The 66198-nt window shown below is 33.7% G+C and overlaps 3 protein-coding genes across 3 annotated transcripts; 1 reads left to right on the top strand and 2 right to left on the bottom strand.

Annotated features, from left to right (window-relative positions):
• The first annotated feature begins 3147 nt into the window (after positions 1-3147).
• LOC110644116 (SH3 domain-containing protein 2) lies at positions 3148-8787 on the top strand. Its single transcript, XM_021796741.2, has 10 exons — positions 3148-3354; positions 4188-4310; positions 4388-4457; positions 4551-4702; positions 7014-7115; positions 7431-7631; positions 7746-7808; positions 7939-8091; positions 8204-8278; positions 8436-8787. The coding sequence occupies exons 1-10, from the start codon at positions 3295-3297 to the stop codon at positions 8550-8552; spliced, it is 1116 nt and encodes a 371-aa protein (XP_021652433.2). The 5' UTR covers positions 3148-3294; the 3' UTR covers positions 8553-8787.
• A 1322-nt stretch (positions 8788-10109) lies between these two features.
• Positions 10110-20101, bottom strand: LOC110644111 (squalene synthase 1). The gene is made up of 14 exons (XM_021796734.2): positions 19659-20101; positions 17923-17965; positions 16363-16452; positions 15751-15826; positions 15090-15159; positions 14587-14730; positions 14379-14483; positions 14089-14235; positions 12675-12750; positions 12097-12185; positions 10961-11052; positions 10834-10879; positions 10561-10630; positions 10110-10493 (listed from the first exon to the last, which is right to left on the bottom strand). The coding sequence occupies exons 1-13, from the start codon at positions 19851-19853 to the stop codon at positions 10562-10564; spliced, it is 1242 nt and encodes a 413-aa protein (XP_021652426.2). The 5' UTR covers positions 19854-20101; the 3' UTR covers positions 10110-10493; position 10561.
• A 7662-nt stretch (positions 20102-27763) lies between these two features.
• On the bottom strand, positions 27764-28853 carry LOC110644107 (uncharacterized). Its single transcript, XM_058141299.1, has 2 exons — positions 28422-28853; positions 27764-28273 (listed from the first exon to the last, which is right to left on the bottom strand). Exons 1-2 carry the CDS (start codon positions 28851-28853, stop codon positions 27764-27766), a joined length of 942 nt encoding a protein of 313 aa, XP_057997282.1.
• Between the last annotated feature and the right edge of the window lie 37345 nt (positions 28854-66198).

A 66198-nucleotide genomic window follows, 5' to 3' on the forward strand; every position in this document is an offset into this window, starting at 1 on the left:
AAACACAAGTTTATACCATTGAATTCAAAAATTTTCACTTAGGGCCACATGCATCATGCAAGATTTATTTTTATCTAATTGATTTCAATGATAAACAACATATTAAAACTCTTTTAATATGTTTTTGGATCTTTATTTGCCATTTAAGATTTTAGAATTAATCAGATTAATTTTAGAACCCTAGATTAAATCAAGAACAAATACACTAACCTCTTTATGCACTGCAGCGTATTTGTACCTTTGGGATGTGTCTTTAGGACACCAGATGTTGTCCCTCTAGCTTGTCCACACCAAGTTTACCTATGGCAGCCCTTGAACAGCTTCTAAAGCTTTTTCTATTAATTAGAAAATCAAGTTTTGCCTTTTAAGAGATTAAAGATGTAAGCAGGACACTAGAAACAATTTCTAGTATTTTTAATTCAAGAGATTATTTGCTAATATCTTGAAATAGATGAGAGATGAAGAAGAAGTAAAGGGAGAGGAGACTTTGGGTGGCGGCACAAAGAGGAGCAGCAGCTTATGTTATTTTTTTTTTCAAAATAATACTTAAATAGCTAGGTCACCACTTAAAACTCTTGCCACATGTCATATTCTGATTGGCTCTAGATTTAATTAACCCAATCACATTGTGCCAAGTGTCAAACCTATATTTAATCTTAATTTTAATTATCTTATATGATTAAAAGACATTTGGCAAGCTTATGTATAGTGCCATGTGTCACCATCTCATGGTGCCACATGTCACCCTGTGAAATGATCAAAATACCCCTGTGTCTTAATTTTGAGTTCTCAATCCAAAATAATTATTTCTCTTCTTCTAATCATTTTATATCAAATATAAATCAATTAATTAATCTTTATTAATTAATTTCTTATTAATTAAATTCATATTTAAACACTTTAAATATAAATTTAACTTATACTATACATCCAATAATCTAGATTTGGTTTCAAGTCATGCTAGGGACTTTGCAATCTAATTGCAAACCAAACCTATTTAATTAATCAATTAAACTCTTTAATTAATTAATTAATTAATTCATATTTAATTTGGTGATTACTTGTGTATGTGTATGACTTACTAGGCTCATCACTAATTGGTAATGAGACATGATATCAACTCTTAATATCATCAGAACTTTTCCTTGCCATAAATGATTTCTCTAAATCATTTTATGCATCTCATAGACCATGGTTAACACCTAGCATAGCATGCCATGGCCACCCAATTAATAATAAGGTTTACCTTAAATGAACCTATAATCATATGTTACCATGCACTAGAATCTCTCTGTTACAAAATCCCAACTCAAGCTAGAGTCATGGTTTATGTCAAACCCCATTTGTTATGAATATTATATTTTCTTTTAATTCCAGTTCTTGATTAAAAAGATTTTCTCATCAGAAGCTATTTTCTAATTAAATCTATCTGTCCTGGCCAGGAACTTGAAACATCTAGAACAATTAAATGAACATAGGATTTTATCTCTATTTACTTAGAGGAACAGATTTCATCTTGATCAACACCTACCTCCATATATAACTAGTAGGAGCCAACACATGCCCATATACCCATACACAATACAAGTGTGAAAGCAGTATCAAACTCAAACCACTTATATACAAGATAACTGTGCTATCTCAGGTCTAAAGATTATATGCACTGATATGATTTATGACAATGCATTGACAACAGTAAACTCTATATGCTTGTCATAAGTGTCACTGGTTCAGCCTACTTATTATGTATAAGTGTCTATCATGTTTGTCATATGGCATGAGACTCACCATTCTATCTTATTTATATCTCATATAAATAACTTTGGGAACAAACATGAATACAATCTTTCTAGATAAGTCATATCTTTATTATGAAGTATCCTCGATTGTGAACCTATTTATGATACTTTGTGCTATAAATACTGTCACTTATATTCTTAACAACTTAAGAATAGAATTTCAAACAAAATATCAATGGACCTTTTCTATTACACATAAATATATTATGTAAACGGAAAAGTAAAAATGTCTTTTATTAATAAAAAAATATATAAAATACATACTAAATGATATGCTCTATGACATACTACTAACACAAAATACACAGAGAGTGAGAGAGTAATAGAAAGTTTAACTGTTGGATCATATAATAGAAATGGACATCAATTAAATATTTGTCTATCACGTCACGTGATAGAGATTAAGCCTTTTTTTACTCAAATTTTTAATATTTTGATTTTAAGAGTATTGTTAAGGGTTTAAATAGATCAACTAAATTGATAAGTGCTTATTTGACTTTAAGAATAATTATCAAAAACTTAAATGAATCAATTAAATTAATAATAATGTATTTAACTCTATAAATAATTGTCATAAGCTTATTATTTTAAATATTATAATATAAAAATAATATGCTTAAATTATATAAAAAATTTAAATATTTAAATAAATTTATAAAAAAATATAATATATTATTGGAGTGCATGTTAGGTTGGGTAGATAAGCAAGAAAGGACATTTGGGTCATCCAAAGAAATTATATGAGAATAGAATTATGTGGTAAACGCACATAATTCAACCTCATTGATGAACAATTAGACTTTATATTTTTTTTTAATTAATGGAAAACGACCCAAAAAAATTCTGAAGATCAAATTCCCACTGCAACTCTCTCTATTCTCCATGACATGTCACTTATATTTTTTAAATTAATTAAAACTTTGATTAATCTACTAATCTATTAATTAAACACATATTTCACACCACAAGACACTTTTATTCAAATTTTAACGTGGACTTTTCATAAGAAAAATTATGCGTGCACATCTAAACATTTCTCGTATCGGGAAATTATATATATATTTACATGAATAAATTTTATTATTAAAATAATAAATTTTTAATAATAAATTATTTTATAAAAATAATTTATTAATTTATAAAAATTTTACAAAATAAATAATAAAATTAAATTATTTTATTTTTGTAACAAAATAATTTTAATTTATAATAAAATTCAGTAACAATGGAATCTCCGAAGAGTTAAAATTCTGTTTTTTTTTTTTCAAATAAAGTGTAGAGATGGAAAAATGAGAACGGCCACAGGATAACACATGTGGCTTTCTGTAATTTGAAAAAGGCATAGGCATGGATGTCTCCCGTACAAGGATACACAAAAGACTGAGAGATTTCCCTGTGTGCGTAACAGCACATTTCTTCCTCTCTCCCTCTCTCTCGTTGACAGCACCAAGCACAAAAACATCTAATCAAAACCACGCTAAATCATCCCCTGTGAATGGAAGCAATTCGAAAACAAGCCACAAAGCTTCGAGAGCAGGTTGCTAAGCAGCAACAGGTACCTCTAAATCTTACCCTAATATCAGATCCAAGTTTGTCCTTCTTCTGTTTATCAGCTCCATTTCTTTGATGGGTTCTAATTTTTTTCCTCTGATTTCTGGTTGTTTATGCCATATCTGTGTAGTTCTGTAGGCTTAGAGAGCCCCTACACTCCTAAAACATAAATAATTCTAATAAAAAAGAAAAGTTTGATTGGTTTTTTTCAAATTTGCAGAGTAAGCGCAAGGCATTGGGTTGATTTACGAAATTTGAAGTTATTTTTACAATGTTTGACGGGTTCAGTTTCGGACTTGATTAGTTACCCAGTTTTTCAGTTGCTAGTAATGTCTTATCTGCTGTGTATGGTCCTTTACATAGATCTTACAGAAACATGATTATCTGATTCAATTAACTTTACCCTTGAAAAATGAATTAGGTTTGGTTTTAATTTTTCAAAATAGGCAATCTGTGTTATCTGTGGGCAGTTTTGTGATATGAATCTGATTACTATGCTCATGACTAATGCACAAGTTCTTGTTAAATATGAATTTTCTTTTCCGTGTAGTTTCAATTTGACTAACGAATCTAAAGCTGCATGTCATTTATCTTTTCAAGTTCTTGTAAAATATGGAATTTTTTTTCCATGTAGTTTCAATTTGACCCATGAATCTGAAGCTTCATGTCATTTATCTATTCATTCATGATTTCCCATTATGGGGAGTCCCATATGTCTTTTATTTTTATGCACGAGCACAACTTGTATTCTTGGCTTCATGAATGCCTTTTATTATTTAGTTCAGACCTTTCTGCTTGAATTGAGAGGCATTTTAATTACCTTGGGTGTTACTTCAGGCTGTTCTCAAACAGTTTGGGGCTGGTGGATATGGAAGTTCAGACAGTGTTATTACTGATGAGGCAGAACTCCACCAACATCAGAAACTTGAGAAGCTTTACATATCAACGCGTGCTGGAAAGGTTGCCTATTAACCGTACTCAATTATCCTTCATTTGTTCTATTTGTGAACTTAAGAGTGATAAATGTTGTAATTCAGCATTTCCAACGGGATATTGTTCGTGGTGTAGAAGGATATATTGTCACCGGATCCAAACAAGTTGAGATAGGTGAGTTGGTGAAACTTTGATGTCATTATATAGTGTTCTACTAAGAATTTAAAGGATGGAATTTTCTTATTTTCATTTATTTTTTTTCAACAGGAACAAAGTTGTCAGAGGATAGCAGGAAATATGGTGCTGAAAATACATGTACTAGTGGGAATACATTATCAAAGGCTGCATTAAATTATGGACGTGCTCGTGCTCAGATGGAGAAGGAACGTGGTAATCTACTGAAAGCTTTTGGTACACAGGTTTGACCAAAATTTTGTTTTCTTTGTAGTTTATAAATTTCTATGGATTAGGTTCCATATGGACTGCTATTCTGTAGCAAAGCACTTGCTCATATTTTAAATGTCATTTTATACAAGTTTGTTTTCTGAATCTACCCGCACTATGTTGGGAATGTATATTCCACATTGGAAATGAATACAAATGAATGGGTGTATATAGTGATTATGTTACAATATTGACTTGACTAGTTATTTTGATTTGTAAAATAACTCATTTACTTATATAAGTCCTCATTTGACACTGTGTGTGCTCTATTAAACGTGAATTTAGTATGTTCAGTGTCACTGGGTCGTTTAGTGCCTGAAGCTCCTCTTCTGCATCGAGCATGAGATATGCCTAAGAGCACTAAATTCGTAATGAGTATGCTGAATGGAACTAACAATGCACAATACCTATATTTTCAATAATTTGTCTTTTATTGATAGAATTAAATTGCACTGCTCCAATTGATCGTGTACATGTACTAGTGCTATCCCATATCAGAAGTGAATACAACTGAATGGGTGGATATAGTGATTGGGTTACGACATTGACTTTGCTAGTTATTTTGATGTGTAAAGTAACTCATTCACTTATATAAGCCTAGATTAAAATGAATTAATACGTAATTTGTCTAACACTCTCTTTTAAATAAACATGGTATAGGAGCTTTGGGTTGTAGGTTTCAGCCGCCCTTAAGGCTTTATAATTGGGCCTATATTGGCTTAATACTTACTAACTAATGGTAAAGTGACAACCATATGGTTGCACTTTAGGGGGCGTGTGGGGAATATATATCCCACATCGGAAATGAATACAAACGAAAGGATGGATATAAGTGATTGGGTTGCAATGTTGACTTAGTTATTTTGACGTTTAAAATAACTCAATTACTTATATAAGCCCAGATTAAAATGAATTAATGCATAATTTGTCCAACACTCTTTCTGAATTTAACACACTATATTATATAAGCGACATTTCCTGTCTGAATCATGTTCTGCAAGCTGAAACTCACCATGCTTGCAAAGATTGTTATACTGGAATTTTAACTGCACCTATGGGAGGGTTTGATATAAAATTACTGGGATTGTCTCCTTCCTTAGGAAATTTCCTTTTAGGGGGAAAACTTCAAAGCTGCTGGATCTTTCTTAGACAATGTAGCTGACTTATATTAATCGTTTGTACCAGCGAATTTTAGGCACTCAGTAACGATGGCTTTCCTCTTGAGTTCTTCCACTGGAGAAAAAAATAATTATTTGAGTTGTTACTATGCGGATTAATAGAGTTAGATACTAAAGGATCCAGACAGATATATGAATTATGACTTCTATACCATATCTGACTAAATGCATGGAAGCAGATTGGATTTGGACTATAATATCTATTCTACTGAAAGCCTTATCTTCAGCTACTAATGCAAAATTTTGTGGATGAACTGCATTAAAATATTTTCATTTCCATGTATAAAAATAAGTATTAACTTGTAACCAAATTGCCAGAAAATTTACTGAGATAATGATACACAAGTGATGCAGACCCCTTTGGTAACTTTCGTGGCATGCTACTGCACATGAACATCTAAAAAGCTTGAAAATGGGGGCTTACTAGTGTAAGAACTTTGTGTTAGTTGATCTGACCTAGAAGGGAACATAGGCTATTATGAAAGAAGGTAACCTCTGCTACTTGACAAAATAGAGCATTAATTGATAACTAATTCTAATTCTATTAAACGAATAGAACAAAAAACTTGTTCTCTCTCTCAGCCATTGCTGTGGCCCAATATGTAAGTTAGTTCTAATCAATTCTCTCTCTCATTTTCTTAATGTAAAGGTAGAAAAAGCACCTAAGAAAAGGAGGTGCAAGCATGGTATATGGAAAATAGTGCCTAAGATCGAAGACAACCAACAATTAAAAATCATAAAAAAAGTCCAAAGGATTGAGCCTTTGGTGGAAGAGCAAGGTTTTCTCATGTTTTGAGTCTTAGCTAAACATATTGCCGGTTTTGCTTATTGAGTCGACAACAAATCAAATTAAATAGAATAACTTGTTTGATCTATTGTTCTTTGATAATTAATTTAGCATTTTCCTTGCATAGAATTTAATCACTCTTTGTATTTTATTTCAAATTATTTTACGAAAAGGTCCTATCCTTTTATGTTAAGCTCTGATTATTTTGCTTGCAATAACATTAATTTGATTTGGTTGTTAATGTTTACTCACTATCTTTGTTATTTTAATGGGCCTTTCAATCAGATGCATGATAGAGTGTTGAAATGTTTTGATTTTTAGGTCGCAGAGCCATTAAGAGCAATGGTAATGGGAGCTCCATTGGAGGATGCTCGGCATCTTGCACAACGTTATGAAAGAATGCGGCAAGAAGCAGAAGCTCAGGTATTTGAAAATATGGCCTCTTATTGGATTATTGAAGGGTAAAATTTTGAGCATCTTGTATAAATAGGAACCATAGATTGCTCCTGAGATTGTATATTAAGTTCAATGTTCCTTTAAATTGTGTAAGTTTTTACCTAAAAAAACTGTGTTCAACTTCGATTTTTGTGTCTCCTGGAGAACTCGGTTACTCTTTTTTGTGATCTAAAACATATTGGAGTGCATCATCGATCAATGTATATGCTGTTGCAACATTACAATTGTGTTCAAGTTGATTTTCTCCTAAAATTTAGTTCCACTTCTGTTGAACCTAAACAGGCTATTGAAGTTTCCAAACGACAGGCAAAAGTGAGAGAAATGCCAGGAAGTCCTGAGCTTGCTATGAAATTAGAAGCTGCAGAATCAAAGCTGCAAGACCTGAAGTCAAACATGGCAGTATTGGGGAAGGAAGCAGCTGCAGCAATGGCTGCTGTTGAAGCTCAACAACAGAGGTTGACTCTCCAGCGACTTATTGCAATGGTAATGCAATTTATACCCTGTTTTTATCATGGTTCAAATTAGTTATTAATATTGTGTTAGATGGGGGTCAGATATGGAGCCTTGTCCTTGTCTCATTTATGATCTAATATGAAGGTTGAAGCAGAACGTACTTATCACCAGAGAGTTATTCAGATACTTGATCAGCTTGAAAATGAGGTTTGCAGTCATGATATATGTCCTTTTCACCTAGCTTTCTCTATAATTTGGAGCTGAATTACAATGCAATGTTCCCTATTGTTTTTTGCCCTGATTTATGTTTGTGATCTACAATTATTTCCATAATTAGATGGTATCTGAACGACAACGAATTGAAGCACCTCCTGCTCCAAGTACTGAGAACAACATGCCACCACCACCTTCATATGAAGAAGTAAATGGTGTATATGCTTCTCAATCACATAATGGCTCAACAGACAGCATGGGTTACTTTTTGGGAGAGGTTAGTAACCATGTTCCTTCTGTCATTACCTTTAACTTAGCTTATATAAAAATGGCATGGCTTTTGTAGCAGCTTTTGATTTTTTGAATGTTAATATGCTGTTCTACTATAGGTTATGCATTCTTATCAAGCTGAATCTGACGTGGAGCTGACTTTATCAGTTGGTGATTATGTTGTTGTTCGAAAGGTTTGAAGTTCTCTAAATTAACACATTCTTTATATATGTGTGTTTGTGTGTGTGTTTGTGTGTGTGTTTGTCTGTGGTGTCCAAGCATGTTATCCTATTCCCATATCTATAGAATTCAGTGCAAGAATGGTTGAATTCTACTGTGCATTTTTAACAGCTTACAAATAATGGCTGGGCCGAAGGAGAATGCAAAGGGAAAGCAGGTTGGTTCCCATTTGGATACATTGAAAGAAGGGAACGTGTTTTAGCAAGCAAAATAGCCGAAGTGTTTTAGAGCTTTCAGCTGGATTTGACTTGTGAGATGAGGATTTTGTTTGCTTGATTTGCTCCGCATATATATTCATATGGAGGATGTATGTTCACAAATAGAACGCCATGTTGTGGTGTTACTAATATGAGAAATGTATTATTTGTTGATTTTTTTTTTTTTCGGGGGTGAAAGAATGTGATCCAGATTTTGACCTAAGTTGTTGATATTGTGAATGATGCTTGAAGAAACCCTTTACTCACTGCTTTCGTCCCTTCTTCTCATGCATATAGCTATCCTTGTTTAGTTGTGAGATCTAGCATATGGCAGAGTTACCCTTTTTGGTTCAAACTCTCTACTTCCTGAGAAATTCAGTAACATATCCGACAAGGGTAAGTAAGTTACTTGTATGTGGAGTAAAAATGGTATACATGCACGTTGAATTTGTCAACTTCCTGTGAAGTTTTCTAAGTAAATTTACCCCCAAGTAACCACTTAGGCTCAAACCAATATTCTACAAAATCCTTCATTGTTGGTTTCGAGATTATTGTTTTTAGCTGCTTTTTGTACATCCTTTTTGGTGCAATCTGGTTAAGGGGATTGGAAATTCCTGGATTTATTTGAATTGGTTTTTAAAACTGTTTAATTTAAAATTTAAGCCTATAAAGAAGAAAGAAGTTAAATGTAATCTTAGATAACAAATTAAATTACTTTTTATTGCTGTTGTTGTAAACATTTTACGACTGCCCTCCAAAAGATGAATACTAAGAATTTCAGTGGCGTGTAAAAGGATTTAAATGAATTAGGGAATTTTGGACATTCATTGAAATGTTTAAACGAGTCATCTGCGCCCACATTTCTTGTGCCGACTTATTGACTGCATGATCTGGCTCTACGTATTTTTGAGTTTTTTTTTCTTTCTTTTCTTTTCCCTTTTCTACTACGTTTTTATTTTTGTTTGGTTTATTTCTAAATCACCTGCTAGATAATTTTGCTCGTATTAAAAAAAAAAAAAAGCCTAAATTATGACTAAATAGTCATAAAAATCCTTAAAAGTGTTTCAAAGGTCTAATCAAATCCTTCAATTTTTTTTAAAAAATTAAACAAGGCTTTTAAATTTTTAAAAAAATTAAAAATAAACATTTTAGAATAAGTAAGACTTTTTAGCTTTTAAAAATAGATAAAAAAAAATAACTTAACTATAATTTATCTTTAATATAAATTCAGATTATGCTAAAACATCTTCTAATGTACAGAGTTTTTATCAACAATTTTACATATTTGATTTACAATATTTCAATGAATATTTGCTGTATCTTAAAATAGATTGATAAATTTTTATTTACTGAATGATTCAAAAAACTTAAAAATAATAAATTCATAAAGAAATTTGAATTAGCAAAGAAAAATTTATTAATATATTTCATAATGCAACATATACGAACGAAATATTACAAATCAATTATATAAGATTTAAATTTATATTAATTAGATTTATATTAGAGATAAATTATTATTTTATTTTCTTTATCTATTTTTAAAAAATTAAAGAGTTTGTTTACCCTCAAAATAATAAAAAAAATATTATTTAATTTATTTTTAAAATTTAAATAACTTAATTAATCTTTTTAAAAACTTTTATACAGCGACACATACTTTAAAAAGGCAAAAATAGACATTTTGCCCAAAAAAAAAAAATTAAGGAAGGAAACATCTTCCTACCCGAGCACCAGCAACATTTCTATTTTCCAGGATAACCGAAATGCTCATGAAATCTTTGTTTTCTAGCCTTTGATTTCTGCATCTGCAGTGATTACACCTTACAAGTTTTAACTTCATAGAGTGGGTACCAACCAAACAAGAGAGAATTGACATGTTAATTTGTCATCATAACAGCAAGTTCCATGGAACAAATCACACACTCTGGTAGCTAGCCACCCATGTACACATTTCATGAAAGTGAGCATCCTGCACAAACAACACAAGGTTTCCAGTAAAAACATTAATGATAAACTAATTTCTCAATAAAATTTACCTCAGTTACTTGGTCGGTTCCCACAGAGAGAAGCGAAAACGATGGCCAATATAATAAAAAGTAGGACAATCTGCATTGAGTTTACAAAAGAGAAATCAGTTGATATATTAAAACAAGTCATAAACCACACAACGCATTTGCACATCCAGCTGTAAATGGATGGATAAGGTTGAATGAAGGAAGAATGAGGAGCAATTCCATTCAATTCAAAATAAAACAAAGTTGAAATGAGCAGAGACTCGAGATGAAATTGATAATTTAGCAGGTACTCACCAGAGCAGAATTATATCTTGGCTCACTCCTAATTATGTAAGATTTCCTAGTAGAACCAAGAAAGGAAAAATGTCAGCAAAACGAAAGAAAAAAACCAGATCCAATGTTCGTACGCAGCTTAACAAACCTTTTGTTTAGAAGTCCAGACTCCCTGCAAGATTTTTGTATAGCTTCCACCCTGCTCAATGTCTTTTCTGCATTAGGATCACTCCTGTCAATCTGTAGACACAAAACGTACATTTTCAATACGCACAACTATCCTCTAGAAAACATTGCGAAGAAAAATGTTTCCTGGAAACTTAGTGCGACGAAAAACACTTGTACCAAAGATCATGATTTGACCACACAGAAATTTAAAATGAAAGTCAACAACCACTGACTTGTCTTAACTGCATAGACCATTCTTAAAATCCTTTTCTTTTTTTTTTTTCTCATTCTCACTTCTCATCATGGAAGATTCTAATTGTTCAAAAATGAATTGACCTGATAATGTTCATGAACTGGAAATACTGACAACCTGCTCCCCTCTACAAAATTATTGTTTAAAATCTTCGTCATATATTATGCAGAAACAATCTTAAAGTTCAAATAAATGAAACCAAGAAAATTGAAGTGCTATTGGATAGAGTACTAGATAAGCTGAATACATAAATTAGCCCTTGAACTACTTGGAAAAGTACAATGCACCCCCAAATTTTTATTTTGATTCATTACACCCCTAACTTTTATCTTTGACCTATTGCACTCTTTAATTTTCAAACTCCTTGATCAACAACAATTTAATCCCCATTTGACATTGAGCTCGTGGGGCTAAAAGAGCACTTTTTAGAAAAAGTTTTGTTATTTTGGAGTTCTACTTCTGCTTCAAATCAAATTTTAATACCGTCCAATTAATATAGTTAAGAATGTGCTTTTCTCAACAGTAGCTTCAACAGTAATGCTAAACAGACTCTTAAATATATTACTTGATATAATTTTTCATTTTATAATGAATTAAACTTGATGATTTATTCAATTATTTATTGTTGAGATGAGTAAATTGAGCTTATTTATTATAAAAATCAAAAATTGAAGGTTGCAATATGTAGAAAAAAAAAAATCAAGGGTTTGATAGGTCAACATAAAATATTGGAGGTGCACTAGACTTTTCCCAAACAGGTCAGAGGCTAATTTACGTATTACGCCGCATTAGATAAAAATAACTCTTCCATACTAACTTGCTAAGTAGATAAATCTTGTTAAGAACTAATAGAAGCATCATACCTTGGACTTGAGCATACAAGAGAAGTCAAAGAAAGCACCATAGACATCAGCCATAGTTTTTGTTCGGTCAATGACCTTAGCGGTAAGACCTAGAAAGAAACAAACATGATTAAGGAATTTGAAATTCAAGTCTTTTCTACTCTTTTTTCTTGTCTTGTAAGTTGGAAAATAATTCTTTTATACTCTTTATCAACTTATGGAGAATAGTTCAAAATCCTTCAAACATGAGAGAGATATCAAAATGGCCTGAGATATGCAAGTTGAGGTATGTTTGTTACTTGTTCAACAGAATTATCATATTCATAGACAAAGCACAGATGGTACATTAGGTATGGAAGTATGGTTATAATATCGGGTTAGGAGATGACACCATTTCATGAAATGATAAGGAAAAAATAGCAAGGCAAAAGAATTGTTCTCACCTTAATGGGATATTAAAATCCACATTTTTAGTTCTTTTACTATGGCTAAAACCCCTAAAAATAGGTTTTACTAATTTTAATAGTTTTATCCATGTCTAAAACATAACTCAGTTTCAGCAGCCAAAAACAGAAAAGTAGTTCATAGATTGAACGTACCACGCCTCATTTTCACTACGCCTCTGAATACTTCAATGTTGTTGTAGCACATTGCTAGGGTTCCAATAGCCATGATCTAGCAATAGACACGTCAAATGAGAGGCAAACTTCAACAGAAACATATATCATAATTATTTGAGGACAACTATAATAAATCTGTGACAGATTAAAACTAGGCAAATATCAAGATTTTATTATGTAATCACACATTCACAAGAAAATGGAAGTGGCATCCATAAAAGAAAATTTCAGAGAAGGAAGATTCAGAAAAGGTAACAAGGGGCAGACCTAGGATGTCATAGGGTGAAGTGGCGAAAGAGGATTTAATGACTGTAAATCTTTCTAAAGATATATATAGCCTTGACTAGGGAGAAAGGAGGAAAAATATACATATTGCCAATCTCAATTAGTTCAGGATTAAAGCCTACTTGAGCTAAGTTGAGTATGTAATAAAATTAGATGCATTTATTTATATGGATCACATGAAAAAAGCAACATAAGAAAACTAGAAGATACAGATACAACTACAGAGAAGTACTACTGAAACAAGAATATCAAAATAAAAGAACAGAAATAATAAGGATGGAAACGTTATTTTGTTTCATAAATCATAATTATGGAAAGCATGTTCATTTGCTAATGATAGAAAACAATTTGCTAATTCAAATAAATAAAAAAATTATTCATATCTTTCATAATTAAAAAAATAAATCATTATAAAATATATTTAAAAAGTTATTTTGTTTTTAAAATTTTTTTAATATGTGTTATTCATTTATTCATAATAATATGATTTTTTCTTATCATTGTAAATAATTATATTTTAAACAATTATCCAATTTTGGTTATAAAAAATTCTAATATAATTTTAATTATAAAAATTTCATTGTTTTCCATTTGGAAAACAGAACTTTTGTTATGAAAGGAAAACAATAAAAAAACAACTTAAAACTGTTTTTCAAATCTTAGTTAAATTTTGGAAGACTGGAAAACTGGTTTTCCAATTCTCTATTTAGAAAATTGGCACAAAACTTTGTTTCCAATTTTCTTAGAAAACTTTTCCAGAAAACTAGCCTAGTTTTCTACAAGTGAACAGACCCATAAATTGTGACTAAATATTCCCCAGAATAACAGAGCAAATATAATCTATGCAAAAGAGCATTTTGAATCAATGCATCTCTTATTTTTCAAGTCACCATAATAGAATAAACAAGAAGCAAAGGGCACAAAAAAAAAATGCACATTTTTGCAAAAATCTATATTCATCTGAGAATTCAACAGGAACTTAAAGTGTCAAGTTCAAAATTTTTCTTTTTAGTCACATTAAACAAGTTAATAATATAAAAGGATATACAAGTTGATAACAGGACAAGAGACCAACATTTTTCAAAGAGCAGTAGAATATATTTCACACCTGAGGAATGGCACAAAATCGAAATATAGCAAGATCTCGCAACGCAGACATGTATTTCAAGCAATCATCCACATGAATCAAAGCATTAGTAACCATATCATTCAAGCACTGCACTGCCTTGACTGAGTTCTCTTCACGTTTGAAGTCCTGAGAAGCAAAGCAAGAAATGGACGGGAAAAGGCCCATCAGATTAGTTAAGTTAACAAATAAGGTGCAAGACAGTACCATTCAATGAAAAAATGGCAATCAAAGTGGTAGAATTGAGACAAGACATGAGTAAAAAAAATCACCTCAAGTTTGTTAACATATTTACTCCAGATCTGGTGAGGCCAAAACATGCGTGACTTAGGGATCTCATTTATATCCTCCAGATAATCCCGAATGATGTTTGTTTTCTGTGTTTTATCAAATACAGAACTTATGGTATTAGAATTAGATAGAATACAAAGTTAAGAGACTGCATGTGAAGCACGAGTTACTTCAACATTATAGCAATACCTGAAGAAATAAACCCATTGAGTTGGAGAGAACATCTGGTGCCAGATCCTCTGATCCAGAGGCATGGAAGAGCCTGGACAGGCCTAGTCCAACAAGCCCAGCTACATAATGGCAATATTCATCATAGTCATCAACTGTTTCCACCTGCAAGATAAGAAGTTTAATGGCATCACATAAAAATAAATTTGACCTATCTGCACCATGAAGAAATGATGACAAGATTAATGTTCTGAAACTTATCCAATTTGGATAAGGCATAACTAGACTCGACTACTACAAAACCATATATCTGATTACTACGAAGCCCATTCTTGAGTTCACTATGGTCCAGGACCATATGGCTGAATAATCATGTTATGGTATCACAGTAGATTCAAAGGTTTCCATCTGTTTGCTTGCACATATATATGTTTTATATATTATGAAAATTAATAGCAATCCCCAGAGAGCATTAGACAGTATTTTTTAAGTTATCTAACATGATGACATCTCATAACACTAACCTCCTTGCATATGAATTTAGCCATTCCTGCACCCATTCTTTTTGTAATATTCTCGATTGCCTCCTGATAACTGGAGAATAAATTGAACTCCGAAGTCATTTACAGAGGAAAAGAATATAAAGAATATTCACATAAGTTATTAGATGCAATGAGTTGTTAAACCATAAAGTACAGCAAAAACAGTCCAAATAAATAGTACAAGGCATGAGCTTGTGCAAATTAATCCTCCTATTAGTCTTAAATAAGATCTAGTCTTCTTTTTCTTTAAAAGAAAAAATCTCTTGCTAAAATCTTCAAACTGAAGATATTTATCCACGTTAAGAGATCCATAAACTTGGTAAATGGCTTGGCAGATTCTCATCATGAAATTGGTTGTAGGATATTTTCTAACAGTTTCCATAAAGTGATATATCATCAGAGTACCTGAGAAGTTCTTAGAAGTTAACTCGTTCAAACAATAACCACAAAGCTTAGGATAAGTCTGACAACAAAAACTAATAATAATACGTGGAAAGTTGAGGAAAATGGTAAAGATCCAGCTAACTATCATATCATGGTTAGAAATCATAAAAGAATTATCAATAACATAGACATATCCTCAAATCTATAGAAGGTCCCTTCAATAAGTTACACCAGGAGAGATACAGGAAATAGAAGGAACCTTTTCCCAAGCTCTAGAAAGGCATTTGAAACATGATGAAACTGGTCCATGAGCACTTTATAGTCCTTACTACCACCTTACACAAAAGAAATAATCAAATTAAAGTGTGTAAATATTTCTATTAACATGTGAAACATTAAACACAAATGCTATATAACCATGGTCTGTTAGGCATAAACTTCTGAAGCTTTCTTCAGGAGATAAAGGAACTCAGAGATCTTCTAAGACTAAAGTTTCATAAAAGGAACAAGAAGTAAAACAGTTTTATGGAGAGTGCTCAAACTCTTGCTAATGTGACATGAAACATCATTTCATATGGTAATTCTAGAAAGAACATATGATTTTAAAGGAACACAAACATAAACTTGCGCAAAAATGAATAAATATATACACAGAAAAATGATTGAACAGAAGATTTAGAATTAATCATGAATTAAATTGGCATACACATCCCACAATATATGCCAGGAAAATGTCACTTGCAAAAGTATGTGCTATAAGTGCAATGAAACGAAATTGTCAAAAACCAATTTTGGCAACTTAATGTGTCCGATCTAGTGCTCTCCAGTTTGAAAAATCTAGGAAAATTATAAGTACAATTTTAACACTCACAAGAAAAATGCCACTCGCAATTATATATGTGCTGGTGAAAAGCTATCAGAATAGGCACTTTGACATCAGTAGGTATGCTTGTATCATCCTCTGCAAGAAATCATAAGAACAATTAAAGAAGAAAGCATCAACTCGGACAACCGTATCAAGAATAAGAGACGCAATGTACTTCACATAATGCTTGAGTTTTTCCTCCATTACCATAGGATCCAACAGTCTCTACCAGTCAAATTTCCTCCCTTTTTTTCCAAATTTTTTGTGACCTGCAATTCAAACCCACTGACTCATCCATCCCCCAGCCCCCCTTCCCCCAAAATAAAATAAAAGTAAAGGAAAAATTACTATTTAGTCCATCTATTTTAACAAAAATAACTACTTAGTCCTCTTATTTTGAAAAATACATTATTATTCTTTAGGCATTAGTTTGAATTTCATTCAATCCTTGTAATTTGAAAAACAAAACTATATAATCTCTCTATTTTCTAAGTCTAGAATTATTTAGTCTTCGTAACAGTAATTTCTCTCTCCTTTGAATACATTGTGATGCGGAGCATTTTTTTAATAGAATTTATTTTATTTTGGAATAGTTATTACTAATCCAATTTCAATTAGAGTTAGTTATTTTCCTATTTTATCTATATTTCCTATTGTATTTATGTTTATCTAAAACTCCTAGATAATAGTAGTTTATCTAAAAACTCCTAGGTAATAATTATTTATTCTAATTAGTTTAGGACTATCAAAACCTATAAATACCCTCTATTATATTTAAATTTTGTAACTTTATTTATTTCTTCAATTTTCTATAAAGTTTCTTTACTTTATTTTTATCTCTTTCTTCTTGAAGTTTTGGATTAAACCTTTGCTGTTCTTTGAAGATTTGTTCGTGTAATTATCTCTACACACTACACGCTGCATCACATTGACTAATAGAAAACTTAATTTAAATTGGATAGACGGACTAAAGAATAAACAAAACAAAAATATAGAGACTAACTAATATATTTTTTAAAGTAGGAGGACCAACTAGTTAACTCCGTTAAAATAGAAAGACTAAATAACAATTTTTCCTAAAATAAAACCTATATTTCTCTTCTCTATCTTCTCAAACCCTGCACAACATGGTGGCCTGAGAGTTTCTGGTTCTACCATGCAACATGGGGCCGCTTGGCATGATGTAGTAGTCCATTTTCACAATGACAAGATCCATCTTCTTAAATGTAAAACTAAAATATTATCTCAGATCCAACAAGTGGCATTCATTGCAAGCAGAAGATTATTAAAGGCATTTGAAATGTAATCAAGCCTCCTGTTTGCTTATACAACCATGAATGACACAAATTCTCATGCTGAAAAATGCAAAGAGAAAAAGGGACCTCACTCAGTTTCAACCCAACCTAAGCTGATATATACTTGCCTTCACCTTAAAATTCTCTCGAGTATTTAATAAAATAGATCTATTGCTAAAGATAGCAACTTCAAATCCAATTTGACACCTGATGATGTAAGAAAAATCACACCAAATTGGTAAGGTTAAAGATAATAGAGATAGAGACAAACCAACAGTATCAAGGGCTCGAAGAACCAAATAGAATATACATACCTATAAAAAAAAAAAAAAAAAACAACACGAAATTAGAAATCATTTATGAAATTAGATAGATTAAACATATTATTTTGTAACAATATCTCACAACAGACAATAATTTAAAATATCAACAATGAGAGAGGTAGATCTATTATAGTGTATGCTTACTAGAAATCCAAGCTGAATAGCAGAACTTATAGAAAAAGCAAGGAGCATGCTGCTTGGACAACAACAACTTATAAGTTCCAGAGGCCACATGAAAAGCAATTTAAGTTAAAGAATTAGAGGAAGTACTATTCTGTTATTCTACATGTCAACTGATTATCCTCGATTCATATGGTTAAAAAACTTTCCAAATATCAACTCACAGTTCACAGAAACTTAGCAGTAAGCAACCAATCAGTTACATAAACCTATTGCTAAAATGAAATATCAAACTCTGACTTCAAAACAATGATCATTTAAATGACATATGTTCGCAATTCTTTCCCTAAAAGTTAATCCAAAGTAGAAGCTCTTAATTTATATCCTCCAATCTAGTTCATAAAACAGGATGCAGATAAACAAGGAACCATTCAACTAGATAGTCAATCACCAAAAAAAAAATGAAAAAAAAAAAAGAGCACTGCCTCAATCTCATTCTAGTTGGGGTCAGATTTATGGATAATGTTTCTCCATTTTGATTAGTTTACAGCCTCAATAACAATGCCATATTCAGATTAAATATACAGTACAGAACACATCATCCAAATTCCAAAAGAATCATCAATTGTACAGCACCCAACATGTAAAACGCAAACTATCATTCTCAATGTCTACAAAACATCACTCACAATACTTCAAACTGTCAAGCATATTTTGCTCATATTTTAAAAGCCATTAAATATTTTTAAAAACAGAAAATCATACTAATCAAGGTTGCTCGATACACTGTACACAATGAGTTCAGGTCATGGGTTGAAATCCAAGCCCGTTTTCTAAGAACAAAGAAGGAGGCGGCAGAAAAAAAAAAATCTGGCTCAGAAAAATATTTTCTATAGTATCTGGAAACATTTTGTTATTTTGTTATTTTGTGACTTGAATTTTGGATATATTTTTTCATGAAAAAAAATTGTGACCGACCAAAAAATTTTCAGACTGCGACCTGACCCGATTGAGATAAAAAGTAAGATATAGGACACTGATGGACCAGTATAAATATTATGCAGTAGAGTTGTGAGATATTCGAAAGGAATTAAGATTTGAGAATTCTGATTAATTGTATCTTACTCTTTTCTTTTCATCTTCGTTCTTTTTCTTACAGTGAATTTTTTTTTTCTCTGTCTTGCCCGCATATAAACCTTACGGTTGAACATTTATAATTTAAAAACTGTATTCTTGTTATAACAAGCTTTTTTTTTAATTAGTATTGAAGTCCTTCCTGTTTCGAACTTTTGATAACATGAAGAAGTTGTTTTCCGGTTACAAGTGATTTCAAGACGTGCGTAATAACTCTAATAAGCCAAGAAAATGAATATTCCACAAGTAATTCAACAATCCCGGCACCCAAAAAAAAAAAAACAAAAATGGGCCGCAAATCCCATCAATCCATAACAATCAGAAAAGAAAATAATAACCCACCAGTCAAATCCTCAATAACAATCAAAACAGAGACAGTTACACAAAAGAAATAGATTGGCAGACATTTAAAAAAAATGTCAAAACTCACAGCATCACGAAGCTGAGGGCCAAGCTGTTGAATGACGAGAGCAAAACTACGAGAGACCTTGTGAAGCATGGAGTAACAGAAACGCCAGTGAGGCTCTGGTGGAATCTGCTTCTCTGCATTCCTGGAGGCCATTTTCAACTTCAAAAGCGGGTAAAAATCATCTGGGTGTTTCAAAATCGCTCCCAAACTCCCCATTATGACCAGATCCCTTGCGAAACCAAATGGGAAGCAGAGAGAATTTTGAAACCAAAATCGAGTTTCACCAAGCAATTAAGTTAATGTGTTTTTGCAGGAGAAGAAGTTGGAAAACGTACAATGCGTGGTTCTCGAATTAAATAAACGATTCAATTATTAATTTTGCTATCCCTCACAAAAAAAAAAAAAAATGGTTGGCAATCAAATTGATGATTCAAGAAGATATTAGTGCATATTTTGTACGTTAGAGTCCAAAAGGAAAGATTTTTAGCCCGACCCCATAGCTTTAAAGTCGTGGAACAATGTCTTCTCAAAACAAAACGACAAGAGCCACGCCAGAGATGAGCTGGGAGGCGAGGAACATGTGGTGCTGCTTTGTGGATTTATTTTAAGTTTTTCTAAAAAATTTGAGAGACTATTTTAAGTTTGAATTTATATAAAAATTAATGTAAAAATTATTAGATAAATATTTGTTTTTAAATTTATATATTTTTAAAATATTATATTTAAATTTATATAGTTATTTTTTATTTTTATTTATTCTATAAAAATTTTAAATATTTAATTCCATGTTGAATGCAGTGATCATGGTGGAACTACATGTATTTGTGACTCAAAAGTTTAAAAAATTATAATTTTATATATAAAATTTAATATATTTTTTAAAAAAATATAATTACTTGCCCTCAAAATTTTTAAAATTAAAATTTTATCTATAAATTTTAGTATATCTTAAAATTATTATTTATCTCTTCAATATTAATATTTTTATTTTTATTTTTATTTTTATTTTTATTTTAGTTTTTATATTTTTATTCATATTTTTGTATATTATCTTATTTTGATGTCTTATAATTTTATATTTTTATTTTAATTCTTATATTTTATCAATATTTCACTTAATTTCTTTTTAATATTAATTTTGGCCACCTAATCTTGAAATCCTATTTCTGCCCTTAACAATGACAAGACTTATCGCGCTCATTATATATTTTAATCAAACCTTAATTCTCCATTTTTTAAAAAAATTATTAGAATTAGTAGTCAGAATCTCAAAAGGATTAGATTTATATAGATCGTAAAATTTAAAATATATATTTTATATTTAAAATATAATGAGTTAAAAAAATGACTATTTTTTCACTAAAAAATATTTTTTAAAAAATATAATATATAAAATTAAATTTTTGTCTTACAAAAAAAATTAGTTTTATAAAATAAAAAAATATTTTAATTGAATTTTTAAAAATAAAAATTTAATAATTAATTTTGACAAATTTCATGTTAATTTTGTAACACCCCAAAATTTTTAATTTTTTGAGCATTTTTAGTATTTTAATTTTATTAAATTTTTGGAATTTTTTGAGATTTTTCGGATTTTAAAAATCGGGTTCGATTTTCCGAAAATATAAACTTTGATGATTTTTAAAAATTAATTTAAAGACCACGTGGCAAAACTAAAAATATATTTGGAGTCTACGTATTTTTCTGAGTTTTCTGAAATTTTTTTCGAAATTTTTGGACCTCATTTTCGGTCCCGAGGCAGAGTAAAAATTTAAAATTTTGTATTCTGAATCGAACAGGCCGAATCGAACCGGACTGGATCGGACCGGCCTTTTTCCTTCTTCCCTTTTTCTTCCCCGCGCGCGTCGTCCCTCTCCCTTTTCTCTCTCTTTTCTCTCTCCTCCCCACCCCGGTAGCCGCCGACCACACCTTGACCCCGGTAGGCGCGCCTTGACCCTCCCAATGGCCGCCGCCTAAACGGCTGGAAACGCGCAACGCTCCTGCTGCGCCGCTTCGACTTCCCCGGCCAAATCCGGCCGATCCGGCCACCAATTGGACCGGGTCTTGTGTCCAAAATCATCTACTCGGCGAGAGCTTTCCATAGACACCAAGAACGCCGAAATCCATCAAGCGGATTGTCCAATTTTTGCTCGGGAAGATTTTAGCCCATTTCAACTTTTGGCCTAGATTTCTCGAAAATCGTGAATCCCACGAGAAAACCGAGGCTACCAGCACGCTCCATTCGTCGAGAGCTTCGCAACGACATAAATTTTGAATTTTTCCGACACCGTTTTTCGGTGGGTCCCACGGAACTTCGCAGTGTTTTTCCGAGCATTTAATGAGCTTAGAAAATTCTGAAAAATTTATGTACTAACGCCCGTGTTATGGGCTTCGTGTAGGTATCCTCGATTCGCGGAAATTCGACAGTTGACCGGGTCTGCAAATTTCGGGCCAGACAGACCCGTTACCGGAAAAGTCTCCGAATTGGACCAAGGTTTTGGCTAGCCCCCCATTGTCAGACGTCCTGAGCGCGTTCCCAAAGTCGGAATCGGCAAAGGTAAACCCGAACCTTGCTTTTTCGTAATTTTCTAGTGCTTAAATAGGATTAAAAATTCATAAAATATTCGTGGTAGCTTGAAAAATTACGATTCTTTTTGCAATAGCTTAGTAATATTGCTAAGGACCGCGGGGCAAAGTTTTATAATTTTTAGAGCTTGTTTGGGCAGTTTTTGCGAAAATGATCAATAATAAGGACTAAATTGAAATTTTGCGTATTGTGATGGATGACTGATTTGATGGGCCCAGGAGGGGCTGTGTGATATGATTGAACTGTGGATATATGGATTGTGAGTATAGAAGTGTGTTTTGAACCCTTTTGCAGATTGGGTAGGACCTAGGTATAGGGGAGACTCTGCCGGATTTTCGACACGACTTAGGACGTAATTGGTCTTTTTCTTTGTTTGTATTGAGTCAGATTGTATTAAATAATTGTAATATAATTGTCAGGTGAGCCAGGACAGCCTTCTTCCTCCGCCCAGCCGCCTCAGTGACCACCGTCAAGTCTGTGAGTAAAATATTAATTTTAATTGTAATTTCGATATTATTATATGTTCAGCATGCCCATGCATCACTTATATGCATATATTTATGTAGTTAAACTCTAGGCACGATTTATGATGCATTGATAAATGTTAAAGTGCCATATATGTTGTTGTGGTAATTTGGAGCAGCGTGCGTGCGTTGGCGTGCTTGTGATGTGGTGTGGACTATGGATAGGACGGGTAGACACGGCTTGAGTTCTTCGCTGGGACCCAGTCCTTCGGGGTAGACACGGCTTGAGTTCTTCGCTGGGACCCCGATTTGGTATTTAAGTGGAAGTCCGAGCTGAGTTCTTCGCTGGCACCAGGTTGGATTTAAGAGAGCTGTATAGGGGATCAGCTCCCATATATTATGATTGATGTTACAGGGTGCGTGAGTGCTCCAAATTACCTTTTTGATGTTATGATGTGAAAATGATGTGGATGTTGCATTTCACTATACAGGGTGCATTAGATTTAGATAGTTATAGAGATTATAGTTAAAATTGATATTTTACTCTTTGAGTCGAACGCTCACTCCTGTTCAATATTTTTCCAGGCCACAGGAGGATATTTTTGAGGTTAACCTGCTCCCTTTCCTCGCAGGTTGTTTATCAATGTTTGTGTAATTTTATTAACTCCTAGAATTTCCGCATGTGTTAGAAGTATTTATTTGATTATGGTCTGTAATATTATTAACATGTTGAACCTGTAAACGTATATTGATATGCATGTTGATGAGTATGTGGAGGGTAAGCTGAGCTCCCTAATTGACTATATATTGTGTTTACAGGTCGGGTGAGTCGAAAACTCCCCGTTGGTAAGTCCATTTTATGGCCGGACTCTGTCCGTTTGTTTTCTTGAAATTGGGCCCAAATGGGCCTTAGAGTTGGGTAAATGAATAGTTAAGGCTTACTACGGGCCTCGGGGCCTTTAGGCTGGCCCAGGCCCTAGTGCCGGTCCGGCCCATAGGTTGGGTCGTGACAAATTTACCCTTTAAACAAGGGATCTTATTTTCAAAACAGGGTTGAGTATTTTTTTTAGCCATAAAGAAAGGATAAGGTCAATAATATACCTCTTGTGGCTTTCTTTTTAGAAAACAACCTCAAAATTAAATATTAAATTTTAGGGAAAAAAAGATTTTTCTAAATCATATTTTAATGAAGTTTCACTGTCATTATCAAAATAATGGAAGTTAAAATTATTTAACTTTTTAATAAAAATTATTTACTAAAATAATATGACGTGTTAAAATTCATTATTTTTATTAATATTTTTATAAATAAATTACTACATTACTACAATTCAAGTTAATTCAGCTAAATTTTTATTCTAAAAATTTAATGGGTCGATTATATAATTTTTTTTTCTCTATTCTAAATGATTTTGAATTAAAATTTATTACATCACAACAGATAAAACAATATTAAAAAAATATCAATTAATGTTTTATAAGAGAGAAAATACTTAAAAACAATTAAAGTGATAATTTCTTGTGTTGTCAAGTAAATTAATATTTGAAATTAATATTATATGTAAAGAGATTTAATATAAATATTTGTTATGATATAAATCTTAAAAAGAAAAATAAAATGTAAAAATAATATTTTTGATAATTTTAATAATATAAATTGTAAATAATTTTTATTGTAATTATTGAAAAGTTAAAAATCAATGTATAAAAATTAAGTTGTGTTAAAAAAAAAAAAGGTAACACTAAAAATTATTTGATTTTAAAAATTAAAGGAAGATTCTAGATGTGCCTACTTATTATATTTGTTTTTCATGCCTTGAAATCATGTTTCTTAATGATGTTGTTTTTGTCCTATAATCCATGGAAGCATCATCAAAACATGCTAAGTCTAAAAGTTGATTAAGAAAACACTACTTTAATATGTTTTTTCTTGTGCCACAAAAATTTCCTTTTATGCATCATTTAAGTCCAAAATATACTCAACAAAAATATTACTTTAATTAGCATTTTGAATAAGTTTGTTTTGTTACTATATAGAGAGAGAAAATGTATTATTTTTTTTTAAGCATTTTCTTTCTCTACAGTGACAAAACAACTTGCTTATGAAAACAACAATTGAAATGGTATTCTCTTTTCTTAAGCATTTTCTCTATTTGTAATGATGGGATAACTTGTGAAAATGTTAATGGAAGTGGCCTTTTGTTAATACACCACATAATTTTGATAAATAGTTTTAATTTTACATTATTTTAATAAATACTTTTTATTTTAACTTTTAATTTTAGTTTTGACATCCTAATTAGGGCCGAGCAGGATTCGGTTCAAAGTGAAAAATTAAATCGAATCGAGTCAATTCAGTTTAATTGGTTCGATTTTAAAATTCAATCGGTTCGTTTTTAAAATTCAATCGGTTTGGTTTGATTTTACATTATAAAAATTTTAGTTATTTCGGTTCGGTTCGATTTTTAAGAGAAAAAAATTGGTTAAACCGAATCGAACTGAATAGTAATTTATATATTCAAATCGAACCAAATCAATTTTTGAATTGATTTATTTTTATGGAAAATTTATAAATTATATTTAATTTTATATATATTAATTGTTTAATTTCATTTATTAATGGTTATTAGGTTCAAACCAAAGTCAAAATTAGACCAAATAACTTAAAATTCATGTCTAAATTAAAAAATTAATCAAAAATAAAAAACGATCAATTTAAAACAAAACCGAACCGAAATAGAGCGATTCGGCTCGATTCGATTTTTCATCCATTTCGGTTCAGTTCGGTTTCTAAAATTTAAAATTTGATTTTTATAATTTAATTTAGTTCGATTCGAACCGAATGCTCACCCCTAATCCTAACGTTTAACATGGATGCAATTGTATCAAATTTTTTAAATCAAATTTGCAATTAGATATAAAAGCCAAATATTTGTAATAATTTAAAATTATATCCAAATATTTCCATTTTGAGCATAAATCTAAATTTTTGAAAATGATAGCTAAAACCAAAAATTAATTTAGAGAAATCTAAAATTTGTTCACTAAACTTACAGTTATGGCAAGCAAATACTCTAAACTTTAAATTTTATTTCCTAAATTCATGAAAATTCATGTATATATATTTTAAATAAGCTAATTTTATTTTTTTAATTGATATTGACATAATTTTTAAAATAATCAATCTATTTAATTACCAAAGTATAAAAAGAAATCTATAAAAATCCATCTATATTTGTTTTAAATAAGTTGCTTTTATTCTTTTTTTATTAATATGATCATAATTTTTAAAGCAATTAATCAACTTAATTACCAAAATATAAAAAAATTTTAAAGCTTTTAATGTATAAAATTTAAATTTTTCCAAATTAATTTTAAGTTTTGATTATAATTACACCCAATCTTAAAGGTTGGGATTAAATTTATCCAAAATTAAAATATTTTATAATAATTATAAATTACAACAAATATTTGACTTTTATATTCAAATATAAGGTTGATTTTAGAAATTCGATACAATTATGTCTAATGTCAAATATTAAGGTACGATAATCAAAATTAAAATGTAAAAATAAAATTATAAATTCACGAAAAAGTCAATTAGTCATTATTATTAATTAAAATTCAAATTTAAATCTAAACGATTCTAATATCATTCAAATAAAACTTATTATTATTATTATTATTATTATTATTATAAACGCATAAAACGTAGCATTGTATTATTTAGATATTGTTATTAAAAATATTTTTAAATATATTAATTAAAAAAATTAAATTTAATATGTTTTAATAATAAAAATTTTTAAGTTATTTTTTAAATAATATTAATTAAAAAAAGAAAAGCGTTTATCTGCAACATCAACCTCAAATAAGCTTAAAATTACAAAGTATGATACACAAGTAGCTTGGTGGGGGTGTATGTTAACCAACACACATAACGACAAAGATTTGGAAGCCAAACTTGGCCATTTTCTATTAAATGTCATGATTAATGGCTTGTAGTTGTATATCACTGTCACGTTGATGATCATTTAAGATTGAAATTACCCATTTGCTGTCATCCAATATATATATATATATATATATATATATATATATATATATATATATATATAAGAGAATATTACATGACGTTTTTTTTTAAGTTTATCACATTTTAACTTTGATGAATAACTATCTTTCATATTAATTATTATTTAATTTTTTTTTATTTTTCTTTTAATCATTATTATTTACCATACTCTTTTAACATTTATAATTTAAATTATTTTATTTTAAAATTTAATTTTTAAAAATTAAGACATCTTGTGATAAAATGTAATATTTAAGAATTATTTATATTATTTTTTTATAAAATTTATTTATATAAAAATATTATTTACTATATATTACCATCTATAATAATAATAATAATAATAATAATAATAACAATTATTAATTGTCATTAATTTAAAGAAAATTTACTATTAATTTGTGATTTCATAATTAACTATTATATAATTTAATTAATATTAAATTATTTTATATTTTTAATAAATATTTTATATTATATTATTATATTTTTTATTATTTTTATTATGAATTATTTGTTAAAAATTGTGGAGAGACAAAAAATATAATATGTAAAAAAGTTATAAAAATATAGAGATTTGACTTGTTTATAAATAATATATATTATTTTTTTATTTAATTTAATATTTTTTAATTTTACTTTTCTAAAATTAATTAATACTTATTATTATCATCACGGCCGATGTAACAATTGAATTTTTTTTAATAAATTTTTTTTATTAAGTTAATAATTTATTGATATTTTATTCATCATTTTAAATTAATATTTTCACAATGGTATTTTTTTTTCAAAATGAATATTATTTTTACATATATTATTATTATTATTATTTGTTATTTGTATTATTATTATTTTTGAAAATATATTTTCTTGGTAAATTTAACTGAGGGGGTCCAATTAAAATATATAATTTGTAAAAATAATATACATAAACAAATATAAATTGACAAGAAGATTGTTTAGAAAATATTAATAAACTGTTACAATTAAATTACAATAATCATCGTCTATTTTTCATTGACTGAAATCTATCCATAATAACTTCATTGTCAATACTTGCAAATACATCCCTTTCAATGTAAGTCACCAAACAATTATTTAGTAGCTCATCTCCCATTCTATTACGAAGTGAACTTTTAATGATATTCATTGCAGAAAAAGCTCTTTCCATTGTGGCTGTAGCAACTGGCAAGATTAATGATAATTTGATTAACAAATATACCAAAGGAAAAACAATATGCTTTTTTGTAATAATCATCTTCTCAACAAGACCTCTAATTCCACTCACTTCAGAAAATTTCTTATCCATACGCATATCAAAGACAAAGTTCTCAAGTTGAGATTCAAGTTCAATTAGAGCAACTGGAGAAAATTCACATGGATAAAATTTTACAAGTTGAATCAATTTGCTCGTATTGAATGCAGAAAATGAGTCCTTAGGATCGAGACATGCCATACATAAAAGCAAATTTGTATTCACTTCATCAAATCGATTATTAAGTTCTTGAAACTACATATCAATCACAGAATAAACTAACTCAACACGATAATGATGAAGATTTGTCATTTCTTCACTTCTATGCATTGATCTCCCTCTAGCTACATAGACATCCTCCATATCTAATACTGTTATATCATATATCACAAAATTCCAATACCTCAAGTAACAAAGATTCCCAACCATTTTCTCTTATCACTTGCAAATGACATTTTGAGACTTTAACTAGATTCATAGCATTTACAATATCTTGATCCCTTCTCTGTAAAACTTGTGATAACTCATGTGTGATTCCCAAAATCTTTTTCATAAGATGCAACACAAAGACAAATTCAAATCGATTCATAATATCTAACAAATCAATTGCTTCAGCCCTTTGTGGATCATCATTACCATTTTCTCCAATATACACAAGAACATCAATGATAGAAGGAAATAAATATATCAAATTAATAAGCGTACCATAATGAGAACTCCAATGAGTATCTCCCGATCTCTTCAATGCCGTTTCTTGATTTAGACCTTGTCCAGTTTTTATTTCACCTTTTGCAGTTCCTTTAAACACTTTCTCTAGCTGTTTTTCTTGAAGCATGTCCCTGCGTTTACAAGAACCTCCAATAACATTGACCAAATGAGTAACAGTATTGAAAAAAGAACCTATACTTGAATGCTTTTTAGCAACAGCAACAAGTGTGAGTTGGAGTTGATGAGCAAAACAATGGATATAATAAGCACTAGAATTCTCCTTCAAAATCAAACTTTTAAGGCCATTAAATTCACCTCGCATATACTAGCTCCATCATAGCCTTGACCTCTCAAACTAGATATACTCAAGCCATAAGTAGAGAGCAAAGACTCAATACCTTTTTTAAGAGATGCTGCACTTGTATTATAGACATGCACAAGACCAATAAATCTTTCAATGACACATTCAGATCCATTGACATATCTTATGACAACTCCCATTTGCTCTTTAACTGATACATCTCAACATTCATCAACTAAAATAGAGAACAAATCATCTCTCAAATCTGTAATTATAGCCTTTGTTGTCTCAATTGCAGCTACATCAATGATATCTTTTTGAATATCAGGAGATGTGAGTTTGAGATTGTCAGGAGCATTCTTCAACACAGTTTTATTAATTTCTTCATTACATGAAGCCAGAACTTTTAATAATTCAAGAAAATTTCCTTACTTTAATGAATTTTCAGACTCATCATTCCCCCAAAAGCCAATCCTTGCATCAAGAGACAATGAAGACATATAATTGATGCATTTAACCTGCAACGATACTCAATTTTTTACTGTTCTGATTGTTTTGAAAAAAAACTTCAATGTGTTGAGCTTGATTCATCAAATCTTCACAAGCTAACCGACATTTATTATGATCACTATTATGGTCTCCTACATATTCTCTCAATCTTTCTTTCTTTCGCCAATTACTAAAACCCTCAGATACAAAAACATCATGACCTCTTTCACTATGCCCAGTTGCAAAAAGATAACAATATAAACAACATATTGAATTCCAATCAACTATTGAATTCATCAAACCAAGATGTAATAAATCTTTGTTTTCGAGTTCCATCTACCCTTTGAGGAAATTTATGATGGCGTGATTGACATGGACCTTTAAGTAAGTAAGCTCTACGTACCTGATTCCTAATATCAAGTGGATAGCTCATTATGTTAGGTCGCAATATTGGATTAGAAGGAATGTTTTCTATATTGACCTCCACTTCCTCAACAATCACCTGCTTATGTGGTGCTGGTTGAATAGGTTGATTGATTGATAATGATGATTCTACAGTGTTTGAGTTTCTTTTAAAAAATCGCTCCATATCTATAAAAATTTAAAAACAGTCAATATTTATATAAAATTGAGATAACAATACCAATGCAACTATGAAATAAATTTTATCAAATAAAATATATAAAAGATTTATATATAAAAGATATAACAATATCAATGAATACAATGAGTAAATTTTATTATTAAAAAATATCAAATCAAACAATTATCAGCAGTAAATCAAACAAATAATTTATGCAGAAAATCAAACAATTTTATATTTTTCTTAGTGAAGGAAAAGAAAATACGTGCAAATGGACTACAAATTCTAAAACGTTATAGCATGATTAATTCCATTCATATCAAAATCCAGCTTCATAGGTAGATTTATAATTTGATAAAATGTGTTCTCATATTTCTATAACAAATGAAATGTCAACAATCAAAACAAGTACTTCAATCCATTGCCATACATACAGGGAAGGCTCTTTACTTATTTATTAATTTATTAATATATTTTTATTTAATATATATGAAAATTTAAAATTAATTAATTTTCAAAATAATTTAATAACACAAGTTATTTAATTTTTAATAAAATAATATGATATTGATGGACAATTTTTAAATTCCATTATAATCCCCCAAGGTTGACGCATGTTTACCTTAAACTCTCTCACTTTAAAAAATTTATTACTTTAATATGGAAATAAAAATTAATTCTATGATATAATTAAACATGTATCAACTTTAAGGTTAAATTGACTATTTGTTCATACATATTAATGAATTTTGTAACAAATTTTTTATTTATAGTTTGATATAATTAAAAATTAACCTAAGAACAGGAGGAAAGAGAGGAAATGAGATGACAGGAACTCCCAAATATTCGTTAACGTGTGGCATATGGCAAGCTAGAATCATGTTTTGAAAAAAAATAAAAACTTAAAACAGAGCACCCAAATGAATCTCAATTTGAAGTCAACGCACAAATACATGCACTAGCATTAAGCCATTAAACAGATCTTTAAATCAGAATCATAGCCCAGTGCAATCCATTAAATCACCCATAAGTGAATGGTGAAACACTAAAAGAAGGAAAAATTCAGTGAATTCAACACTAAAAATAGAAATTGCCCAACCAGAATTGTCAAACAATAATTAACCAATAGAAAGAAAAATTAACAATAATTATAATAGAAAAAAATCAAATTAATTTTCAGATTTGCTATATATTATTCTATAGCATAAAATTAAACAATGAGAATCCAATTAAACAAATTTTATACAAGAAAAAAAGACATAAATTAAACAAATAAAAATAAAAATTATATAAATTTTAAAAATAATTTTAATAATATAGATATTCTTTAATTATAATATTTAATGTAGAAAATTTAATTTTTAATAAAATAATAAAAAATTATCACATAATGTTGAAATTGGAAAAAATTAATTAGGCAAGAAACGGGGCGGCATAGGGATTCAGGAACAATTTCTATTCCCAGGTTCAGAGCCATATTTGCCATAAGGGATAAGAGAACGATTTTGATTCAATCAAAATCGGTGGGTTTTGGTTTATTAATTCCATAAAATTTCTTAATTTCAGTTTTGATTTTAGTTCAATCAAATAATTAATTTTTTGAAAGAGAATCCTAATTTTGATTTGGAATCAAAAAGAATAGTTTCAATTCAGTTTAAAGCTAGTTCCTATCAATTTGATTGAAATCTAATTTTAATTTCAAATCAGATCGATCCAATTCTCCGGTTAGAATCGGATCATGGCCAAGCCTAGAACGATTTATTCTAAAGATTTGGCCTCTGGTTGGGTAGAGTGGACTGACACCTTTGTTGTGTATATCAGCTATGTTCAAGATTAAGAGTCCAAAATTACAAGAAGAAATATTTTTATGGTTAACAACAGCAAAACACACAATCTCTGCATGCACAGTACTGAAATCAGGTAGCCCTAACTGGGCAAACTGAGCCTCCATTTCCATACCCACCATGCTTGGAGTTATACAAGAAAAAAAGATAAAAATTAAACAAATAAAAATAAAAATTATAGAGTTAAAATGGGTTTAGAAGTTAGAACTTACATGTAGATTTACGCAAATGATTCTTGAAATTGTGGAGTAAAGTGGAATTGAAGAAAAGAGTGAAGTAGAGATGAAGAGAGAATTGTAAAGGGGAAGCTCTTTTTATCGGCAGAGGAAGGGAAATGGGGAAATAAGGAGGGCTACTGCTATTACAAAAGGGTTTTTAGGGTTAAATATAAAATTACCTATATACCCCTCAAAATTTTTAAAAATTTCAGGGGGGCCCAATGCCCCCCCTTGGCCTTGCCTCCCTCCGTCTCTATATATATATATTTATATATATATAAGAGATAAATGAATGAAATGAAAAAGTAGAGATAGTGACAAGTGAGAACTCTTGGGCTGTGCGTGTGTGTGTGGAGGAAATTTCAAAAAAAAATCTAACTGATTTTCTCTCTCTCTCCTTCTCCTTCTCACATTTTTTCCCTCTCCCTCTCGTCACTCTCCCCCCCAACCTTTTGCATCTGTCGGCGAGAATCCAGCCACCAGCAACAGTCGGTGAGGGAGCCCTGCCACCCCACAATGCCAACGAGCCACCAGCCAACCAGAGTAGCTCTAGCAATGGCACGAATGGAGGAATTTCGTCCTTCAATGGGCATGCAAGGGCAGCAACTTCTAGGTGCAATTTTGGTTTCATCCAACGTCCGATCAAGATGATTCTGGTGGCATTGAAAAGCTTATTCCGAGAGTTTTCTTTTGATACCAATTTTGCAGCAAATGGTGGTCGGAGGAAAAAGTTATAAACGAGAGAAGTTTCAAGTTTTTCAAGCTTTCTGATTAGATCTAGGATGATTTGACCATTGAATTGATGATCCGAGATCATCGATGAACTCAGAGCGATGAAACCTTCGAGATAGGACCAATCCCGTTCCGATCCAACACCGTTCGAAAAAGGTGATCATTGGACGATCTAGATCGCTTGATGAGATTTTCAACCTTTTTTTATACTTGTAAATTAAATATAATTATTAATAATTTATGGGCTTCATTTAGATGTAATCGGATTTATGCTAACTTACCGGTGCCCAGGACTGAGTTTTTGGTCTGATTCAGCTGCCCAACGGCTCGTCCCTATCACGGCTCAAATTCTGAGCTAGACCGGCACTAGGGCTTGGGTCTGCATAGGGCCCCCAAAGCCCGTAATAAGCCTAACTATTCCTAGGCCAACCATAAAGCCCATCATTGTAGTCTAAATCCAAGAAAACAAATGGACAAAATTCGGCTATAAATTGGGCTACCCAACGGGGAGTAATAGCTCATTAGATCTGTAATCACAATATATCTCAATTTGGGGAGCTCAGCTCACTCTCACAATCCTCAAACAATACATATAATTCAATGGGAGCTCAGATCCATCATCCAAGCACAACCACATAATAACCTTTACAACATCCAACAGAAAAAGTTATTACAGTCCCAGAAAGTTTAATACACTAATAGTACTTACGGAGTTTCTAGAATATAAACAAGAAAATAAGAATGTAATAAATCTGCTTCTGATAAACCTACGAGAAAGAAAGCAGGTTAAACTCAAACAGCTCTCCTGTTACCTAAGGAAAAATAGTTAAACAGTAACTCATAGAGTAAGATATTGATTTTAAATATAATTTATATAAATATCTAAGCCTAGTGTATTCATATATATGAAATGCAATATACACACACATTACCAAATAAGTCAAACAATATTCACACAAAAGATAATTTAGAGTACTCACACACTCGTGTGTCACATCAATCATATCATATATATATACATGGGAGCTTATTCCCTATACAGCTCTTTTAATTCCAACCTCTGCCAGCGAGATTAACTTAAGTCAGACTTTCTCTTAATAATCCAAATGCGAGGGTCAATGAGATCAACTCAAAGCCGTACTCGCCTTGACTTATCCACAAAAAGGATTGGGTCTAAGCAAGTCAAGCTTCAGCCATTCTACCCATCTTACCCATATCCAATATTACACCACATGCACGCCAACACATGCACACAACTCCAAATTACCTTAGGGTGACACTCACAATAATTTCATCAAATAAAGATGCAATACAAACTGTGCCTAAGATTTAGCTATATACTTATATTTATAAGTGAATGCATGGGCATGCTTTGAAGATATAATAATATTGAAATTATAAATAAAATCAATATCTACTAACAGATTGTTCAAATGTCATTGGGACAGCTGAAAAGATGAGAAAGGTTGACTCGGATCACCTAAACAATCATATTGAAGAAATTTATCAATATTAACTCAAAACAAAGAACTAAAGACCCTAAGACACCCTAGGTTATGCCGAAAATTCAGCAGAATTTTCTATGTACCTAGGACCTACCAACCTATAAAATAACTTAACTAACACTTCTTAATCCAAAAGGCCTCAGGCCTACAACACAACAACTACACAATGTCCCTCATGGGCCTAGCAAACTAATTAATTCTTATGTAAAATAATTATTTAAAAATTAAGAATGTTCATAATTATCCCTTCTTACAGAAAATTCGTTCTTAAATTTTTATACAAGGTAGAACAAATACACTGAGTTACGTACTAAACACGTATAGGTACTTATTGTGCATTTCCCACTCAGACTCCCAAGTGCATTCCTTTATAGATAGACTTCTCCATAGAACTTTAACCATAGAGATCTATTTTGACCGAAACTGCCTCATCTGATAATCCACTATAGCTATTGGTTGTTCCTCAAAAGTTAAGCTCTCATTTAACTCCACTGTGTCTGGTTGCAGCACATGAAAAGGGTCAAAAATATATTTCCTGAGCATGAAAATGTGAAACACTGGGTGGACATAAGAAGGTTTGGTGGCAACTCCAACCGATAAGCAATTGCTCCCACTCTGTCCATGATCTCAAAAGGTCCTATGTAACGGGGTGCCAACTTGCCTTTCTTTCTAAATCTCATAACCCTTTTCATAGGAGAGACCTTTAAGAACACATAATCATCCCCTATAAATTTTATATCTTTCCTCCTTGGATCTACATAACTCTTTTGTCTGCTGAAAACTATCTTTAAACGTTCCCTTATTGAAAGAACTATCTTTGAAATGTACTACACCAGATCTAAATCATGTACTCTCGCCTTTCTAACTTATGTCTAACACAGAGGGGACTTAAACTTTTTGCCATATAATGCCTCATAGAGTATCATTCCAATACTGGAATGATAACTATTATTATAAGTAAACTCCATTAATGGTAGCTGATCATCCAATTAACCTCTAAAATCCATGACACGCATGCAAAGCATATCCTCCAATATCTGTATTGTCCCTTCAGATTGTTCATCTGTCTGTGGGTGGAAAACCGTACTAAAATTCAATTATGTGCCAAGTGTCTTATGAAGTTTTCTCCAAAATCGAGAAGTGAACTGGGGCCATCTATCAAATATTATAGAAGCAGAAACTACATACAATCTGACTACCTCCCGAATGTACACGCTTGCATACTGAGCAATAAAATAGGTAGTTCGTACAAGCAAAAAGTGAGCTGACTTAGTCAGACGATCCACAATCACCCATATAGAGTCATACCCATGTATAGTACGAGGCAACCCAGTCATGAAATTCATGATGATCATTTCCCACTTCCATTATGGGATGGGAATCTCCTACAACTTTCTTGACGGCCTTTGATGCTCAAACTTTACTTTCTGACAAATTAAGCACTTAGACATAAAATCTGTTCTATCTCTCTTCATGCTATTTCATCAATACCTATCTATTTCATCAATACCTATCTTTCACATCATGATACATCTTTATAGATTCTGGGTAAACACTGTAAGGCGTGTAATATACCCCTTGCATAATCTCATTTCTTAGGTTGTCCACATTTGGTACATATACCCTAGAGCCTTGTATAAGGGTACCATCTCTATCAAACCTAAATTCATAATCTTCCTCTTGTCGCAAGGGGTTTTGTGGTCGCCTGAACGAACCCTCACCGAAGTGGGAAAGAGTGAGGAGTCGCCACCTTAGTTTTGAGGGAAACTAAAGAAAACCATTTGTGAAGATAAATTGAAATAAAACCACTTCAAAACAGAGATTCTAGGTTCGGGGTCCGTAGACGGGTGGGGAAGGTGTTAGGCACCCCACCTCGTCCCTTAATAAGGGTAAGTAGATTTAACTTTGTATTAGTTAGGAGGGCTTAAATGGACATGTTAATCCTTTTGTCAAAAGGAGATTTTAATTTTTCACTAAATTCGGATCACCCAGATACATAAATAAATGAGACAACCTTAGTGAATTGACGTCGCATATCATTTTTGGTTTTGGGTTTGTTTTGCGTGTAGGTTAAAATTAGGTGTGAGAATCGGATAAGAACTCTCCTCCGATCTCTCTTAAATTCTGAGGGGAGGTCGGATAAGAATCCTCCTCCGGTCTCTTTTGGGGTATTTAAAATTTAGGATTGAGGATCGGATAAGAACTCTCCTCCGATCTTCTTTTAAGTATTCATTAAAATTTTAGCTCAGGAATCGGATAAGAACTCTCCTCCGACCTCCTTTTTAGTTTGAGAACCGGATAAGAACTCTCCTCCGATCTCCTTTGAGTATTTATTTTAAATTTTAGATTGAGAACCGGATAAGAATTTTCCTCCAATTTCTATTTAATATTTATTAAAATTTTGAGTTGAGACCGGATAAGAACTCTCCTCCGATCTCTATTTAATATTTATTAAAATTTTGAGTTGAGACCGGATAAGAACTCTCCTCCGATCTCTTCGAAATTTGATCGCAGCTGTATATCTTAAAAGCCTAAGTTTAAGAGTTCTGGTATTTAAAGGTGCCAAAGGTCGAAATAAGACTTCTTTTAACTCGTTGGCATTTTGTGACTAAATAAGGGGCGTCATGCGGGATTTTGCTGATCTCCCCTAAGGTCACTTTATCAGTATCCTATCTGTACCCTTTTACTTACCTGAGTTTTGATTTTTATTCCGCCTTATGGCATTATGCCGGATCACCTTCTACGTCAGCCTAGTGATTCAATTTTGCTATTTCCCTGACGTGTTATTTAAACCTTTTTTTTTTCAAAGACATTTTAAACACAGTTACCTACATTTTGTCTAGCTGTTTCTACGTAACTCGGGACTAGATGACTTATGTTCAGAAATAATAAAGATTAACGGAAGTGTGGGTTAACCAAAGACGGAGTAAACTAGAACATATCTTTTCTTTGTTTTTTAGTGTGACATAAACTTAAAGAAAACAACAGGCATAAGAAAGAGAACAAAGGAAATACGTGAAACGAGAGCTAGACTTAATAAAATGGCGATATTAACACTGACCTGTAGGGAGTCGAGTCTATTGAACTAACTACGAATCGCAAAAGTAGCAAGATTGCGGGTTGGCAAATGAGGACGTGGTTTGCCTCGAAATGAAGTATTCTTTGTTAAAATGTAAGCAGTCAAAATAACCAAGCTTGAGTGGAGTTGAGCTTAGATAATATGAATGGAAATAGAGGATAACAGAGAGAAAGTGGGAGTGCCACAGATAATGAACGAATCAAAATGAAAAGTTTCAGATTCAGAATCCTTTTGCAAGAAAACACTTGAAAACTAGTTTCAAAAGTTTTTTCTACGAAAACTCAAAATAGCAGAGTAACAAACTGAATTAAGTTTCAAAGTTATTCCACTATAGTCACTGCCTCTTGCCTATCTTTTCCGTCCCCCTTGAACAGTTTTCAGGCAGGTATTTATAGGAATCGGGTGCTCCCCATGAAGGGTCAGGATTTATTTTAAGGGAGATGGAGGGTCTGGATTTTGAAGGACATGATCGGATGCTTGAGAATTAAAGAGATCCAAAATGAACGGCTGAGATTATTCTTCAGAATATTTGTCCTTTTCTTCTTTCAATCTGACGGTCTCAAATCCTCTTGTCCGGAGCGATCTGAGGGCTAAGAGCGAAAGGCGCTGGTCTTGTCGTCTCCTCTCTTGATCCAAGGGCTCCGGGTTCGTCCTTACAAGTGAAATCAATGGTGGAGATTGGGATGTACAGGACTGTCATGACATACCCTGGCACCTATCAGCATTGCGGGCGATTCTTAGGCGTGCGGTGGAGATCTCGTCTGCCACGCTTTAACTACCTCGGCTCTGATTCTGACGACGATTATTTGGGATTTGTCTTATTCTTTTTGCCTTTCTATCCCTCCCACGCTCTTATTCCGATCTCTCATGCTGATCTCCCATCTTCCGATCTCTATTATTCCGATCCCTAGAGATCTCCTAAATGATGTAATCCGATCTTTTTGAAATAAAAGTCAATTATCATCTTATTATTATTGCATTGATTATTTTCCGATTTCTGATGTGTTTATCCGATCTGGTTCCTAACTGAACAACCCTTAACTGATCCGCAGTTCGAAACATTTATCTTAATATGCCGATCTCTAATTAGCTGTTCTCTTTATGGAATTTGGAGTGTTCGAGAGACGTGTCAGAACAGCTGGCGAATCCCGTTAACCGATGCATTGCCTGGGACATCGTGAGCATTAAATGCTCGGACGAGTATAAATAGGGGTAGTGTTTAGCCAGTTTCTTACTTTATGCCATTTTCTGTCTCTCGCGAGCAATTCCAAAACTCTCCCGATTTTCAAGCTCTTCCGACTCCGTTCAAGCTCCGATAAGGGTTTTAATCCTTCTTTTAGCTTTAAGTTCTTTGTTTTCCTTAAAAATGAGCGGCACCGAAGGTCAGAGAGCGGCAAGCCCACCTTTCGTCCATGTTTCATGGTCGTCTGATGAAGTAGAGGTGGTTGGGCCAAGCGCACGACCAGAACCTTCTAGGGTCTTCGCTCCAGCTCGGGGGCGAACCGCACCATCGAGGCCTGTACCTTCCTCAGTGAGGGAGAATCTTCCTATGGACGAGCTGCCGTCGATCTTGCAAGAAACCGATCTGCAGTCGTTTAGCCAGGAGTACAACATAGAGCCCGATTCATATGAACTTATCCGGTGTCACGGCGATCACCGAGCCGATCACTCCTTTGAAGAGAATGACATGGTGATGGTATACGAGGAACAGTTAAAGGCCGGTCTTCGGTTCCCTCTGGATGACTTCTTCAAGGAGGTCCTAAAATTCCACCGAGTGTGCATCGCCCAAATTCACCCTAACTCGTGGCGGATCTTGGTAGCCTTCCGAGGCCTGTGCCGAGCTAAGGGAATCAGACCTACGGCTAAGGTGTTCGCCGAACTGCACAGGCTAACTCGCCGAAAGGACGACGAGCATTGGTTCTTTCAGGCGAAGCCTCATTGCGGGCTCTTCACCGATCTGCCCTCCTCCCTTAAGAATTGGAAGAACCGCTTCTTCATTCTGAGGAGCAAAAATCCGTCCTGCTTCGAGGACTTCCCCCGTAGCTGGTGGCACCAGGGGCGCTTGATTCCGAAGTGTATTACCCTGAACAAGGAGGAAAACCTAATAGTGATGGAGCTGAAGAATCAAGCAGCCACTCAAAAGTACTCCTGTTTAGATGCGGTGATCGAAATTTGCATCATTGGACGATGGAGTTGATCACGGGCGAAAAGGGCGGGCTTCAGCTCTCTGATCTTGGCATCGGTATTTTCTATTTCTCAGATCTTTGGACCTTAGCGATCTCACTGACCTTTTCTTTGCGCAGGTATGGCAGGTGGTGAGGGTTCCAAGAAGCGGAAGAAGGACAAAGAGATTTCCCGGAAAGTAAAAGAGATGAAGCGTTTGGCACTACTTCAAACACCCGGCCATGAACCTGGAGAGATACGAGGGGACCCGCCTCGACCTTCAGGACCGCCGATCACAGAAGCTGTCCAATCTCCTCCTCAACGAGAAGAGCCGCCTCCAGCTCCTTCAGTTGCTCCAAGCACGGAAGGGGGTCGTTCTCGACCTTCTTCGAAGCCCTCTTCTCGTGGCGCTCAAGTCGATCGCTTCTCCGAGAACAATCGGATGTTCGAGAACCCCGATTTTGCCAAAGTCTTGGGGTCTTCTATCCGCCTTCGGGAGGATCGGGACGGTGTCTCGGACAACCTTGACGATATCCTGACTCGATCCATGAGCCTGAATGTGGAGTGTCTGGTGAACCAGCACATAGTTCAGGAAAAGGCTCATCGCCTGGGTAAGGAGATCGAGAAGAAGAATCAGGAAGTGGCTTCTCTCCGATCCCAACTCCTATCCACTCAGGATTACATATCTCAAGTTGAGGGGCGGGCGAAGTTCTATGAAGACAAGCTGGCCGAACAGTCTCATGTTCTAGCTGAAAGGGATCATGCTCTCGAGGAAGTCCAGGCGCTTCGGGCCAATGAAGCTTCTCAGGTCGCTCAACTTATCGAGGAGCTTAAGGCAAAAGACGAAGAAATGGTGACAGGAATAGCAGGTGCTTATGTGAATGCTCACCAGGACCTCTTAGCCGAACTCCAGAAGCGTTACCCAGAGGAGGACTTCTCTTGGATGGCCGACCTGGCTCCCGGGGGCGAGGGTGAGGATAGGGAGGAGGAGGGAGAGGGTGAGCGAAATGTAGATCAGGCTGGGGGTGATCCACCAGCCGAATAACTTGTACAAATTCTGAAATGAAATGACTCTTTTGTTCAATGAATGGTTGTGATCGCAAAATTTCTAAACACTTGATTGTCTGAGCATATTGAAATAACTGAAAACGATTATTATCCTAAGTGTGAGAGATCGGAAAACACGACATGCATGAGATTGGTAAGGAACCAACGCTAAACGGAACTTAATTGAAAATTTGAACATCTAAGATCGGGATCTTCATTAAACCGGATTGGAACCTTAGCTTGATTATTCCTAAACTTTTAAAAGGGAGGTCGACCATGAATACTAGCAGCAAGGCTCTAGTGTTAATTCAATCTCGTCTGACAAGAGAGATTGGGAATATAGTTAACTGGTCAGGATATTTGACAATTGGCTTGAGAGATCGGTGAATGATTGAGAGACCGGTAAGGCTTAGCATTGACTCGATTCTCTGTGAAGAGAGATCGGAACTGTGGTTAAATGGCATGGAGAGACTTAGTGCTAGGGATCGGTTTCGAAGTTTATAGATTCTGGGGATCGGCCAAAATATGGTGTCGACACCTCTTACTGTACTCTTTCCACAATCTACGTTAATTGTGGGTCCATGTGCTAGGAAACTCTAATCCTGTCCTGTAGATCTGGCCTTCCTCTAAAATGTACCAAAAGTGTACCCGCATCTGTTATATCCAAAATCAAACTATGATCCATCAACTCATGTATCTCCCAAATCAACGGTCTCCTTTCCACTGATATATGTGTCAAGCTGCCAGAAGATTTTTTGCTCAAGGCATCTACCACCACATTAGCCTTACACAGGTGGTACTGGATGGTGTAGTCATAATCCTTCAGAATCTCCATCCATCTCCCTTGCCTTAGATTTAAATCTCTTTGCTGGAAAATATACTTTAAACTTTTATGATCTGTGTATATCTCACACACCTCACCATAGAGATAGTCCCTCCAAATCCTTAATGTAAAGACTATAGGAGCTATTTCTAGATCATGAGTGGGGTAGTTTTGCTCGTGTCTCTTTAACTGCCTTAAAGAATAAGACACTACCTTATCGTGCTGCATCAAAACACATCCCAACCCAACTCTGAAAGTATCACAGTACACTATATATCCTTCTCCACTCACTGGCAAGGTCAACACAGGGGCTGTAGTTAGACATTCCTTAAGCTTTTTAAAGCTTTCCTCACACTCATCTAACTGGAAGAACAGGACATTCTTTTGAGTTAACCGTGTCAAAGGAGCTGCTATTCTGGAGAAATTCTGCACAAAATGTCTATAGTAGCCTGCTAGACCCAGAAAACTTTGTATCTCAGTAACTATAGTAGGCCTAAACCAATTAGTTACTACTTTAATTTTCTTGAGATCCACCTGAATATCTTCACTAGATACCACATGTCCCAAGGATGAGATGCTCTCTAACCAGAACTCACACTTTGAAAATTTAGCATACAGTTAATGCTCCCTTGGAGTCTACAACACTATCCTTAGGTGCCAAACATATTCTTCCTTCGTTTGAGAATACATCAAAATATTATCTATGAACATAATGACAAAGCGATCTAGAAATGGCCTAAACACCTTATTCATTAAGTCCATAAAGGCCACTAGAGCATTAACAAGTCCTAAAGATATCACTAGGGACTCATAATGATCATACCTTGTTCTAAACGCTGTTTTTTGTACATCTTTTGTCACACCTTACCCCTCTGTAAGGCATAACATGATCCCGTAGAATACCTAATGAACTACCGAACTTCTCCTACCGGTAACTCATTAAGTATACTACAAGGGATTTTAAAATAATTTTCTTACTTTAAACAAGTGGGGGGCATTTACAAATAAGTATTTAAAACATATAATTAAGTTGAAAGCTAGTTGGAAATTTTGGCCCATTTTATTTTTTCGTAAATTTTATAAAAATTTTGACAGAGTTCTGTCTGTATTTTGAACAACCAGTTCTTCAAATACCTGTAAAAAGCACTTCTAAAAATTTTTCTCAACAACTACTTCAATTTCACAATCAAACTCAATTCATTTCAATCAATTTCTCAAGTTCAAAATTCAATAATCCTCAAAATACTAGCAATACATTTCATTTAAATTAAATAAAATAGTTCCACACATATTTCATTAAAGACAAAACAATTTATACACATCCTTACAAATTTATATTAAAAGAAACATAAACTAAACTTTATTACAAACTTCATACAAATTTTTGTATAAGCTGCTCAAGACCCATTTACATGTCCATATATTTATATGCAATACATACATCAAAAGAAATATTTATAATTAGGGTATAAATTATACCCGATAGCTTCAAAACAGGAAGATCCTCAATCCTTAGCAGCTCAGTTTGCTGCTCTTCTAGTCTCCGTATCTGCGACAATAAAGCTATCACGAGTACTAGGACTCAGTGGTGCACAACATACTAAAATAATCTTTATGCAAAACTTAAATCACATTTATTCAAAAATTTGGCTGATCATGAGAATTAAGTACAAATAATGCATTATGAGATTTTAAATGCAAACCAAGTTCATTTCAAAGTATCAAAACACATCTCATAAAACCCACAGTTAAATCATGCCATTCGAAACAAATAAAATCTCAATAGCCAGAGGCTAAAGAGAAATCACATCACAAGGCTAGCTAGCTCAAATATATGGATATCCATTCACATCCTCTTCTACTGGCACACCTCAACACTTCTCCAGAGAAGGAATCAAAATTCGAAACTAATTACCCCCACTAGTCGTGCTAGTGAGGTGTTCAAATATATGGTCATGACACTGTGGTTTCAAAACTTATCTTAACAATTTGCTAAACATTTTCATTTCAATATACATAATAACTTTCAACAATTTAAATCAAAACATCATAAGAATGCCATAATCCAATATTTCACATTATTTAAAACAGTATGCAAAAGATGATTACAAAAAGTATACGTTGTGCACAAACCTCAAGCGAGTCGCCCCTTAGCCTCGACTCGGTTCCTCGGGTTCCTTCCCGATATTCTTTTCAACTGAAACACACAATTTTACAATTTTTCAGTACTAGAACTTAACATAAATCCAAAATAAATTTAGCCTCATTTTTACCTAGCTCTAACGTGCTAAACTCGACGTTCTTGAAATTTTGTGCTTCGGGTTACTATTCACTACACTATTCAAGTCAATTTGTTGACTTTCTAAGGTTTAATAGGTATGGGAATTCCAACTTCACCCACATACCACATTTTGGTCATTAAATTTGTTAGTTTTAGTCATTTTCTCAAAGCTTAAGTCATTTTGGCAAAATTGTCAAATTTTCAGTTTTGGTGCTCCTAGTTGTACTGTTCCATTGGTAATTTTACTGTTGGAATTTGGTAAAACTTCCTTCATAGAAAATGTTCCTTATTGTCTTAAGTTTATTCTCATTTTTGGATCACCCCAATTGGAGTTTTGTAACTCAAGTTATGGCAATTTGAACCATGGCTGCCGGATTGAAAACAACCCAGATTTTCTGGGCAAATTTGGTGCTGGCAGTTTTGGGTCACCAACTTGGGGTGGCCAAATGACTTGGTTGCTAGCAGAATTTGGGTTTGTGTTCTTCATGAAAGTTTTAGGTCTATATCTCATCTAGCCATTGGTAAAATTTCAGGTCACTTGGTTTTGCCTAGCTCGAGTTATGACCAAATGAACAAACACTGTTTATTTGGTCAGTTTGTACAGGGCAGCCTGCACTTATCCAACTTTGGTCAATTTGTTCCCTAGGTTTTGGTCTCTTTTTGGGCATGGTTCCTAAATGAAAATTGTGTCATTTTATGTCTATTTTCATCCCCAATTGGTTCCATATCAATTGGACTTGTAAAATTTCATTTTTGGTCCTTCAAAACTGACTTGGTCATGCTACCAGCAGCATGACCACACTCCCTCCGAATTTAGCTTTCACTCCAACCATTCCAACATAACTCATTTGGTCACAATTGACCATTTTTCACTTCACAATAGGTCCAAGACACCATTTACTCATTTCTTACATTTTTGGATCATAAACCCTAAGTCCCAAAACCCTAACTTACTAAATTGTTGTATTTAACCACATTTAATGCTTTTAATCCTAACCATTAAACTAAATAAAGTTTCTAAACTCATTTAAATACATCAAACCATGCAAATCATACTCCCATCACCTGCTGGCCGAAATTTCAGTAATGGTACCTCACTATTTTTTTTTTATTTTAAGCATATTTCAAGCTAATTCAAACTAAAAACACAACAAATAATTATAAACTTTCAAATTGATGTGCTTACCTCAACTTTAATATCCAATCTTCAATTTTTCTCTTCTTTTCTTCTTTCTTTCTTGTTCTTAAGTTGAGATAACAAGCTCTTGTAAGGTTTTTATGGGAGTTATTAAGATTAAGTGAAGAAATTAAAGCTTGAGTGCAAGCTTTAATGGAGGGCCATTCATGGAGATGAGAGGGAAAGGGTGAGGCGGCAACAATGGGAAAAAGATGACCCAAATGATATTTTTTTTTCTTTTTATTTCTTTTATGTATTTTAGCTTATGGAAGACCAAAAAAAAAATCAATTTAATTAATTTATTAATTATTACTCTTATGACATCATGCATGATGTCATACATGATGTCATCTCCCTATACTTTCTCTTTTTCCTTTTTTTTTATTTTTTTATTAGTTCTTTAATTTAATTATCGACTCCAAAATTTTCTTTTCTCCGATTTTATTTGTGATTAGGTCGAGTCGACTCTCGGTCAATTGACCAAAGCGCCTTGATTCATCCCGGTTTGCAATTAATTCCATATTTCTTCACCTTCTGACCTAATTATTTGGTAGTTTTATGATTATTTTTCATGATTTTCTCTTTTCCACTGTGTTTATAAGGGTCCTAAGGACCGCAGCGTCACTTTTTACGGTTCGAAATTTGAGTTTAAAATGACTTCGCAGTCATTCCCGAGAAGGTCACCCATCGCTGTGACTCTCGGCTCGTTTAACTTCTTATGTTCTGTTTTTCTTACCTATACTTAACTAATTGGCAATTACTAATTATTTATATTTATGGCTTCTCTACTTGTCTTAAGTGTGGCTCTAATCCCCTTAATTGTCTGGACCGACTCCGGTCACTGGAACAGTGAAATCTACTAGGCTATGCAAACGGGGGTGTTACAATTCTCCCCCCCTTAAAATAAATTTCGTCTCGAAATTTTACCTGGTACTAATCTCTGAATAGCTGTGGGTGCTGTCTCCTCATGTCCTCTTCTCGTTCCCAAGTAGCCTCCTGGCCCGATTGATGGTTCCACAGCACTTTTACCAACGGTATTTGCTTGTTCCGTAGCTGCTTCACCTCATAAGCCAGAATCTCTATGGGTTCTTTTTCATAAGTGAGGTCTGGATTCACTTCAATTTCCTCTACTGGTAGTACATGAGATGGGTCTGATCGATACCTCCTCAACATAGACACATGGAAGACATTATGTATCTTCTCCAACTCTGGAGGTAGTGACAAACGATATGCCGATGAACCCACTCTTTCCAGAACCTCATATGGCCCAATGAAACGAGGACTCAGTTTTCCCTTTCTGCCGAATCTCATAATTCTCTTCTAAGGAGAAACTTTGAGGAAAACTTTCTCACCCACTGCATACTCAATATCTCTTCTCTTCAAATTAATGTAGGACTTCTGACGGTCTGATGCAGTCTTAAGTCGATCTCGGATCACCCTGATTTTCTCTTCAGTGTGCTGAACAATTTCGGGTCCAATCATCTTTCATTCACCCACGTCATCCCAACACAACGGGGTTCTACATTTTCTGCCATACAAAGCTTCATATGGAGGCATTCCAATGCTTGATTGGTAGCTGTTGTTGTAAGCAAACTAAATCAAAGGCAAGTGTGTATCCCAACTGTCCTCAAACTCAATCACACAAGCCCGTAGCATGTCCTCCAAGATCTGAATTACCCTCTCAGACAGGCCATCTGTCTATGGGTGGAATGCCGTACTAAAGTTCAATCTAGTTCCTAGGGCTCTCTGAAGACTACCCCAGAATCTAAAAGTGAACCTAGGATCTATGTCTGACACGATGGATACTGGCACTCCATGAAGTCTCACAATCTCATCGATGTATAACTTGGCCAATCTTTCTAAACTGTAGTCCATCCGGACTAGCAGAAAATGAGCAGACTTAGTTAGTCTGTCGACAATGACCCAAACTGCTTCATGACTCTTCTGTGTCCTCGGAAGTCCCATCACAAAATCCATTGTTATTCTTTCCCATTTCCATTCTGGTACTGGTAGTGGATGCAACAACCCAGTGGGTACTTGATGCTCTGCCTTCACTTGCTGAGAAGTTAGGCATTTGGATACAAACTCTGCCACATCTCTTTTCATACCCATCCACCAGTAATGCTCCTTTAGCCCCCTATACATTTTTGTGCCACCAGGGTGCATGGCAAAAGGAGACTCATGTGCTTCCTTCAAAATGATCTGCCTCAAATCAACATCATTAGGAACACACATTCTGCCCTGGTGTAGCAATAGACCATCATCTCTGATTGAGAATTCTGGTTTCTTGCCCTGTCGGACTTCTTCCATCAACTTCTGATACTTCTGATCATTCTGAGCAGCCATTCTAATATGATCAATCAACACTGGCTGTATATGCCATGCAACTGTTGTCTGCCCATCATCATTAATTTCTAAGCTGGCATGCAATGATCTTAACTCATGTACCAAAGACAAAGGAGTAACTCGTAGACTTGCCATAGTCTTGCGACTTAAGGCATCAGCCACAACATTAGCTTTTCCTGGCTGATAGTCTATCAGACAATCGTAGTCTTTTATCAACTCTAACCATCTCCTCTGTCTCAAATTCAGCTCTTTCTGGGTGCCCAAATACTTTAAACTCTTATGATCTGTATAGATGTAACACTTTTCCCCATACAAATAGTGTCTCCAGATCTTAAGAGCAAACACAATGGCTGCAAGCTCCAAATCATGTGTTGGATAATTCCTCTCATGCGGTTTCAGCTGGTGTGATGCATAGGCAATGACATTTCGATCTTGCATCAATACACAGCCTAACCCATTGTGAGAAGCGTCACTATAAACGTTGTATTCTTTACCCGGAGTAGGTAAAGTCAGGACTAGAGCTTTAGTCAAACATTTTTTTAATTCATCAAAACTCTGTTGGCATTTATCTGTCCACTGAAATTTCACATCTTCTCTAAGCAGCTTGGTCAATGGAGATGCCAACATGGAGAATCCCTTCACAAATCTACGGTAGTATCCAGCTAAACCTAGAAAACTGCGAATTTCTGTGACATTTCTGGGTGGCCTCCAATTAAGGACAGCTTCAATCTTACTTGGATCTACCTTAATGCCCTCTTCTGATACTACATGCCCCAAGAAAGATATCTCCTTTAGCCAAAATTCACACTTCGACAATTTGGCATATAGCTGTTTCTCCCTCAAAGTCTGCAGTACAATCCGCAGATGTCTATCATGCTCTTCTGCATTCCTCGAATAGACCAATATATCATCTATGAATACCACAACAAACTGGTCGAGGTATGGTCTGAAGATAGTGTTCATCAGATCCATAAAAGCAGCCGGAGCATTAGTTAACCCGAATGGCATGACTAGGAATTCATAATGGCCATAGCGGGTTCTGAAGGCAGTTTTAGGAATACTCTGCTCTTGTACTTTCAGCTGATAATAACCTGATCTCAGGTCAATTTTGGAGAACACAGCTGCACCCCTCAACTGATCAAACAAGTCATCAATACGGGGCAATGGATATCTGTTCTTTATTGTCACCTTATTCAACTGCCGATAATCAATACACAAGCGGAGAGTGCCATCCTTCTTCTTTACAAACAATACTGGCGCTCCCCAAGGTGACACACTAGGGCAGATAAAGCCCTTGTCAAGTAATTCTTGCAACTGCACTTTTAACTCTTTCAATTCTGCAGGTGCCATTCTATATGGCGTTATAGAGATTGGGTCCACACCAGGCATAACATTAATCTCAAACTGCACCTCTCTTTCTGGAGGTAATCCTGGCAATTCATCAGGAAACACATCCGGAAAATCACGTACAGTAGGGATGTCCCTTAGTGCTGGGCTCCCCACTTGGGTGTCCATCACATGTGCCAAGTATGCTTCACACCCCTTTTTATTCTTCTAGCTAGTGCAGCCGAAATGATATTTGATGGCAGTAAATGCCTCTCCCCATGTATTACCACATCATCGTACAGAGGGAGACCAAAAGTGACTGTCTTCAGTCTACAGTCAATCATGGCGTGATGCCTGGCTAACTAATCCATGCCTAAGATGATATCATACTCTCTGAAGGGCATTTCAATCAAGTCTGATAGGAAAACATGTCCTTGGATCATCAAAGGACAGTCTCTATAAATTCTATTGACCTGAACCTCTTGTCCTAACGGACTAGTTACTAGCACTTCAAAACCCATTTGCACACATGGAACAGCAAGTGAACTGACTATGCTAGCACTAACATATGAATGGGTTGAACCCGGATCAAACAACACAAATACATCTTGATCAGAGATAGAGAATGTACCGGTTACAACATCAGAAGTCTCAGCCTCTTCTTGCTGTCTCATTGAATAAACCCTGACCGAAACACTCCCTTGTGCCAACTGACCAATCGTGCCGATCGCTGAAGGCGGTACCTCTGCCTCTTCCCACGCCAACAGATGTGAACCTCGGGAGCGGGACTGCAATAGATCCCTCAGCAGTAGTAGGAGCTGGACCATATCTCGAAGACGGAGCACTAGTGCAGTCTCTTGCTAAATGACCCTTGCCTCCGCAGTTAAAGCAGGCCCCAGTGGCCCAATAGCATTCCCCCCCATGAATCTTGCCACAAGTTTCATAGGGGCCAGGCGAGAATGTGAACCCACCTTTCGGCGACCAGACCTAAGGGGTCTCTGTCCGGAAAATCTGCCCCTACCAAATCTTCCACCTCGACCCCTGCTGGGTCCACTAAATTTCTTTTTCTTTTCAGAGGTAGCACCAGAACTTTATTCAACTGATTTTTTCCCCTTGTCTTTTTCTGATTTCTTAGCTTTTTCTTATTTTTCTTTCACTGGGGTTGCTTCTGATTCAATTCTCTCCAGTTCAAGTGCTTGAGACATAAGCTCTGAGAAGTTACTGTGTTGAAATCTCACAACTTGCATCCTTATACTGGGCTTCAAACCCGTCTCAATTCTCTTGCATCTTGCCTTGCTAGTAGTAAGGAGACTCCCCGTATAGTGACTCAGGCGGGAGAACTCCCTCTCATACTCTGCCACTGATCAATTTTCTTGTTTTAAACTCAAAAATTCTTGCAGTTTCTAATCAACATATGCATCTGGGATGTATTTCTGTCTGAATTCTTTGATGAAGTCATCCTGTGTCAAGATGGTGGTTCAGCCAATTTGTGGGGATGGTCTTCCACCAATCATACGCATCCCCTTGCGATGCGACCACAGAATACTCAAACTTTAGCTCATCTTGGCAGTGCAGCTTCTTAAATACTCTGTCCATTCTTTCAAGCCATTGCTCTGCCTCTAAAGGGTCCACTGTACCCTTAAATTTTGTAGCCCCATACTTCAGTAATTTATCATATTGTCTGGCTGGAGGCAGTGGTTGTGCCACAGGTGTTTGGGGTGGAGCTTGAGCAGGCATACCCTCAGCCATTTGTTGAAACATTGCCGCCATCTGCTGTGCGAACTGTGCAGGAAATTGCGGCATTTGCGGGGCTGGTGCTACGGATCCACTGACATTCGGTAAAGCTGGGGCTTCCCCTTGTGCCTCAGCTTCAACAAACTACTCAACTGAGCGATCTCCTTCTTCCATTTCAATCTGAAGTAGGGTATCTCCTGAATAAATAACACATGGAGATTTCCCTCCGTTAGTTCATATTTATGATGTAATGCACTGTATGTAACAAAAATGGACATTGAGCAGTTGTACTTAACAAAGAAAGACACAAATTCATAAGTTAAACATACTTCAAAAATTTGCTCTGATACCACTAAAACATGTCACACCTTACCCCTCTGTAAGGCATAACATGATCCCGTAGAATACCTAATGAACTACCGAACTTCTCCTACCGGTAACTCATTAAGTATCCTACAAGGGATTTTAAAATAATTTTCTTACTTTAAACAAGTGGTGGGCATTTACAAATAAGTATTTAAAACATATAATTAAGTTGAAAGCTAGTTGGAAATTTTGGCCCATTTTATTTTTTCATAAATTTTATAAAAATTTTGACAGAGTTCTGTCTGTATTTTGAACAACCAGTTCTTCAAATACCTGTAAAAAGTACTTCTAAAAATTTTTCTCAACAACTACTTCAATTTCACAATCAAACTCAATTCATTTCAATCAATTTCTCAAGTTCAAAATTCAATAATCCTCAAAATACTAGCAATACATTTCATTCAAATTAAATAAAATAGTTCCACACATATTTCATTAAAGACAAAACAATTTATACACATCCTTACAAATTTATATTAAAAGAAACACAAACTAAACTTTATTACAAACTTCATACAAATTTTTGTATAAGCTGCTCAAGACCCATTTACATGTCCATATATTTATATGCAATACATATATCAAAAGAAATATTTACAATTAGGGTATAAATTATACCCGATAGCTTCAAAACAGGAAGATCCTCAATCCTTAGCAGCTCAGTTTGCTGCTCTTCTAGTCTCCGTATCTGCGACAGCAATAGAAGCTATCGCTGAGTACTAGGACTCAGTGGTGCACAACATACTAAAATAATCTTTATGCAAAACTTAAATCACATTTATTCAAAAATTTGACTGATCATGAGAATTAAGTACAAATAATGCATTATGAGATTTTAAATGCAAACCAAGTTCATTTCAAAGTATCAAAACACATCTCATAAAACCCACAGTTAAATCATGCCATTCGAAACAAATAAAATCTCAATAGCCAGAGGCTAAAGAGAAATCACATCACAAGGCTAGCTAGCTCAAATATATGGATATCCATTCACATCCTCTTCTACTGGCACACCTCAACACTTCTCCAGAGAAGGAATCAAAATTCGAAACTAATTACCCTCACTAGTCGTGCTAGTGAGGTGTTCAAATATATGGTCATGACACTGTGGTTTCAAAACTTATCTTAACAATTTGCTAAACATTTTTATTTCAATATACATAATAACTTTCAACAATTTAAATCAAAACATCATAAGAATGCCATAATCCAATATTTCACATTATTTAAAACAGTATGCAAAAGATGATTACAAAAAGTATACGTTGTGCACAAACCTCAAGCGATTCGCCCCTTAGCCTCGACTCGGTTCCTCGGGTTCCTTCCCGATATTCTTTTCAACTGAAACACACAATTTTACAATATTTCAGTACTAAAACTTAACATAAATCCAAAATAAATTTAGCCTCATTTTTACCTAGCTCTAACGTGCTAAACTCGAAGTTCTTGAAATTTTGTGCTTCGGATTACTATTCACTACACTATTCAAGTCAATTTGTTGACTTTCTAAGGGTTAATAGGTATGGGAATTCCAACTTCACCCACATACCACATTTTGGTCATTAAATTTGTTAGTTTTAGTCATTTTCTCAAAGCTTAAGTTCTTTTGGCAAAATTGTCAAATTTTCAGTTTTGGTGCTCCTAGTTGCACTGTTCCATTGGTAATTTTACCTTCCTTCATAGAAAATGTTCCTTATTGTCTTAAGTTTATTCTCATTTTTGGATCACCCCAATTGGAGTTTTGTTGCTCAAGTTATGGCAATTTGAACCATGGCTGCCGGATTGGAAACAACCCAGATTTTCTGGGCAAATTTGGTGCTAGCAGTTTTGGGTCACCAACTTGGGGTGGCCAAATGACTTGGTTCCTAGCAGAATTTGGGTTTGTATTCTTCATGAAAGTTTTAGGTCTATATCTCATCTAGCCACTGGTAAAATTTCAGGTCATTTGGTCCTGCCTAGCTCGAGTTATGACTAAATGAACAAACACTGTTCATTTGGTCAGTTTGTACAGGGCAGCCTGCACTTATCCAACTTTGGTCAATTTGTTCCCTAGGTTTTGGTCACTTTTTGGGCATGGTTCCTAAATGAAAATTGTGTCATTTTATGTCTATTTTCATCCCCAACTGGTCCCATATCAATTGGACTTGTAAAATTTCATTTTTGGTCCTTCAAAGCTGACTTGGTCATGTTGCCAGCAGCATGACCACACTCCCTCCGCATTTAGCTTTCACTCCAACCATTCCAACATAACTCATTTGGTCACAATTGACCATTTTTCACTTCACAATAGGTCTAAGACACCATTTACTCATTTCTTACATTTTTGGTTCATAAACCCTAAGTCCCAAAACCCTAACTTACTAAATTGTTGTATTTAACCACATTTAATGCTTTTAATCCTAACCATTCAACTAAATAAAGTTTCTAAACTCATTTAAATCCATCAAACCATGCAATCATACTCCCATCACCTGCTGGCCGAAATTTCAGTAATGGTCCCTCACTATTTTTTTTATTTTAACCATATTTCAAGCTAATTCAAACTAAAAACACAACAAATAATTATAAACTTTCAAATTGATGTGCTTACCTCAACTTTAATAACCACTCTTCAATTTTTCTCTTCTTTTCTTCTTTCTTTATTGTTCTTAAGTTGAGATAACAAGCTCTTGTAAGGTTTTTATGGGAGTTATTAAGATTAAGTAAAGAAATTAAAGCTTGAGTGCAAGCTTTAATGGAGGGCCATTCATGGAGATGAGAGGGAAAGGGTGAGGAGGCAACAATGGGAAAAAGATGACCCAAATGATTTTTTTTTCTTTTTATTTCTTTTATGTATTTTAGCTTATGGAAGACCAAAAAAAAATCAATTTAATTAATTTATTAATTATTACTCTTATGACATCATGCATGATGTCATACATGATGTCATCTCCCTACACTTTCTCTTTTTCCTTTTTTTTCATTTTTCTATTAGTTCTTTAATTTAATTCTTGACTCCGAAATTTTCTTTTCTCCAATTTTATTTGACAGTTAGGTCAGGAGTCAGCTCTCGGGGTCAATTGACCAAACTGCCCCTCGTCGGTTCATCCCGGTTTGCAATTAATTTCATATTTCTTCCTGCTTCCTGACCTAATTATTTGACTGGCTTAACATTTATTTTTCATGATTTTCTCTTTTCCACTGTGTTTATAAGGGTCCTAAGGACCGCAGCGTCACTTTTTACAGTTCGAAATTTGAGTTTAAAATGACTTCACAGTCATTCCCGAGAAGGTCACCCATCGCTGTGACTCTCGGCTCGTTTAACTTCTTATGTTCTGTTTTTCTTACTTATACTTAACTAATTGGCAATTACTAATTATTTATATTTATGGCTTCTCTACTTGTCTTAAGTGTGGCTCTAATCCCCTTAATTATCCGGACCGACTCCGGTCACTGGAATAGTGAAATCTACTAGGCTATGCAAACGGGGGTGTTACATCTTTACTTCTGATTCTTAGTTGGTGATAACCCAACCGTAGGTCTATTTTTGAAAAGTATCTTACGCCTTGTAGCTGATTAAATAGATCATCAATTCAAGAAAGCGGATATTTATTCTTAACTGTCACTTTATTTAACTGTCTATAATCAATACACAGCCTCAAGGATCCATCCTTCTTCCTCATAAATAGAATGGGAGCACCCCAAGTTAAAGTACTTGGCTAAATGAATCCCTTGTCCAGCAGCTCTTATAGTTGCTCCTTTAGTTCCTTTAGCTCTGCTAGTGCCATCCTGTAAGGTGGCATAGAAATGAGATTTGTACCTGGCACAATATCTGTGTAGAACTCTATCTCCCTATCAGGCTGCAATCCTAGAAGCTCCTCAGGAAACACATCTACAAATTCTCTAACAACAGGTATATTCTCCATATTGGTACCTTCAACAGATGTGTCCCTCACTAGTGCCAAACCCCTGACATCTATGTCTCAACATCTTTTTGGCGCTAATTGCTGATACTAAGTTGTATGGAGCTACACTCCTATCATCATCAAAGCTAAACTCTTCTACTCTAGGAATATGGAAATACACCTTTTTATTATTTCTTAATCCTAACTCTGTGATTGGTTTTCACCAGCACATGCACCATATAGTATCATACTATAGTGCTAACCTATTACTCATTTTATGGAACATAGGCCATTCACCATGGATGATTCTTTCTGTATCTCCTTCTTAACATGACCATTAAAACATTATCATTCCCTACTATTCTTTATAGAAAATTGCTCTTCATGGTTAGATAGATATCCTTGAAACTATAATTTCCACCTGAACTATCATAGTAGTGAGAAATGGGTATTGTACTACAATTCAGAATAAGATACTTTACGCATTCATTCTTTTTGATATTGGCACATCTATTGTCTATAGCTTTCCAAACCTTAGCCTCAAATTTACCCATATCTCTTGATCCTTCTCTTCAATTTTTATCATCTCTTCGCAATTATTGTGCTCTACCTACAGGATTTTACAGCACTAACTCCTTATTGCACCACTGCTCTGCTTGGCATATAATCTCATAATTTACTATATCTGTTTACACTCCTTTGTATTTCATATCTAGTATTATTATCCTATGTCCCTGTTTTTTGCAGTATTCTAGAAGGTACCTCTTACTATCAAATCCTTTTAGAACTATCTCTAGTCTTGTACTTCTTAGTAACTTGTGAGTAACATTTATACCTGTCCTATCCTATAGTATTATTCTGTTACCTATTATCAAACTGTCACTCATGTTTTCTTACAAAGTTATCTAGTTGGGCATACTGAAAACACTTGCCTAACTCCTAATTACAGACTCTAGGTCTCACCATTCTAAATTCTAGCATCAAATCTTTGTGCCATTATCCCTCATTCTTTTCTCTCATCAGGCATAATTGAATCCATTAGATTGAGTTTTATTCAACTTACTATCTACTGACTTTACTTCTTTGTCTGATAAGACAGTTTAAGTTACCATTGTACACTCTCTGGTTACTACCTACTTTGGTTGCCTACCTCACCTAACTTTCCTCATACTATTAACAATTGAAAGGTCCTTATCCCATTGCCCCTTATTCTACCTTGGGGACAGAAAGTAGATAAAGTCTAATGCATATCCTACTCTAGGTTTAGGCTCCTAACACTGCATCAATTATGACCTGTCTAAGTTCTGCACTTCTACGTTCCATGCCTTGATAAACGTTTACCTATTATCACCCTTTTTTAAGCTTTCTATCCTTACTTTTCTGTTTACCTCATTTTCCTTTCTTAGAATCGCATTTGCCTCCTCTATATCTTAACTCTACTCTTCCTAATTTTATCCTAATTTGGGCCTTTCAATTTGTTCTTTAGCTAACTCCTTTATCTTATCCAAAGTTGAGCTTTGACTATTTTATTCTTTAGCTCTATTCTCTTTCTTAACCTAACTATCATGTAAGAAACTTATATCCCTTCACTGTCTCTATCAAGTCATCAACACCTCGATGTTGCTCAGAATTAGTCCTCTAACCACTCTAGCTAGTAATTTTACTTGCATTCAGGTTATCTTTCCTGCTGCATTTGATTCAACTATTTTATCTTTCCCTTCTGCACTTCTTATATATATATACATATTCTATGATTTATCTATGCTAACTTCTGTCCTTATCCTTTCCTTGACTTAGAGTATACTCTCGTCTTGAGTAATAAGAGGCTAATGAGGAACTCAGGGAATAGTAGTTCATCATTCACCACGTAATCTCTATTCCTGCCTATTAGACTATAGACTACCCTCTACTACTTTGAGATGGAGATTTACAGGGATTTTAATTTCTCCTTTCAACTTAAATAGCCAAACTTAAGGTACTGGGTACCCAAAACTGTTATTTAATTCAAAGGCTTTATGTCTATCATGATCTGATTACTTATGATTTCTACAGTGGAAGTTATACCTTCTCTAGGGTACCTGAGCCAATGACTCTCTACCACACTCCATAATCTCATTTGCGATACTATTCTGTAGATCACCATCAATAGTAGTAACCTTCTGTCTCTCATATAAGGATAAGATCATACCCCATATCACAATTGATGGTAATAGAGATACTGCATTTGCCACCTTGCCACAACCATGTCGACTATTTGCTCTTTTATCATCTCACAGGCTATGAACATTATTCCTAGCCTCTGATCTTCTTGAGGTAGCAAAGTTGTACTTTACACGTCGCTAAATATAAAGGATAGACTATGCTACCTAAACTTTAGGCAAAATATCCATTGTAATGAAAAAACTGTCCAAAATCCCATACCAAAGACCAGATGGTCTCACTCTATAGGTGTTACCTTTACTTTACAACTAAACTGAAATCTCTAGTCTTATGGCAACTCCTGATATAACTCTTGCTCATGCTAGGGTAACTGAGTCACTGACTCTAGTTACTACCCAACTGTGACCTTCAATATTCTAACTCAAGAGTTTTAAACCCCTAACTAAGAGTTCCAAACTTTTCTACAAAAATAGAACTATATTTTGGCATAACTATACCAGAATAGAGGTCGTCTGCAAACACCCTCATTGTGGAACACCATGGGGAAGCACACCTCTCTACACAATAATCCCATGTTAGTACTGTAATTTGTAGCTTACAGCACAAATATAAAGAATATTGCATAGTTACTATGGTACGTCCCAACAGACCATATTTTCCAATCTTTTTATCTCTATCAAACTCACTAATACCATAACTTTCTCTGATTGGGCTATCCACTGACGACTGCTAGCAGTGATACCTTTTCTCCTATTTACTACAGCTACACGGTCATAACTCACCTTTATGTACTTATGCCTTATGCTAGATAGGCACGCCATTTAGCCCAACTGACAAAAACACAATATTTCATGGAGTATGTATCCCCAACTGACAAAAACACAATGTCTATTAGCTCTAGTTCACATCACCATATACTCCATGAAAATTGAGACGCTAAACTAAAGCACTCTTACACTACCCAATGAATAATACAGAATCTAGAAATAAGGAATTACATAAGAAAATGAAATAAGATCCTATACTCTGCATATGACAACTCTATGTACACACTTTTCTATGAATCTAAAGCCTAAGTTCTGATACTAACTTTGTCACGACCATAATTCTGGGTTGGATCGGCACTAGGACTTGGGTCAGTATAAGGCCTCCAAAGCCCGTAGTAAGCCTAACTATTCCTAGCCTAACCATAAAGCCCATCACTGTAGTCTAAATCCAAGAAAACAAACAGAGAGTATCCGGCCATAAATTGGGCTACCCAACGGGGAGTAATAGCTCACTCGACCTGTAATCAAAATATATCTTAATTTGGGGAGCTCAGCTCATCCTCACAATCCTCAAACAATACATATAATCTAATGGAAACTTAGCTTCCTCATCCAAGCACAACCACATAATAACCTTTACAACATCCAACAAGAAAAGTTATTACAATCCCAGAAAGTTTAATACACTAATGGTACATGTGGAGTTTCTAGAATATAAACAAAGAAATAAGAACGTAATAAATCTGCTTCTGGTAAACCTGCGAGGAAGAAAACAAGTTAAACTCAAAGAGCTCTCCCGTTATCTGAGGAAAAATAGTTGAACAGGAGTGAGCGTTTGACTCATAGAGTAAGATATTGATTTTAAATATAATTTTTATAATTATCTAAGTCTAGTGCATTCTTATGTATGAAATGCAACATACACACATATTACCAAACAAGTCACACAATATTCACACAAAAGATAATTTGGAGCACTCACACACTCTTATGTCACATCAATCATATCATATATATATATGGGAGCTAATCCTCTATACAGCTCTCTTAATTCTAACCTCTGCTAATGAGATTAACTTGAGCCAGACTTTCTCTTAATAAACTAAATACGAGGGTCAGCGAGATCAACTCAAAATCGTACTCATCTTGACTTATTCACAAAAAGGATCAGGTCCCAGTGAGTCAAGCTCTAACTGTTCTACTCATCCTACCTATATCCAATATCACACCACAAGCACGCAGACACATGCACATAGTTCCAAATTACCTTAAGACAACACCCACAATAATTTCATCAAAAAAGATGCAATACAAACCGTGCCTAAGATTTAGCTATATATATATATATTTATAAGTGAATGCATGGGCATACCTTGAATATATAACAATATTGAATTATAAATAAAATCATTATCTACTCACAGATTATCCAAATGTCACTGGGCCGGCTGAGAAGATGAGGAAGATTGACTCGGATCACCTAAACAATCATATTCAAGAAATTTATCGATTTTAACTCAAAATAAAGAACTAAAGAGTCTAAGACACCCTAGGTTTATGCTGGAAATCCAGCAGAATTTTTCCTATATCAAGGACCTACCCAACTTGCAAAATAACTCAACTAACACTTCTCAATCAAAAAAGCCTCAGACCCACAATACAACAACTACACAATGCCCCTCCTAGGCATAGTAAACTAATTAATTCTCACATAAAATAATTATTTAACAATTTAGGACGTTACACGTCTTAGAACATAGTTAATATTAGAGTTGATCTCGGTATTTTCAGACATTCTGGACACATTTCAAGTAGCAGAATTTATAAAGGTAGTCCCGAACATAAGTTATATAAACTTTTATCTTGGTTAACCTAGCTAATAAATCTGTAAAATATTTCTGACTTAATAAAATTAAGTAAAATAATTTTAATTAATATAAGGATGATGTAGATAACCTCCAGGAATATTTTTATAAATTTTAAAGTGTTGAAAATAAATATTTGAATTATATAGGAGTTAGGGACTCGAGCCGGAGTTTGGAGGATTGGACCTAGAATAGGATTTTTGTAGGCCTCGGATGGGCATTATAATTGTTGTTGTGAGCCTGAGGACCTGTTGGTTATTGTGGTTGCGTTTTTCTTATAAGGAGGTTAGGTCCAGTTATAAGGAGACTCTGCTGAAATTTTGGCAAGACCTTAGGAAATTATTTTTGCTTCTTTGATTAAATTAATTAATTATTTCTGTCAGTAAATTTGATAGGAGTCAATGTATCTATCTAGGTAATCAGTGTAGGCTAGCCTTTCTTCTCTTTTTAGTCAGACCAGCTATGATAGGGTCGACCAGTCTGTGAGTTGAATATTGATTAATTTTACAGTTTCAATATTAATTATATATCTGGCATGCTTATACATTTTATAAATATTTAATTATACACATGTATAGTTAATATATTATGGGCATTTTGGTTGCTGCACATTTCATTATTATTATTTATTTGTGATTGCTGCCCTGAAGATAATTTGGAGTTATGTGTCTGTGTTGGCGTGAGTATGGTGTGAATATGGATATGGACAGGACGAATAGTCATGGCTGGAGCTTGATTCGCTAGAACTCGATCCTTATATATGGATAAGTCGGGATGAGTATGACTTTGAGTTGATCTCGCTAACCCCCGTACTTGGATTATTAAGCGAAAGTCCAGCTTGATTTGACCTCGCTGGTAGGTATTAGATCAAAAGAGCTGTATAGGGAATCAGCTCCCATATGTACATATTAATATGATACACTGGGCGTGTGAGTAACTCTAAATTAACTTCTCGTATGAATATTGGGTGAATTATTTGTTTTATGTGTTGGATGTATATTTTATGATAGGATTGCACTAGTCTTAGATAGTTATAAAAATTACTTCTATAATTAATATCTAAATTCTCTGAGTCAAATGCTCATTCTTATTTAAATATTTTTCTCAGCTTGTAGGAAGAGAGAGTTTATTTCTTCGAGTCTAACTTGCATTTTTCCTCTGTAGGTTATGCTTCTTAATTTAACAGCTTTTTGTATCTATTTATTTATTTATTTGTTTGTTTGTTTAATAACTAGAACTCCACTATGACATTGGGTTATGCATTTACGGTATTAATTAATAAAAAATTATCATGACATTAAATAGTTTGTACATAACGATATCAGGGTTAAGCTGGGCTCTCCTAGTTGTGGTTTCTGATGGTTATCGAGTTGGGTTGGCCCAAATAAAAAAAAATATATTTTTTATTTTATTTTATTTACATGTTGGGCCTTAATTTTGATCCTAATTAGGGGTTTGGGAATAGTGAGGCTTACTACGGGTCTTTGGGGCTTTATACTGGACCAGGTCCTAGTGTTGATCCAGCCCGTGAAATCGGGTCGTAACAACCAACTTATGGCTCTTGAATTGAAATGGCTAAGTAAATGAGAAATATTTTACTATTATAAAAATTAAATTTGAATGCTTTTCCTACATTTTTCAATTAAATAATTTTGAATTATAAAATTAAAATTTTATTTAAATAATTTCCATTTGTTTATCTATGTATAGTATGTCATATCAGATATTTGATGTACATTAAGCATTCTCCTCTCACTAAGTATTTTTATTTCACCTAAGTGCTCTCAGATCTTTTCTTTATTTGCTCTATTTTTTATTATTTTTTCCAAAAGTTATCAGCTATTATTCTACAAATATAAATATATAATATATTTAATTAATATTTATTTAATTATTAATTTTTTAATATTTGTTAATTAATTTTTTAATTATTAATTTTTTATAAATTTCTTATTTAATATTTCTTAAACTTTTTAATATTTTATTTCATTATAATTATATATCAAATGTAATTATGACAAATATTTTGATTATCCATTTTTTACTATCATTAAATTTCAACAGAATTATTTTTAAATTTTAATTAAATATCTATATTTTTATGCATAAATTATCTCTAGAATTTTAAAAATAGATTGTAAATATAATTATATTGAAAATTTAGCTACAAGCAAAGATAATTAAAAAAATTAAAATTATAATATCAAAATGATAGAATCTGCCTTTTAAAAAATAATGTGTATTTTTAATATTTATGAAATGTATTATATCATAAATTTATATAAAGCGATAACTATTTTTATGAAATAATTATTTTATAAATACATATCAAATTAATGAAAAAATTACACTTTACAAAAATTTAAACATATAATGTTTTTAGAAAATAATATAATAAAATGTTATTTTTAATTAATAATAATAATGTTATATATTTTCATTATTATTAAAATTAAATAATTTAATTCATTATTAGTAATTTAATATTTTTTATTATATTAATAACAAAAAATATTATATTATATATTTTTAAAATAACATTATTTTTTCATTAATTTAATATATTTTTTGTAATTAAAAAAAATATAGATTTTCATAAATTATAAATTAAAATATAAAAATTTTATGAATTTAAATTATTTTTTAAATAAAGTAATTTTATTACATTTTAAATATAATAATCATGAAAACTACTATTAACATATGTATAAAAGAAATTAAATAGAGATTTTAATTAATTACATCATAAATTAATTAAAATTTTATTATTATAATAGGTAAAAATTTATTCAAATTAAATTAAATTAAAAAATGTTAGTTGAAAATTAATTTAATAGTAATAATTTATTCTCATTTAAAATATAATTAAAAATTAAATTATAAATAAAAATTAAAAATCATCTATGCATAACATGTGCATTATGTTAGTTAATATATCAAACCATAAAATTTTCAAGCATTAAGCAATTGCATAAAACAATGTGTGAAATTACAAATTTGGACTTTGCTTTTTAGAATGAAACTTTAAGCATATGTTTGGGCTTTACTTGGGCTGGACTAAAATAGTGGAGCTCAATGATGCTATTTGCTTATTCGGTGTTAAAAGTTTAGCCTTTTTGTTGAGGTTATATGCAAGAATTTTGCTCAAATAATGCATGAGACTAATCTATGTAGATGGAGGATGTGAGAAAGATGTTAGTCATATGATAAAAGTCGGATGGTTGAAGTGGAGAAGTGTCACGGGAGTTTTATGTGATCACAAAATTCTCAATAAGTTGAAAGAAAAATTTTACCATACAGCCTTACGACCGGTCATGTTATATGGTAGTGAGTGTTGGGCATTGAAGGAGTCATATGTGTCTAAGATAAGAGTTGCATATATGAGAATGTTAAGGTGGATGGGTGGTCATACTAAATTAGATAAAGTCTGTAATAAGAGTATTAAAGAAAAGATAGGATTGGTGCCAATTGAGGATAAGTTAAGATAAGGGAGATTAAGGTAGTTTGGTTATGTGAAGCATAGACATACGGAGACTCCAGTTAGACAAGTAGAGCACATTAGATTAGAGAGTAGAAAAAAAAAAGGTAAACCTAAACTAAATTAGAGGAGAGTAGTACAACATGACCTAGAAGTATTATACATTTCCAAGGATTTAACTGTAACACTCCTAATTTTTAAAATAATTATTTTATGGATAGATATTAATATTTTATTTTATTTAAATTTTAGAAAATTATTTGAAATTTTTTGGATTTTAGAAATTGGGTTCGATTTTCTGAAAATATAAAACTTTGATGATTTTTAAAAATTAATTTAAAGACCACGTGGCAAAACTAAAAATATATTTGGACTCTACGAATTTTTTTGAGTTTTCTAGAATTTTTTCGAAAATTTTGGACCTCGTTTTTGGTCCCAAGGCAGAGTAAAAATTTAAAATTTTGTATCCTGAATCGGACTGGCCGAATCGAACCAGATTGGATCGGACGGGCCCATTTCCTTTTCTTCTTCCCTCTGCGCATGCCCGACACACACACTCTCTCTCTCTCGTTTTCTCTCGCCTCTATCCTCCTCTCGCCGCCCCACCGCCGCCCCAGCCTTCCTATCTCGCCGACCCGCTGCCCCAGCCCGTCCCCCTCGCCGGCCATTGCCTGAGGCGCCGAGAAAACTTGCCTAAAGACACACCAATGTGCAGCGCGCCGATTCGGCTTCTCAGGCTGATTCCGGCCAATCCGGTCACCAACTGGACCGGGTCTTGTGCCAAACCTCATCTACACCTCGAGAGCTTTTCATAAACAACAAGAACACCAAAATCCATTGAGCGGTTTGGCCAATTTTGGTCCAGAAAGTTTTACCCCATTTCTACTTTTGGGCTAAATTTCTCGCAAAACGTGAACCCCACGAGAAAACCGAGAGTACCGGAGTGCTCCACTCGTCGAGAGCTTCGCAGCAATACCAATTTCAAAAATTTTCGACATAGTTTTAACTTCGTAGTATTTTTCTGAGCACTAAATGAGCTTAGAAAATTCCATAAAAATTATATATTAACCCCTATGTTGTGAGCTTTGTGTAGGTACCTTCAATTCGGGGAAATTTAACGGTTGCCCGGGTCTGTAAATTTCGAGCCAGGCAGACAGACTACCAAAAAAGTCTTAGAATTGGGTCGAGATTTTGGCTAACTCACCGTTGTCAGATGTCCCGAGTGCGTTCCCGAGGTCGGAATCGACATAGGTAAACCCGAACCTTACTTTTTCTTAATTATCTAGTGCTTGAATTGGATTAAAAATCCATAAAATATTCATGGTAACTTAGAAAGTTATAATTCCTTTTACATTAACTTAATAATAATGCTAAGGACCGCGGGGTAAAATTTTAGAATTTTTAGAACTTATTTGAGTAGTTTTTGCAAAAGGGTTAATTATAAGGACTAAACTATAATTTTTCATATTGTGATTGTTGACTGTTTTGATGGGCCCAGAAGGGTCTATGTGATATGATTGAGTTGTGGGTATGTGGTTTGTGGATATAGAAATGCGTTTTAAGCCCTTTTGCAGGTTGGGAAGGTCCTAAGTATAGGAGAGACTCTGCCAGATTTTCGGCACGACTTAGAACATCTTTGGTCTTTTTTTAGTTTGTATTGAGTCAAATGTATTAAATAATAGTAATAAAATTATCTGGTGAGCCGGGACAGCCTTCCTCCTCTACCCAACTGCCACAGTGACTTCGGTTAAGTCTGTGAGTAAAATATTAATTTTAATAGTAATTTCAATATTATTATATGTTCAAGCATACCCATGCATCACTTATAAATATGTATCTATGTAGTTAAATACTAGGCACATTTTATATTGTATTCATAATTGTTGAAGTGCCATGGATGTTGTTTGTGGTAATTTGGAGCAGTATGTGTGCGTGGCGTGCATATGGTATGGTATTGAATATGGATAGGATGGGTAGACACGGCTTGAGAGACACTCGCTAGGACCCGGTCCTTCGGGGTAGACACGGCTTGAGAGACACTCGCTGGGACCCCGCATTTGGTTTATTAAGCGAAAGTCCGACTTGAGAGACACTCGCTGGCAGAGGTTGGATTAAGAGGGCTGTATAGGGGATCAACTCCCATATATGTATTGTTTGACAGTGTTGGGTGTGTGAGTGCTCTAAATTGCCTTTTTGTTGTTATAATATGAAAATTATGACGATGTTGCATTTCACTCCACAGGGTGCATTAGCTTTAGATAGCTATAGAGATTATGGTTAAAATTGATATTTTACTCTCTGAGTCGAACGCTCACTCCTGTTCATCTATTTTTCCAAGCTATAGGAGGATTATTTGTTGTGGCTAACTTGCTCTTCTTCTTCGCAGGTCCATTAATAGTATTTAATGTATTTTGTATAATTGAGTTAAATTTTAGACTCCGCATGTGTTAGAAGCACTTATTTTTATTTTGGGCCTGTATTATAAAAGTTATGTTAGACCTGTAAAATTATTAACTATATGCATGATGGGATTGGATGAGGGAGCTGAGCTCTCATTTGAGTTATGACATTTTGATTATGTGGAGGGTGAGCTGAGCTCCCCAATTTATTATATATTGTGTTTACAGGTTATGCGAGTTAAAAACTCCCCGTTAAATGGTCCATTTTATGGCCGGACTTTGTTCGGTTGAATTCTTGAAATTGAGCTCAAATGGGCCTCAGAGTTGGGTTAAGGAATAGTTAGGCTTACTACGGGCCTTGGGGGCTTTAGGCTGGCCCAGGTCCTAATGTCGGTCCGGCCCATAGGTTGAGTCGTGACATTAACCCAAAATCGTTTAAAATGGAGAAAGAGAATCTATATAGCTGACTCCAAATTTTTGGGATAAAGGCTCAGTTGAGTTGAATTGCGTATAATGCATTAGACTAATCTATAATGGCTCAAAAATTCAGCTTCTGCTGTTTTTTAAGATTGTTATTAACACCCTGCCTAGTTCTTGCGTTGCTTAAGTGTTCAGGGTTATATTGTGCACAGAGAAATGCAATTAGATAAGTCATTTCAGGAACTTGTATTCCAAGATCTCTAGCATCTAAAGACCTATTTCATTGTGCCGGCAGGACAAGACTTCGAGTTCATCAGCTTATCAATGGTGGCTGCTTTTCACTGATTGCTCTTCTATTATTGGTTAAGACTTACTTCTTTGCTCTCTATTTGTTAATGTAGAGGGTATTTATCTTAATTTATAAAATGATTAAGCTCTAAAAATAAGCTGACCTATTTGTTTATAATAATTTTTTAATTTATAAG

This window comes from Hevea brasiliensis, unplaced genomic scaffold (assembly GCF_030052815.1).
Source record: "Hevea brasiliensis isolate MT/VB/25A 57/8 unplaced genomic scaffold, ASM3005281v1 Scaf1, whole genome shotgun sequence".
Lineage (NCBI taxonomy): Eukaryota > Viridiplantae > Streptophyta > Magnoliopsida > Malpighiales > Euphorbiaceae > Hevea > Hevea brasiliensis.

Excerpts from the sequence above, each read along its gene's own strand:
- LOC110644116 (XM_021796741.2), top strand. The coding sequence starts at position 3,295 with ATGGAAGCAATTCGAAAACAAGCCACAAAGCTTCGAGAGCAGGTTGCT. Across the intron at positions 7,116-7,430 it reads GGCAAGAAGCAGAAGCTCAG|GCTATTGAAGTTTCCAAACG; the intron begins GTATTTGAAAAT and ends GAACCTAAACAG. Across the intron at positions 8,279-8,435 it reads ATTATGTTGTTGTTCGAAAG|CTTACAAATAATGGCTGGGC; the intron begins GTTTGAAGTTCT and ends CATTTTTAACAG.
- LOC110644111 (XM_021796734.2), bottom strand. The coding sequence starts at position 19,853 with ATGGGGAGTTTGGGAGCGATTTTGAAACACCCAGATGATTTTTACCCG. Across the intron at positions 14,484-14,586 it reads CAATGGGTTTATTTCTTCAG|AAAACAAACATCATTCGGGA; the intron begins GTATTGCTATAA and ends GATAAAACACAG. Across the intron at positions 10,880-10,960 it reads TCTGGACTTCTAAACAAAAG|GAAATCTTACATAATTAGGA; the intron begins GTTTGTTAAGCT and ends TGGTTCTACTAG.
- LOC110644107 (XM_058141299.1), bottom strand. The coding sequence starts at position 28,853 with ATGCTTCAAGAAAAACAGCTAGAGAAAGTGTTTAAAGGAACTGCAAAA. Across the intron at positions 28,274-28,421 it reads GGGAATCTTTGTTACTTGAG|TTTCAAGAACTTAATAATCG; the intron begins GTATTGGAATTT and ends ATTGATATGTAG.